Source organism: Fringilla coelebs (genome assembly GCF_963513975.1).
Source record: "Fringilla coelebs genome assembly, chromosome: 6".
Classification (NCBI taxonomy): Eukaryota; Metazoa; Chordata; class Aves; order Passeriformes; family Fringillidae; genus Fringilla; species Fringilla coelebs.
The window spans coordinates 15,268,360-15,340,448 of NC_140034.1; the positions used below are offsets into that span (position 1 = coordinate 15,268,360).

Sequence of the window (72,089 nt, forward strand, 5' to 3'; positions counted from 1 at the left end):
TTCATTTCCCTCTGAGTTTATAAACATGTAAGTATAAAAAATTCAAATATAAGAATCTATATTTTTGTTTCAATGCATATTTAAAGTGCATATTAAAACTGAAATAACTTCTATTGCATGCTGTCAGAAGGTTATTTTCAAGGTAAAAGAGGAAGACTTTGAACTTTGGTGCAGCAAACTAATTGCGCCCAGTGAAGTGAAGGGAGGATGAGTCAGTTGTTTTTATGGCAGATTGTGCTGTTCATAGGATGTTCTGTGGCATTTTGTCCAGCTGGAGCTTCTAAATAAACCTATAATTTCATATAGAGACCTGGAAAGACAAGGAGCTCGCGGTGTTGGAAGTAATGGCTGTTCATTGATTTTTATCATTAAATGTCTTCAGACTGAAGGAGTCCACTCACTTTAGAGGGCTGCCTGAACTGCTAGTCTTTCTCAGGTGTCTGAGCAGTATTTTATTTGAATTATAGGAACTGAATATTGTGTGCCTTTACAAAAAGAAATAAAACCACCTTTCCACTAAAATGCCATTTACAGCTCCTGGCCTTACACTCAGGTTGTGAGAGATACGATCTCACATAAGAGATTCTGACTGAAGCTACCTTTCCTAAAAGCTTTCTCATGAATTAAAAGCTTGGAGGTTTGTATGATCACAACAAGGAACATTTTCTTCTGTTTGTCTTTGGCTCTTGTACTTTTGAAGGACAGAGGGAGGACTTTTGAAGGACACACTTTTGAAGTATTTTCTGTCAGGATTCTTTGGTGTTTCAAGACCTGACTACCACCAGATTTTTTTACTTTGGTATTTTAGGTGAGAAAAGAGATAAACTGGGTTCACAGTGCTGGCATCATGACTTCTGCACACTGCTACATTCAACTGCATAAACAATTGCAATCCATCTTCTTGTGAGTGCCATGGGCAGAGGGCCCAACAGCTTCATTGGAGTCTGGTGGGACATTTTACTTGGCTTGTGCTGCAAACAAAACTACAAATTCTGAGGAAATAATGGTATTTTATTGTGTCTGTTTCAGCCCTCCCCCATTAGCACTTGGACATAATCATTTGTCTTGACCTAGCAGGGGCCTTTGGGGGTGATGAGGAGGTGTAGCTAACACCCACTAATAGTAATGATAATTCACCAAATTAGCAGATCTTTGCTGTGTGGATTCTATACATGCTATGTGGATTCTATTTTTCTGTCCTTTAAACTAAGAATGTGTCCTGCACTCTTTGTTTTGTCTGTGGTGTGTTGCTTTCCTTGAAATGAGCTTTACAAAATGGTGGAGTCCATAAATCTTCATTCGAATTATGTTCTTGAATATTTCTTGCTTGACAAGTGTTGATTCCTTAGTGCCATCTATTAATGAAGTCTCTCTCTCAAGAGCAGCAAGAAAAATCAGAGTTTACGGGTTTGGATTTCACTATAATGAAACTGACACACAGTCAAGAAACTAGGAGAAAGCAATATTCTAATGACAAATGATTCTCATCATATAAAGAAACAATTCAAAAGGGATGTGCTGAAACTGAGTGAGAACAGTGTGAAGCCTTGCATTTAGGACAGTGAAAATCCAACAGAGATATAATGGGAAATATAAAAGGAAAGACCACAGGAGGGACCTTGAGAGGAACCTTGGGATTATTGGTTCACAGTTTACTTTTAAGTCACGTGTATAATGTCTTTTCAAAACCACCAAAAATATCTCTGGAATAAATCTAGCAGAAATGTAGGAATAGGAAATAGTTGTTTTCCTAATTTGCATTCATGAGATCTCATTTGGATTACCATCCAGTGTGGAAAATTCTTCTTTGAAAATGACTAGAAAAATTTTGAGTTGCCCAGAGGGGAAATTAAAAGAAATGAAAGATCTAATCTAAAATATTACCCTATGCTAGTCTAAGAAAGAGAACCATTATGAAAGATGCAGTAGTTTATAATTTTTTTTTACAAGAAGGCCAACAGTAAACTGTTACCACTGTTGGCAGAGATAAGGCCAGAGATAATCAGCTGACATGAATAAAAGATGTTCGTATTAAATTCTAGAAATTCTTTTTGTAGGATACTTTAGCAGTTGGACAGGTGAGGTTTTGTTGGTTGTAGAATCTCCATCATTAAAATTTTAAGGGACGCAAGAGTGCCAGGGACATTCTGAGTTTACTAACAGAATCAGAGAATGGGTCAGGTTGAAGGGCACCCCAGAGTGTTATCTGGTCCAACCTTCCTTGACAAGGAGGATAATCCCAGAGCTGAAGGCACTGGATTGTGTCCAGATGGGTCTGGAAAATCTCCAGTGTGGGAGACTCCACAAATTCTCTTGGCAATCCATTCCAGCGTGTGGTCACCTGCACAGAACAGAAGTTCTTCCCTATGTCAGGTGGGACTTTCTGTGTATAAGCTTGCCTCTTTTCTACTACTTGGCACCACTGAGCAGGATCCATCCTCTTGGTCACCTTCCCTTCAGATACTTATACACATTGGCACATATATGTATATATACAGTGGTACACTTCTTTTACATAGCTAGGAGGTAAAATAGATCTCTTGTGTTCCCTCATAATCCAACATTTCTTTGTCTGGTTTCTATGATCTTAATGTTTTAAAGGTGCATAAAAGCTGTGCTTGAAATGCAGCATTGAAAAAAGATGTGTTAGGTCTCATGAGCAGGAGTCACAGTGGCTTCTGAACATCAGGGGGAGACCAAGAACTTCCAGTTTAGACATCCATCTTTGATAATGTGTGTGTTGCACTGACCCAGAATGACAGATCTTTCCTGAGTATCCATACTGAAGTACCACTGGACTCACCTTTAAATTATTTATGTTATGTGGCTTTACACTCAATCTCTTTTTATTGCTCAGTAAATGAATCCAGTGGAATTAGTCTTACATAAGGGACCTATCTTTTGGGACATGGTTTGTTCTGCTTGTGTGGGGTGGAGAATCATTGGTTAGTACAAGGCTTGCAATGTCATCTAGCTGGATCTCAGTGATGCAAGCTGCAGTGGATGATTTGCTGCTAATGACTCAGATATTGTTTTCTGTTGGCAGGTCTTCCATTGAGCATATTTTTTTTTTCAACATATCTGGTTATTGTTGAAGTCTGAGAGCTCTCATGTAGCAGCAGGTTATCTTCTGGATTTACTTCCCTTTTTGTTCGGAGTCGTACATGAAGTTAATCTTAATTTTCTGGGCTTTTTATCCAGCTATTTACCAAAAACTTCCCTTTGAAAGAGTGCTAAAACTTCCCTTTAAAATAGTACTTATGCCTTTTTATGTTATTTCTTTACTGCTGACATACATGAAATCATGTTATCTTCTACTAGCGGTTCAAGTCTTACATTATTTGTAACTGATATGTATTAAATAACTTCTGTAACTTATGAAAATCCAATATCCTTAAAACCAGCTGTTCCAAATTTCATTAGCTTTGTCTGCAGTATGATAGCCATTTTCAGCAGAAGATGGCTGCTTATTATTGTGAATGTCTCATGAGGAACTAAGTCCTGTTTCACTGTAAATACGAAGTACTTTATTAGGGATTTTGCAAGGCTGTGTGAAGAAATGAAAATCAGGGCGGGTAGAGTGGGGAGGTGGCTCTGTAAGGACATCAGCAGGACTCCAAGGACCCTGCTCCTGTGTAAAGCAACCAAATGTTTGAATGCTTTACTCAGTTTCAAAACTACTGTAACATAGTAATAGGTAAACACTCATCAGTATTTCAGTGACATAAAATATGTTTGCTCAGAAGTTATTAAGAACAATTAAAACTGATTTTTAATTGATCTATTGATCTTCTTGACTTCACATCTGTCTGGCCTTCTATGGTAGCCACTTTGCTTTCACGCACTCACAGGGTTTCATAAAGAGCTTGGGCTGATGCAAGGCCATGCTGCCAACAACATCCATGCCCAGCTTTGCCCTTGCCATGTGCTCCTGCCTCTGGCTTCACGCCAGTTCCAGCCTTCAGGAGGCCGTGGGAAAAGCTGAAATCTCATCCAGAAGAAATTTAACTGAAAATTAAGAAGTTATTTAAATTAGATTAGCGATACAATCTGATGTGCATTGAAATCAAATAATTGCTAGGGCTGAGACAAAGTATGGGCCAGGGCTGCAATAGGACCTGCAGAAAAGGGTGGCACTGACCCATTTGCAGTAGCCTGCAGGCAGATCAATTTCAGAGTTGTCATTCTATCATGCCTATGTTGTGCTTTGCAATTTGCGTAATACACTGGGTAAATGACAAAAATTCTGTTTGAATTTCCTTTGCATGTGGGTGATTTAATTGCTGAGTTCCTTTGAAGGGTTTACATACTTTTATAATATTAATCTTGCAATTTGTAAATAGTGTTGTTAGTGGGTTTTCATCAGGTAGGTACATCTCTTACCATACTTAAGTCTATCTTGTTTTGAATCTCACTTCCCTCCCTTTTATTCCTATTACTTCTGCTTAATAACTTAATGGATTGATGTTGTTTTACCAGGTCTTGATGAAACTTAAGAGGTTGTATGAGGAATTGCTCCTAACCATCACCTCATAAGTTGGTGCTTAACCCACTTTTGTTTCTTCTCTTTTTGGTTGTGACAAGTAGGATTCATTGCTTGCTCTAGAAATAAAATGTATCACAGCTTATGTCTATTATGATTTCCTCCTGTTCTAATTAGCTGTGCTGCAGGTAAGCACCAAAACAGAGGAGAACAAAACAACAAGTACTACGTAAGGTCTTGGAAACTTCTGAATTCTAGGTGTGGTGTAGTATTTAAGTAACCTAGTGACATAAATTTATTTCAGCTCCCTCTTATTTGTTGTGAGTTAAACATCAATGATATTATTTATTTGTCTGCTATACCTGCTTTTCCAGCAGCTGAAAACTTTGGCACTATGAGATGCTTTAAAGCTGAAAAATGCAGTTATTGCCAGTCTTATTTTTTGCTTTTTAAGGTTAAAAAATCTGTAATCATTGATTTAAATATTTTCTTTTCCCTGTAATTTCTTACACACAAATCTTTTTTCTTATCTTAGACCAAAGGTGCAGCATAAACCAAAAGTTAAGTCCTACCAGTATTGGTAACACCAGGGCAGATAAGTGCTTGGCTTAGAAGGGTCTCAGCTCAATTTCTGCAATTCGGCCGTAGAAGTGCTTATGGGGGAGAAAGTCCCTTAGCAAGGGTCTGGGAAACATCACACTGAATTCCTCAGCCAGACAATGAAGCCAGCCTAGAAAGCTCCAGACGAGAACAGCGTGCTTAACAGAATGCAAATTGCATTTCACAGATCTGGTTGTTTTAATTCAGAGCAAGGCCATCAGTGTGAGTGTTTCCTTCAGCACACTGATAACTAGATGTTATTGCCTGTTGAACTGTGACTGGCCTTTTTTTTTTTCCCTAATATCTGTCCTACTTTTTGTCAAATATTACAGCAGAAATACTTCAGTGGTAATATCTGCTCACTTAGAAGAAGAAAGGCCCTGGAAACTTTGAAAGGAAAAATATGGCCTCATTTTCACATCTACTTTCCAACTTTCAGCAAGCTTAGTAAAACATGTGGATTATTAGGTATGTAATTGTACTAAAGCATCCTCTGGTATCCATGTGGCAGCTCGTTTCATGGCAATAATTTAAAATAACTAGTAATAGAAATCAGATGAAATTAAGGTAGGTTTTAAAGACATCCAATCTTAAGGTGAGGAACCCCTTGAATCCTGATTGTTATGCTGGTCTTTAAGCGAGAATATGACTGAAGCTGAATGACAATAATTCTGTTATTTGGAAGTATTATAAAGTACTTGGATCTGTATGATCCCTGGAATGGTTTCTTATAGCCTTCTTTGAGTGTGTTCTTTAGCAATTTCTGAGTGAGGACTTGGCAGTCCTTGTGAGTACCGTCAAAGGAACCAGTAAAGTACATTCAAGGCTCTTTTGAGATGATTTCCAGAGCCTACTATGCTGAAGCAATTTCTTTTCAAAAGGTAAAAGAGACTTCAACTTTTTCAAACAGGAAGAACTGGGACCTGAAAGTCATGTCTGGAACATTCTGCAAGAAAAAATGGATACTGCTGATTGAGTGTCATGCATAAATAATTGTTTTGGAGATTAATGTTCTTGAGATGGTAACCTGAAATGACTGTTTCCTGTTAGAAACAGTGGAAGTTGTTCTGTCTATGCAGAGAAATTACCATATTCTACTCTGTCAGAGTGTAAATTATCATGACAAGTGTAAGAAATGTAATATCCTGTTACATTTTCAATTTTCTTTGCTTGTGAGACAGAGACAGATTTTTCCTATTAAGTTCATTTGGAAATATGGTATATACACCTCATATATGTGGTCTTTGTTTTGTTTTTTCCCCCTAATGATCTAATCTACAATCTTCTGTTCTGTATAAATGACCTATGATTCACTGTGTGTGTTTCAAAGATTTTAAGTCTGGAGCAATATCTGTATCATGTGGTTCTCAATAAATCTGTGTATTCAGGGAATATGCTACAAGTCTTCATTATAATTGAAGCTATTGTGTTGCTTGAAAAGTATTTTGGATATGTTTATTCCACCAATGTTATAGAATTTAAATACAGCAGCTGAGACAGGAATATCACCTGTGTCAATTGTGGAGAGAGTTCTTCCATGTAGTACCAAAAGAATAAACCTGAGCGATGTAAAACATTCTCGGTATTTCAGACATTTAAAAATGTGTAATTTCAAACTACTGCATAGTTCACACATACAACAGCTGGAAGTGTTGACATCTGCACCCTGGCTGCTCCTTCCCTAAGGATGAGGCTGGCTGGTGGCTGACCTTCTCTGAAACCCGTGATGACCAAAGGCTCCAAGGCTGAGTCATCAGCCAGCATCCTCTTTTGATCCTGGCAGCAAAGATGTTCTGCTCTCACCCAGCAACAATTGCATCTTCTTATTGCTGTGTGCCAGTTGCCAGCTGAAACACAGACCTAATGTTTCTCAAAAGAGGGAGCATGGGGATCTGGGACTGTTGTGTCACTGAGCCTGTTGGCCTGAGCTCTCCTTTGCTGTCCATCTATCCTGGGTGTTACCTGGACAGCACTTAAACTGCAGAGGTGCACACTGATGGAGTGCAGGGCTGCTGGCAGCTTGCACTTACATTCCTGATTCTAAGTGTATTCCTACTAATTGTGGACAGTGGAAAGTGTGCAGTTTAGCTGGTCTCTCCTGCTCCCTGGCAGTCCCAGGCATATATGCCAAGCTCAGTTGTGAAAGATTTTTCCCAGCAACAACATGTGGCTCTCTTTGGCAAGCTCCCACCAACCATTTTGTTGGCAGCTGCTAAGTGGCCTCTGGATCTCTAATGCAGGAAGGCTGTTGATGGGTTTCTGATCTACATACTTTTCTGAAAGCAATTTCTTTTGACATACTTTTCAGTTCTGCAAATGCTCACTTGCTTCATATTTATCTATTTGGTTCCAAACCCCACACAAGCCTCTCAAAGAATATAGATCCACTTACAGTTGAAAGAAAAATTTTACATGCCAGAGATCCATGTTGTCCTTTGCCCATACATTTTTCACTTGTACACTGTATTTTCATTGTATGTCTGTAAAAGCCCTGTGTTCTCCAGAACCCATGTTCTTGCCCCTTACTTGTTTGGTTAGGCTATATGAAATTGATGGGATGGATGCTGTCTGCCTTTGGGTACCACCCTGAGACCTCAGTATGGTCCTTAACTTCTCTTGCACTTCTCCAGTGCCAAGGCAGATGTTCCCCATGACTCTGAGCCCAGCTAACCATGACTTCAGGAGGTGCCAAGAGAGTCTTTCTGTATGGCTTGAGCCTGATGGCACTACACCTGTCTAACAAGAGGAAAGAAGCTGCATTTCATACCCTTTCTCAGGAAACACTTTGCTTCCCCCTTCCTGGCACAGGGAATGCAAATGCAAACCTGACTGCCCATCTCTTTTAAGTGCTGCCATTTGTACAAGCCTGTCAACTTGCATTTCCTGCTGGCAACCACTGCTCTGCTCTGTGCTGTTACTTGTCATTACACAAAACAGTCACTCCTTAGAAACACATGTGAAGTAGACCTCAAAACATGTGACTTAATGGAAATAACTGATATATAAGGGAAGGTGGAAATATTGCAGAGGCACAAAATCTATATTAGACAGGAGTTCCAGAATAAATTTTTCTCTGGACAGAGCAGAGTTCCCTGTGTTTTCTGGCACTGGATTTTTAAGAATGAAGAAAATGAGGATGAGAAGTTCCAAATCTTGCATAGATCCTGTTAATCATAGCATATTGACAAAACACCCTCATAAAAACCCTGCTGTACCTCCCACCATTGCAGATAGTTTCTGTGTCATTTGTATAAGTACTGTATCATACAAGCTCTTCCTGAGACCATAAAGGAGGTCCTGAAAGCTGAGAAAAGGATTCCTCTTGATATAATTTCACTGTTAACTTGTGCCCAAAGTTTGAGTTACACTGCCATAACCTCTCCAAAGATAAAAATAACTTATTGGTTGAAATTGTGAGTGAAATTTTACCCCAAACTTTATCAAGTATTGTCTGTTTATCATATCAATAACAACAGATGCAAGTATTTCTACCTGCTTTTCATTTTTTCCGTGGGCTGGAAAAAGGAACTATGCCTGGTCTCAAAATGCATGTACACATGGAAGAAAATGAGAAATAAATAGAGAAAAAACTTCAGCTTTCTTTAAAATCAGGGACTTGGATGAAAAATGCTGTATCTTTCAAACACAGATTTCAAGGTGAGTGAAGTCAAATAATACCATGCCAGCATTTTTACAGTTCATATATTCCTGCTGTTGGCTTTTCTCATGCAGAAACAAAGACAGTTCCCCACTGACTTTTCATGAGCTTTAGATATGTTGAGGGCAGAAAGCAGATCTGTCATATTTTCCTTTCATCAGTGCATAAGTTCAATCAAGTAATTGTGTAATGTGATGTTGTTTTAAGTGATGCTGTCAATAAAATTCCTCTGTTTGGAGCAGTTAGCCTCCATGGTAAACCTTGAATTCTCATTAACTGAATTCTCTTCCTCATCACTGGCCCGAGTGAATGTGCCAGTATTATCACTGAAGTATTTTGGCTTAAATTTGCCTTGAGTATGCTTTTGTGATGTGCAAGTTTTCATTCCCTAAGATGCAAGAGAAATGTGAAGCATCAAGATTTCTCCTGTGACAAAACAACCTGAAAAGAGCCCAACCACCAGGCTCCCCTCTGCCCTGGTTTTGCAGCCTGTCTAGCTGGGAATGCTTTGCACTGGTGGTTGCAAATGCTGTGCTTACAGTGGCTGCAGGGGAGCTGCAGCTCAGCACACGCCTCTAAATAGGGCACTGCAGTACCAGTACTTTCTGCTTTGGTGCTGCCTGGACATCATGTAAATCTGCAATCACAGCATAAAAGAACTTTCTCCAGATAATTAGGGATCCTAACACACTCCCCTTCTCTGCCCCCATTGCCAAAGAATTGCTGCTATTCATGTACTTGGCTGGAAATCAGCAGCGCCTGCCAAGGCAAATTACTGGAAATTAATTATCTGGAGCCTGATCTGGAAGTTTTGACTCAGCTTTTCAGTAGGTCCATTCAATCCAATGCATTTTTTTTTGAATAAACTCAGATTTGGAAGCTGGGCTTTTGCTTTGTCAAGCTCTGCCACTCTGTGTGGTGAGCAGCTGCATCACACCCTCACACTCCAACTTGGGTTTCTGTCCATGGCTTAAATCATGGGTTGAGAACATGTAAAGCTAATGAATTTCATTAACTTTCATGTGCATATTGAAGGGAGAGAAGCTGCCATCAAGCAAACCTCTCACTGACAGGAATCCACTGACTGCCTCTCACTCACATGACTGTCACTTTGTGTAGACATAAACCAGCTGCTTCATATAGTTCAAAGTACAGACAGTCCCTGTTAGGTGGAATATGTGCAAGGAAATTTTTAAGTGGTATCTGCAGAGATTTTATTTAGAGTGTTTTTCCTCTCTACCTGCAGAAATGTTCTGATGGCTTCTCAATTAAATAAGTGCTAGAAGAGAGATTTACCCATGGAGCTATCTCCCAAACACCCTGGTGGCATCAGGAGTACTGACTGTGTTTTATGCTGTGAATATTTCATAATGCTTGCATGTATATTAGTATCTACATTGTGCTCAGAGCTGGGACATCAAAATATGGGTGTTTTTTTTCTGAAACAAGACTGTGAATGCACTCAAAAACTATGATGGCAAAGAGGCAGAATATGTATCATGTGGAAGGGTGCTTCCTTTGCATTAGGAACTTTGTGTCTCCTGGAAAGAGGTGGCATATAGGCATATCCACTATATCTATGCTGCTTAAGAGTTTGACCTGTTTTTTTCATTGCAGCATTCTCTTTATAGTCTATCTTCTTATTTGTGTTTTGCAAGAATCTATGTTTTTGCTTTTAAGAAACAGAGCTGCAAAAGCAAGCCTCCAGAATTGCTGTTGATGAGATTTAAGCCATATTCTTCCCTCTCCTAGGAAAAGGGTTAGAAGCAAAGATAAGGTAAGGCAGTGAGTGGTGAATTGTTCAACTGGAATAATCCAATTGCTTTTGATCTTTTGCCTGCGCTCCAAGATTACAGGGTCTTAATATCTGAAGGGCAAAGCAACATCATTGAATTAGTGGTAAAACCTAATTTAGTAGTGGGATAAAGAAATTAAAAGTTAACATTTGAGACCTCAGAAAAATAAAATGCAAATCTGGAGTTTCCATCAGAAAAAGAAGTTCCAAACATATTTGCCAGTTCTTGCAATTGCACAGAAGTAAAAAAAGCAAGCAAGCCATAAAGTGGGAAGCTACTATTACTGTGGTCATAGCACAGAAGTTAAACTAATGGTTTAAATCTGTATTAAGTAGCAATTACCCTGGCTTAAGTTAAAATTATTACATTCAAAATAAAGGGTAATCACAGCTGTATGTTTCTTCTATTGATTTTTCAAATCGTAGGACCTGCACACTTGTAAGCATCTTTGGCACAACCCATTTTGTAAGTGGCAGGAGCAGTCTTCTAGGTTACTGTTGTACTAAAGAACAAGAAAAGTGCACTATCAGCCACATCTAAGCTGTGCAAGAAACATCAAATGAAGCTGAGAATGGCATCATCAAGTTTTTGGGTGCTAATGCCACAAAATCCAATATGAAAAGTACAATTAAATAGAAATGGTATTTTCCAGAATCTCATTGGTAAAGGTATTTTCAATTAATCATGCTACAGCATGTTTGGTAGAGAAGTAAAAAAATTCCTGAAAAAAAGAGGAGAATAAGTGATCATTCACGTGAGAAAAGGTTCCGGGTAAACTGATGGGAATCAGGCACCTTATGCTTGAAATGATGAAATCTTTTGCTTAAAATAAAGGAAGTGATGTAACTCCTGCTGCCATCAGGAAGACAAGAATATTAATGATGTGGCTTACTAGTCTCAGTCTTGAAATAGTTTTATATATGTTCACCTTTATATTTTAACATGCTGCAGTGTGGTCTCATTTCCCCCCTTCTTTATTTTTTGTTTATTTTTTAAGGATGAGAAGTAGAAGCATGATAGAGTGAAGATTTTATTAATTCCTACATAAAGGTGTTTAGGGTTTTTGTAAGATTCTATCGACCCTTTATAGAAGCTGATCTATATCATCTAAACACCAACCAAGCAGAATTTAGATTCATGTAAATCTAAAATATCAGTGAGCAATTCAAACTAAAAGTAATATACTCTGATTTTTCTGGATAGGCCATCTGAAGAAACAGAACCCCAGCAGAAATGTTAACCTGTAATTTAGAAAATGAAAATCCCAATGTAAAAAGTTTAGAACTTGCTTCAGGACATCCTGTATATAATTGATGGCTATATGGCAATAGCATACTGTACATCTTCAGTGATGGAGGGAAACAGAGTTACAGAACCATTTTGAAAACCCACTTGGGAGCACTCCTATAGCCTGCTTGTTGCCTGAATTATATTTCCCAGCAGCTTTTCTTTTGTTGAGTCTGAAGGGATGGAAGTAGAAAACGAGCAAAGAGAAATGCTGCAAGTTTGAGGATTTTTGCAGAGAAAGACATCTGCATTGCTCCCCAGAGGTTAATACAAAGCTGGCATTAATGTCTTTATTCCTTTTGTTGCCCTGGGGCAGCTGTGGTAAGGGTGTTGACCTTTGGGCAAAAAGATAATGCTACAGATTCAAGTTCTGCTTGCACTTATTTTCCCACTAAGCTCAGAGGGACTTTCTTGATGCCACTCACCTTACTCAGGGAAGCAGTAGGTTTACACACCCACGTGATAGAGAGTTAGTGCCAGAGGACCTCATCTACAGCCAGTTTTCTTCTATCCCAAATCATTCCTCTCTGCTTGGAAGGTACAGCTGGACATATCAGGGGAATACTTACTTAATTCACTTTTGATTCACAAGTTGCCTGCAGCCTACTATAAAAATGAATACAAACTATGTTTAAAAGCTTCAGAAGGCAGATCTGACAAATGCACCATAAGATTTAGAGACAAAAGGCAATTGGCCACTCCTACCAAATCATATCCCAACTAATGAGAGGGTTTGGGATCAACAGAACTATTCCGTAATTTGGAGCCTTCTGACAGGCAACTAAATCTACTTCTGTCAGAAGCTGGACACCATGCTGGAGTCAAAGCAGAGGAACATTCTGGGAAATGTGGGAACAGACGGCTAGCAGGGTTTGTCTGGGTCATCAAGTCCAGTTTTCTAGTGTTGTAGACATCCATGTTTCATAATCCCTTTCATTAAGTTACCAAGATCTATCTTAAAACTAGTTAGATTGTGTGCCCCCACCGCTCCCCTTGGCTGGCTGTCACAGAACCTCTTTCTTCTGATGGTTAGGAGCCTTCTAATTTCCAACCTAAATATATTCATGGCCAGCTGACGCCCATTTCTCCTTTCGCCACCACTGTCCTGAAGCTGAAAAAACCTCTCCTCTCTTTCACTCCCATCCCTTGGTGCAAAGATAGCATGTCTCATTTACTCATTCTGCTGCATTATTCAAGTTAGGTTATTTTTATTTTTCTCCTATAAGGGCATCTCCATGCTCCAGGGATGCACTTCTCTGAGGAAGGTGGTCACAGCTTGAGTTCAGCCTTTTTGACAATGAATAGTGAGTTTTAAGCACACTGTGCCAGTGTGAGATCTTGTCAGTGCCTTGGACAAGAGGCACAGCCCAGCCTCAACTCTGCTGTGAACACCTCAGTTGAGAACAGCAGTTCACACTCAGATGTGACTCAGATGTGTGAGAGCATACTTGCATTCGTCACAACGTGAATGCTGCAATTCATAGGCAGAAAGACAGACCAAGCTAAGAAATGGGTCTTACCCAGTATTCAGGCTTACTGGGAGAAAATTTTCATTTTCAATGCTATCATAATCATGTTGCTCTAATTAAAGCTGCCCACAAATTAATTTGTCCAACATGGTTTTATCAATCACCTTTACATAATGTGAGCAGTCTTCTTTATCAAATAGGGCATATATGAGATTGTTTGCTAAGAAGTAACACATTTGGCATATTGTTAATAACAACTGAAACAAATTTAAAATAAGTTTAGTAGTAAATCTGAAGTATTTAGTAGCTGGAAATCCTTTCTTTACCAGTAGATGGCACAAATCAGCTTGGTTTGGTTTCAGATCATGTAGAAAGAGTACATTGAATAAAGGATAAATTGAAATAATAATAAAGTTCTATTTATGGTATCTAGAGGAGTGCAGAAATTATGAACAGAGAGTAGCATTTATATATTGTGTTATATTTTTCTGGTGGGATTTTCAGTTAAAATAATTTTTCTGCCTATGTATCTTAAGGGACTTTGACCATATTTTGTCCTATTCAGACCTAAGCAGAAATGCCAAGGCAATCAGTGGGTTTGGATCCAGTCCTGGTTTCATGAGTGCAAATCTTCTTGTTGTCTCTAGATACTTTGTCTTTCACAGAGAGCAGATTTGTGTTTGTTTATTTCGTTGGTAGGGTGGTTTGTTTTGTCTTGTGAGAGAGAACACACTCTCACACTAAATCTTTCATTTCAGCTGTTAAATACAAGTTGGTGGAGCTTCATCCGTTAAATTGCCAGTTCCTTTTAATTGGGCTGATTTTAGCTCAGGGCATTTGGTATTTTGGAGAACGGCTCTGTATCTTGGAAGGCTCATCCCACACTGAGATGTGGAGGAGTGATTCTGACAGAACTCTTGCCTCATCCTCCACCCCTCCCTTGCCAACCATGTGGCCAAGTTTTTCATGGGGAATCCCAGCCCTGGTGACTGGACAGATTGGCTCCTTACTTTGCAAAACAGGGCCACATTACAGAGCCAGGAGACAGTCCCAGGTCAGCCAGCTACCTCCCTGTCCTGCCAGGTGCTGTCTCCACCCTGCTGACACCCCACCATGGCCCATCTTCTCTCTGTCTCTGGCCCCCTCTTTGCCTCCTCCACGTCTTGTCACTGTAGGTTTCTTCCAGACAACATCACAGCACATTTGCTTTAGAATACAAGACCGAAGCCTTTGTGTGACCTAATTGAAAATATGCCCTGAAACAGGAGCAGATTCTAAGAAGGTAAAAATTGGATATGATGATTGGCCTTGCTTGATATTTGATTTTTTTCAGTGTGACAAGATTAATTTGATTCTGTTATTCAACACAAGGGAATTACAATTCAACCTAGTTATTCTGTAAAAGGCAATCAGAAATTGGATGAAAAAAATTGTTTCGATAAGAGGGCTCGGAACAATAACACAAGATCTTGAAACAATTTTACTTTATTCACTTAAGAGCTGATCAACAGCTGCTTGTTTTTGTGGTAAAAAAACAACCCTCAGCCAATTTCTTCTCTCATAAACAAAATTTTAGAAAGTCTCCTTTGAACTGTAGTGAGTCAATAATACTTGGACAGACATTTATCCAGTTACGAGCTGCTGAATGAGGACATTTTCTTACCAGGGAAAACAGTACATCATGTCATATAATAAAAAAGAAAAGGCAAAATAATGACCTTTCTTCCATTCCTTTAATTTCTTTGCATGTAATGAATATATTACACTTTGGCCAAGGAAGTCAGTGGAGAAAGCAGGATTTAGCCAACAGAATGTGCAAGCTGGGTTTGAGTCATATTCTAGCTTGAATGCTCTTTTATTCTTCAGTACTGGAGGGGGCTGTGCTGGGACCTCTCCCAGTGTGTGTCACTGGAACACTGTCCTGGAGGAGCTTAGGTGTTAGCAGGGAGGTGCTCAGGAGTGATGTTCATTCCAGAGAAACTCAAAAATCCCAAAAGAAACCAACACAGAGGTGAGGATGCTACTAAAGCCAACATCCTTCAAATGACATTGCTTTCCAATTCATGGAAGGTGACTCTGACTTGGTTCAGGTGTGGAAGATCAGAACTTGAATTAAAAAATAGATTTGTTTCAGGAGCTGCAAAGGCAAGAAGGCAAAAGTCACTCCTCTCTGGTAATGTGGGTGTCTTAGGTGGCTGGTAGATGGCAGTAGCACACATTGATGTTGCAGAGGTGATGTGTATCTGGGCAGGCAGGTTTCCTCTGGGATTCCTGCCCGAGTTCTGACAGCACGATGTGGTGGACAGTGTCTGCACATCTCCTGAGACTGACCTCCGACCTCATCCCTTCTAGGGTCATGGAGGTTTAGGAATGGGAAAACAACTTTCCATTCCTGTAGACAGAATTTCAGTGTTTTTAAAGTCTAAAGGTGTTTTGTGATTCTTTGAGGATGAAGAATTTTGTGCAAATTTAATTACTACTGTGACACTGCAGAGAGTCTGCACAGCACAAAATACTGAATGGGTGAAACTGTTCTTAAACATGAGAACATCCTCTCAGTGCAAGGCATTGGATATTTCTACGGATGAGACTACTTTTTAAATGTTCACAGCAAGCAGGGAAAATTAAATTCAGTCTCATGAAACTCACTGTGCAAATGGAGAGAGAAAACACATAAAACCCATCCTGGATGATCATCAAAGCTTGATAATTACTTTTGTTAGTTGTGCAGCACCATTTCTGATTGCATTGGCAAGCTCAGTAAAAGGCAGTGTGCTTTATGAGGGATTAAGATGAAAAAGAGGGTGTCTGCCTTTCCCTGTCCTTGAGGTGGAAGGAGTTTTGTATGCAAGGAGCTGGAGGTAGAGGGAGTTCCCAAGGAAGCAGTGGTGCCAGAGGCACTGGCATTATAATGGAAATGAAGAATAAGAGTAATTCAGATTGGGGGTGTAGAGCAGGGATGGATTTGTTCAGGGTCTGGAAGATTCCCTCCCCCTTGCTCCTCCCCCTTGCTTCTTCTGATTTCCAGGCAAAGGCATACTCATTCAATCTTTGCTAAAGTGTGTAAATATTGCTCCTAAAATTTCTGACTGCATCTAAAAGTACCACCTACCTTCTTTTTCCACATGGCTGAAAATGCATACTGGGCTATCCAGACTAGACACTAACTTCATTTTAAATCTGCTGCAGAGCACTTGCATTGTTTTTATACATTAGTCATACATATGTACAGCTTACACATGAAAGCAGAACTGTTGGCACTCGAGTCCTATGCTCACAGTATATTTGTGCAGGATATTCATGGGGTTTATCCAGATACAGGCAGCTGCATTGTCACTAGGGTATATATTTAAAGGAATGTGTGCAGTTACAGGGGCCGTGAACTGAGCTCTGGTCTTTCCCAGAAACTGATGGGGCAACAAGTTTCAGAGGGTGGTGTGAGACTGATACAAAGATACCCTTTGGGAAGGTTTCACCTTTGGCACTTCACTCAAAAGAAAGGAAAAACAAGGAACCTCACGAGAGTCCAAATACCATCTAGAAAACTCTTAGGAGTAGCCAAGGAGTTTGCCTCTTCAGGTAGTGCTGTCTCAGCTGTTCCTTAATGCCTCTGTGTACTTGCTGTCCAGGCTTCTGCCACAGGGCAAATCTGAGGAAAGAGGATATCTCATAGCACTGCCAGAATTGTAGCTTGAGGCTGTCAGCATGGTTTTGGGTCAGGTTTATGGCAGTTGTAAAAACTTAGTAAAGACACTTCAGGCAACCTTAGTAAAGACACTTCAGGCATCAAGGAGCCAGTTATCTGATCATGATAGAGTGGATTTCTGTGCTGGATTTCTGTGTGCTTTTAACAAATAACAGGCCTGGGATTTTTCAGTGAAACTATGTTCTTGCTGCTATTGTCTGAATATATATTGAAGAGTAAATATCCAAGATGAAATATCAGGTCTGAAATCCTCTATATCTGAGTAGCCAGCCCACTAATACCAACCAAACTCTCTTCCTAGGTACAGAGGGATGAAGCCTGCTAAATGACTTTCCAGAACCTCCTGGTAGCAGTCACTCTATACCTGCTTGTTTGTGAACATCCTGTCTCAAGAGAAAGGACAAGAGGAAATGGCATTAAGTTCCACCAGTGGAGATTCAGATTAGATATTCGAAAAATATCTTCCCCTGAAAGGGTGGCTAGGCATTGGGAACAGTTGCACAGGAGGTGGTGGAGTTGCTGTCTGGAAATGTTTGGGAGGTCTGGATGTGGCACGTGGGGACATTGTTTGGGGTGGTCCTGGTAGTGCCGGGCTGGCAGCTGCACTGGGTCACCGTGGGCGTCTCCTCCAACCTTGGTGAATCTGTGACTTATTTCAAGCTCTACCAAGGCTGTTAAATGCAAGTCCTGTTTTCAAAGCTTTCTCTCCTTCATCTGCCAACAAAATGAGAGGTTTTTATGAGACTGGCAGTTAGCAAAAAGGCATCTCCATTTATCTCGTAAGGAGAGAGAGGGAACACTGGAAACAAAGATTTGAGATGCTGGCAGGAGTTATTTTTTATACATTTGCTGAAGAAGTTAAGGAAATCTATATTTGGAAGAGGTTTCTCATTTAAAATGGTTGATAATCGAGAGTTTTCAAGTTTGTTTTACAAAATGTATTTCCAAATATTTTGAATTTTCTGCATTTTGGATCTTGTTTTCTTCTTATTCCCCTTTTTGTCACTTAGTGTAATAGGGCAAGTATTTTCAAAATATGTGAGCTTATTTTCTATTTTTTCCATCCCATCCAATCCCTTCCATTTTTTTCTTTTCTCTTAGTTCCTCTCTTTATTTTAGCTTTCTTCTTCTGGAATTTTCTTGGAACTTTCTAAAATATTTAATAATTGTTTTATAGCTTTTCTGGTTTAGGAAAGGGTGTAGGGTAGAAAGGGAGAGTAGTAATTCTATAACACTCAGTTCTTATACCTTTTTAAATTAGTTTCTATTTTCTTTATTTTCCCAATTATCTTATATTTGGTGGGTACTTTAATGCTTCCAAACTATTTAATTAGCCTAAGAAGAGAAAAAGGAAGGATGAATCCCCAAAACTCATTTGTTGCATCCAAATAGCAAAAATAAGTAAGGATGATAGAGAAAAAATTAAAAGTCAACACCTTACTGAAAGAAATTTGATAACTTCAGTAAAAGTGAAATGGTTTCATGTATGCAGCATTTTCTTGAATTTTGTGTTTTAAACATTTAGGGGTTTTTATTTATATCTCTATGGCTCTAAGATTAAATCTTTATATAGTAATTTTTTGGCTATGCTAGTTACAGGTATAATTGAAAATTAATATGAAATGTTAAAATTTGTAATGGAAGATTCCAAGTCAGAAGTTGCTTACAGCAGCACAAAAATGTACTTCATCTGACAGCCTCTTACACAACTGATCTAAGGCTCTACTGGTATGTTTAAAACTACACAAGTTTATGTTGTGAAACAAATCTTGTGTTAGACATGCTCTGAATGTTCCCATGGTGTGAGTACACAAAATGCTTCTGCATAGCTTAGCTCTTAGGTACACACCTGGTGTGTTATTGGTATCTAATCTCCATAAACAATGTCGTCTAATTAGAAACTAATCTTAACCTATCTAATATTAAATTGCATATGATTTCCTTTAAACTTCTTATTTCTATATATTATTTTAAACTTATATTTAAATATACATATATTTATAGTTTCTATATACTAGATTTATAATTTATGCATTATTATCTGTTTCTCATATCACAGTCTTTCTTGTGGATTAATTAGGCTAGAAAACTCCATGAATATTGCAGTGACTGGCTATAAATACTATGTGCTTATGCTTAAATGTCACTATACTTAACAAACTGAGATTAATAACATAACAGCTTTCAACGTGCAATACATTCCAATTAATACAGGCACTTAAACATTAATACTGATACTTTACACAGGAAAAAGTAATGCATGATGCTTTTTAAGGTAGTCTGCTAGTCCAGAAATATGTGCTAAGTCTAATTAATATACTCTGCCTGGCACTAACAACTGCGCTGCTGACATGTTATCTTACTACTTGTTTATTTGTCTTCCTGCCCTCTTATCTCCCATAGTCTCGTTTGTAAGCTTTTTCACATAATCACAGAGTAGGTAGGATTGGAAAGGAACTCTGGAGGTCATGCCAAGGTACCCATGCCAAGGTACCCTCATATCATTTTTGACACAGATTATGCTTTTTCATTGCCTCTATTTGGCACAAGGAGCCTCCCAGGACTCCTTGCAGTGCTAGTACTGTAATAACTGGATTGTACAAGTATTTGGAGCTAATATCTGTATTACCTCCCAACACTGCTAAGAAATCAGACAGATGCTGTTAATTCTAGCTAGCTTTTGTGGAAGTAAATGCCTACAATGAATCCATGTAAGTCAATGCCCTGGACATACCTGCTCTCATGCTGAACTCTGTATCTTTGAGAAAAAAATTCAGTTGTGTTGGCTAAAGGGGGTAGACGGCATCATTACTGTCAGCTATACGTTTGATTGGTAAAGCCAATGAAGAATTTCTAACATAGAAAAGGAGAAAAAGTTGTTATTGAGAAAAAAAATCTGTTGGGAGTACAATTTTTTCTGGTTAATTTTATTAAGGATTGTGATGGAGGTTCATAGTAAACATTTTGCTGCCTTTTTACTGCCTAGCATCAAAAAAGTTTGGTTATTTGAGATTCAGTCACTGTTTGCCTATGAAATTCTCATGGTTTGTGAAGGATTCACAGTTTTTCAAAAAGCAAGGTGATAACTTGTCAGCACACTAGTTCTAAAAATGTCTTTAAGAAGGATTTAGATAGATACAAAAATAATGAGAAAAAGCTGGATCATATGTGAGGGAACAAGGACAGACAGAGAGAGGAGGAGCAGGTCAAGGGAGGTCATCCTGCCCTTCTACTCATCACTGGTGAGGTCACACCTGAGAACAGTTGTGGGTTGCCTTGTACCTGGGAGAGAGATCCAGGGCTATTGAACAGTGAGTGTCCAGCCAGGAAGATGATGGAGGGAGTAGACCATCTCTCCTGTAAGGACAGGCTAAGAGAGATGGGATTGTTCAGCCTGCAGAAGAAATGGCTCAGAGACAGATGTCATCAAGTGTATAAATAGCTGAAGGGTACTTGTAAGGAGGATACTGGAGATAATTTGGGGATACCCAAAAGCCATTTGGCCGTAGTCCCAGTTAAGCTTCTCTAGGTGACCCTACTTGAGCAGGAGGCTGGATGTGGTGACTTCCAGAAGTCCTTTCCAACCTCAACCATTCTGTGATTCAGAGTAGAGGAAAAGTGCATGAGGGTGGAAGAGGGGCTTGTTGAGCAAGCCTGGGACAGGGAGGACATCATACATGGAGCAAGCTAACAGGCAGTCCTGGAGGGGAAGAATATGCCGAGTTGGAAGTGCAGAAAGTTGTATGAGATTTTTTTGACCGTCTCAGCCCCTCAGTACCACCAGCCTCCATGCCTGTGGTGGTGCCTCTCAGGTGGACAGTTTCTCTGTCTCAGGAGCAGGGCCCCCCCCAGCAACATCCTTCCCCCAGTGAATATATCCAGGGAGCAAGAGAGTACTGCATTGGTTCCAAGTGCTCCTAAAGTGGTGAAGTAAGGTCAAAGAGTGCTTGACTTTCTGGTTAGAACAGCTGTGCAGCGGGACACCAAGGAGCCAGCAGTTGCAGGTATGTAAGTCACCTGCAGATGAGCAATGCCAGAGTTTAAGAATCACAGTGATAAAGTCTTGTAGATAATCAGAGATGGGACTACGCCTAAAGGAGGAGAGAAAACAGGACGTACTGCTGGCGACAGTGGTGCTCCACCCGAAGGTTCCTGTTGAACAGGAAATCCCCAAGTCCCATCTGTACTGTATGCAACCAAAGAGTTTGAAAAAGGGAGTAAGAAGGGGACTGCCACAAAAATTATCAGCAGAACTCATAGGAAGTGCAGTAGGAAGTATATACATTTATGTGTGTGTGTGTATACAGGTATGTACACATACCTGCATCCTGCACAGCAAATACCAAAAGATCTTAAGCAAAACTGAGCAACAGTGGGCAATATGGGTGTGCCTACGTGTAAGTATTTGTTGCAAGGTGCAGGAAAACAAAGTATCAAAAACATAACTTTAACTGTGAGCACCATAAGGCAAGATATTACATTGATGAGAGCTGCATGGATGTTCTGTGTATTCCCTCTCTCCTGGACTTCAAAAACAGCAGAAGTGCAGCAATCTGACAATGGTACCACATATTACTGATTACCAGTAATCAGTAATTACTCATTACTGGTAATCAGTAACATGTGGTACCATTGTCAGATTGTTAGGAGCAAACTGAGGGATGTATTGATGACAACAGGATTCCTCATGTGCAGTCCAGCTTCTCCTAGTTCATTCATACTGAGACTGTGTGGTTATCCAAATGGCAGCCAAACAACAGGTGTGTGATCAGCATCTTCACTATTGTCTCTGCACCTGTATTGTGATCCAATCTGTCTTGCCAGATCAGATACTGGTTTCACAAAAGGCTGTGTATCACACATAGAATGGAGTGGTGAGAGACAAGTGAACTTCTTATCCTCCAGCATATCTTTAAAAGCCTACTTTCTCCTGGGAATGCTTGTTGATTTTCTGTTTGTTCAGGACAGCTCATTCACTAAGCCACTGTTGTACTTCTTTACCACTTGTAGTTTCATCTTCTTGCATCAAATGGTTGTAGAAAATATCTTTTTCACTAATGAAGACTGTGCTGGAGCCAAGTATCATCCTTTTACATGATAATGGCAAAATGCAGTTGCATCTCCTTTCATCCTCTGGGAAGCAAAAGGGACCTTCAGAACATGTTAAGATGTTGGAAAAGTGGCCAAATACCTTCTCCTACTGAAGGAAAGAACTTAATACAGGAAAAAAGGAAAATTATTCCATCTTTCTTCCTGATGTTTCCCAGTGCAGCTCTCCACACAGGCAGCAATATAAGTTTCTGTATGCTTACAGCCAGAGAAGATGTGAAACATTATGAAAAATAGGATAAAGTAGCAAAAAAATCTTACTTTACAAACTGCAAATTAATCTTTAATTGTTCTTATGGAAAAATGAACCTCTGCTGAATAGAGTTTATATTCAGTCAATTCGTCTTTGGTAGACAGGAGATATTCAGTAGATTATTTATTTTTCAGTAGGTATATGCAAAATATATAGCTTAATTTTGTGCATGGTCATTAGCTCAGAAGGTCTATTTGCTTAAATAATTTTGGTGTGTCCAAAATAAACACCAATTGGTGATTACAGTGATTTGGTGCTTTGATAACTGCATGGTGCTTCACTAGTGACAGGCAGAGCTCTTATCATCAGACTTGATTTGTTTCAAGTTTGTGGCTTTTGATGATAATATCAGCAATGGAGATGCTGAGAATTGCAAGTTTTTCAAGTGGTGTTGCTGGATGCATTTCATTTGAGATTTCAACCTAAGTGAAAATAAGACTGTTTAACAACATTTATTGGCTTTTTTTTCCTCCCATATGACAACATGTCCTGCAGTCAATAGTCACAGCACTAAGCAGAAAAGTTTAAATTTTTGGAAGCTAGTGACAGAAAGACTTTGATTTATTTTCTTAAATCTCAGAATGTTTTCGTTATTTGAAAGACCAGAAAGAAAGATCAAATTACAGATCTACAGGTAATATGTAAGGATCATGAAAAAGGGCACCCCTGGGGATAATTATTATTAGGAGCAGCCTGGACAAGGCACACATTGCTTGCTTGCAGCTTCCAGTTTGTCGTTCTCTGGTAGAGCAGAGGCAGGTGAGATGTGGTTGACAGCTTTTCTGAGGTTGTGACAGATGAGAACCCTCCTAATCATCCTAGGGGATCACTCTGGCTGCAAGAGATAATCAGAAGGTTTTTTTGATGGCTTTAGGTAATTTTTTTCCTTAAACTTCAACAAGCTCTTGTGCTTGTCATACCAAGGCTTTTGAGCAAAGTCATTCGAAATGGGAGGCTTGCACATAGCTGACAGTGAATGGGCAGTCCCAAGCCAGTATTTTTGTGACACTGAGAAGAGGTCCTTGCAGACAAAACCTTTTTTTGTTTTTGCAGTAGCACAATAGCATGACCTTCCTCGTCACCGGTGTAATCACACATAGCCCAAACACGAGGAAGTGATGACAGCACAACAGTTTTACTCCCTAATGCAGGCCATATCATTTGTATTGGTGAGAAATTCAAAACTGAATCACTCCTGTCCTCTACAAACTTTTGCAGTATTCCTTATTTGTAGTTGTTACATCCTACGTAAGATTGGCATAGACCCACTTCAGGAAGCAGCACAGTGACAATACTACTGCTGCTGTGGAGTGTAGTGCTTACAGAGTCTGTGATGCTCCAAGTGGATGATTAATTCTATTTGTATTTGCTATAGAGCAATTAGCTATATATAGCTGATTTGATGCAATCAGCTTCATAAGTAAAGAGCCTGGTTTCTTAAAAGTGATAAGACTCATTAGCTTGTTGGTTGGTCGGTGTCTTAACTGCCTAAGAGAAAATGTACATAAAAAAATAAAGAACTTCCCTGGCATAGATGGTCAGTGGTAGGTTGTGGTTAACAAAACAGGAATGATGAATCTGTTCTCTGCAAGTTTCCAAGCAGGATAGGATTAGTGTGTATCCTGAATGATGCATGGTTCCTTAACAAGTGTAACTCAGCACCTATATGGTGTGTACAACACACAATAGTCAGTCTGTAGACCCCTGTGTGCTGTCCCTCCATTTAAGAAAGGATAAAAAAATGAACCTTATCCTGTTTTTCAGACACTTTTTCTATATCTCACATGTGGTGGTTGCCAGCTGCTGAGTGAAATGTAAGCTCTTTCTGTTAATTTCCAGAGCTTCTTCCAGCTCTGGATGGAGTTAGTGCTGTCATAAGACCAATCATTTTGTATAAACAATATTTTCATTCTGTCCAGTGAAACAGAAATAGGTCCTTTTCTTGGAATCATAAATGCCTTCATTTTCTTGGTAGCCCCATCACCATCAAGAGCAGCCTGGGCTTGGTTAATTATGGCATTGTCATTCACCCTCAAGTAATTAACAAATGTATTTGCAGTCTGGAGGTGGGGGGAAGTACTACACAAATTTTAGCTGTTATTATTCTGAGGGAAGAGCTCCTGAAGCACCATTTAATTTGCATTTATTAGTATTATAGTGGTAATTGGTGCTTATCATTTGCCTAGAATTTGCACAAAACACTTGTCAAAAGAGGAGCAAAATATCTGACCCAGTGAATTTGTAACCTAATTTTAGGCAGTCCAGCTTCTCAAATGAATTAGAAATAATTCTAATTCCAAATAGAATTAATTCTAATTCTAATTAGAAAAACAAGAAATGAAAGGAATGAAAACATGAAGCTCATTATAATATGACCGTGTATTAAACAAGCTTTGTCTTAGGTAGACGGAAATGTAGGAATGTTCTGAGAAAATAGTGTAGGACAAGGATGTTATGACATCCCATCTACATGCACATGGAAAACAGTAGAAGTGCAATATATGAAAGAAAGAAGTATTTAGCAAACCACAGAGGAGGAGAAAGTGCACAGAAGTCAGGGTCCTTTTGGAGGTCCATTGCAGCAACGCAAGAACTTCTCACATTCATGTTTTCTTTGACTATCCTTTGCTCACTCTCAATCCTCAGTGAGGATGGAATTCCTGCTGATGTTTAGCAGAGAAGGTGATAGTCACAATAGTGGCCTGCAATATTCTTTATCAACAAGCAGGTAGGAATGAATCACAAAGACACTTGCTCATCGGGATGTTGTTACTGCTTTCGAGTGCTTAAGGATGCCATCTTGCAATATTGGTATCAGCAATTTCCCTTTCTATCTTCAGTGAAATCAGGCATGGTTCTTGTGCCATAAGTATTTAACATAATAGCTCAAAATAGTTGCTCCTTGGGCCTTGCAACTTCTATGGTGTATCTCATCACTGTTTGGTTTTGACATCACTAATCACCAATACAAAAAAAACCCCGTGCCTCCAAACTCTTAGTTTATTAGAGGAAAGAAGAAAGGTGAATGTAGGCAGGTTGATGAGCAGCAGTGGCAGCAATGAGACTGCTGGCCAGCATGAGTGGCATTGTTCTTATGGAGTGAACATTGCAGCCATATGAACATTGGAATCTCTCTTCTGCACCATGGGAGCATTGTAACAAAGGAAAAAATAAGGAAGATTAAAAAAAAAATAATGTAATTATTTAGGTTGAAAAAGATCCTTAGGATCATGTCCAACCACTAAACTAACGTTGTCATGTCTACCACTAAACCATGTCCCCAAGTGCCACATCCACATCATTGAAATTCCTCCAGGGATGGTGACTCATTCACTTTCGTGGGCAGCTTTTTCCATTGCTTGACAACCGTTTCCAGTGAAGAATTTTTTCTAATACCCAATATAAACCTCCTCTGGTGCAGCTTGGGGCCAATTCCTTTTGGCCTATCTCTTGTTATTTGGGAGAAGAGGATGAGCCCTACCTCGCTACAGCCTCCTTTTAGGTGACTGGAGAGAGTTATAAAATCCTCTCTGAGCCTCTTTTTTCCCCAGGATAGACATTCCCAGCTCCCTCAGCACTTATAGGACTTGTGCTCCAGACCTTTCACCTGCTTCACTGCCCTTCTCTGGAGTTGCTCCAGCATCTCAATGTCTGTCTAGTCATGAGGGGCCCGAAACTGAACACAGGATTTGACGTGTGGCCACACCTGTGCCAAGTATTTCTATCACTGCTGTTGGATTTGTTTTGCAAAAGACCAAGTGTTTGTGACCTCAGCTATCAGTTTGGTGAGTAGCCCAAAAGGAGTTGTTCAACTAGATTTAGTTACAGGATGTTGTCCTTGAGGAATGTATTGGAGAAAAAATTAAGGAGGTCAGAAAAGAAACAAATCAAGTCCTAAAAAATCCAAGGAGAACAAAACTGTCTTTTCCCCTCAAGCCTTGAGATGCCCCAACCCTTATGTTTTGCTTAGTTTGTAATTATTTAAGGCTAAGTTCTTGCAGTTATGCAGAACACATCACTCCTGTCCAAGCTTCCTGTTCATCACTAATGTCACTCTATCCAGCCTCTGAATATGATTTCCTTCTTTAAAGGCCTGGTTACCTTTGTTCTGTTCTGCATTTCTTGCAGAGAAGTTATTCAGCTGGTTTCTTTAGACTTCATCCAAGTAATTGTGCCAGAGGTCTTTGAAAAGGTTCAAGATCATTAAAGCTATAACAGCTCATTACTGTGCTTTGTCTGGGAGAGACTTGATGCAGCCCTTGTAAACAAATGGTGAATTCCTCATATAATAAGGTCTTCCACAGTTGAAGAGTTTTTTAACAACTGTATAACATCAACCTGAATGTATATCTTGTACATAGACTTCCTCCCTCCTTTCCCATAGATCAATGGTCATGATGCACCTCTTGGTGCAAGAAGAATTATTAGATATTCTGGTAAAAGCATCTTCATCTGCAAAGAGAAGGAACTGTACAAGCAGAGAAGGCCCAGGTAGAAACTCTAAAAGTTGTGTTTAAAAAGCTGCAGGATGGAGAGAAGATGGAGTGATACTGATGGAACAAGTTGGCTTAAGTGGGATGTTTTTACAATGGGAGTGGTCAAAGCAAGCTCAAGTGAGGAGATAATCTGAGGGAGAGTGAGAAGTTATGCATGGTAAAAAGCAAGTGATGAGGAAGTATATGATGGAGATCAGGACAGACTGGGCTATAAAAGCAGGTGGAGATTAGGGCACACGAGAGGAGGAAGCACTGCTTTCCAGGCTGTTCAGGTATACACTGGTCTCCACCTGGGTCCGACAGGTCTGGAGTTATCCCTGGAGCTGTCAGGGACAACCGAGCAGTCCTGTGTTCCCTTGTGTCAGTAGGCACATGACATACTTCTGCTGTTACCATAATGCCAACAGGCAAGTTGGGGCATTTGCTACATCAGACAGTATCTTTGGTAGCCTGAAGATGGTGTTGTTTGTGCCTTACATTGCTTTAACTCCTTTGAAGTCGGCATTGGCACATATTTTAGCCATTTGTTTCTGTTGTGGGCTTTATCTTGCGGCTTGACCTCTTTTCATGCTCTTTGGGCTGTGCCTTCCCCCATGACAAGGGTGTGGGCAGGCCTGTTAACTTGTGCCATAAACACATTCCTTCAGGGTGGTACTGAGGATGAAGCAAGAGGTTAATAGGAACTTCTTCAAATAGTTACAGAGTTTTGTATGGCGGGATGAACACTGTGCTCCTGTATCCCATCCTGCCGTACTGGCCCTGCATGCCTCACTTAAGTAAATCTCTCTCCAGTCATTGATGTGGGTGTGTCTGTCACTCTGGCACTGGGAGGGAGTTAGGGCCAAGCCTTATACACGGGGATTGTCTAACTGTAGACCTTGAACTGGCTCTGTGCTTGCTGCTTTATGCCCTTGTATTGACACAGAGCACACGATTGCAGCTTTGTTGAGGTCACGGAAGGTGTTGTTCCCTTTGGCCTTCCATACTACGGATCTCTGTGTAGTTCAAAGTGATTATTTTGCACTGCACTGTTGCATCATGATGTTTCCTGAATGACTAGACATTTGTTTGCTTTTAAAGCCACAAAATTCCAACAAAAAATGAGAGAGCTCTTGGAGCAGAACAAACTAATCTACATGGAAAAAATTTCAAGTTAACAAGTGAAGGTAGTGATGTAGTTAGTCAGCTAGTTTAAGACTGTGTGGGCTGGAAGATTCAGGCATTCAAATAAATACTCTTTTACTTTTCTGCTAATCCCTCTCTCCTCCCTCTTACTTTTTTTCCCTTGACTTCCTCCTCCTGCAAGCTACTAATCGGTTTAATACTCTACAGGGTATGTCTTTGATCTGAGCTATATATCTTAGGAAGAGTAGCTAAAACATGGTAACACATCACTCCAAAACCATTTGGAGTACTTTCTTTCTGTGATTCTACTCTATTTTCTATGTAAAAATATCCTTTAAAATTTAAGATGATTCCTGCAGCACTTACTGAGATGAGGTAATTGCTGTTAAAAGGGTAAAAGCTGCTTAAAGAATCATACTCCCAAAAGGCTGGCCACTAGCTTTTGATCTTTAAATCTGATCTGTTTTTATAACTAAATATCAACTAAATATAATTTGAGCTGTGTGTGAAAATAAACCATGGCTGTGGGTAAGTGCAACTGCAAAGTGAGTTAATCCACACATGCATGAACATCAGGGCTCATAAACATACTAATTTTGTGCATGACAATGTTAATTTGGTAATCTTTGACTTACAAATACAAGTATGTTTGGAAAACAGAGCCTTTTTCAGACCATGAAATTTGGTATAAAAACGTAACACATCAAATCCCAAGCAGATAAAAAGTACTCTCCCATTTATATGTACTGACTCATTTATATGCTAAATATATGTATAAATTATAAGAAAAATAAAATATAATTTGCCTAGTTAACAGAGTTCCAATATCATAAACTTGGTTTACTATAGAGGGTAGTGCTTGGTCATTCAGGGTATAACCGTGTGATTTTAAGGGAGGGAGCATCATTGGCCCCATACATGTCAGTTCTCTTTCATGGTGGGGACTTCTGAGTCCACAACTGTCTCAAAATCTAACATTTACTTTTGAAAATCAGAATGTAGAAGATATTAATTGGTTTTCAATTTCACAAGAGGGGAAGAGAATATATTGTTATACGTTATAAGTAGCTGTGTGCCTGGAGCCAAATTTTCACTTATGGCTTCTAACTTTTCACTTTTTAGCAAGTGAAGTGCCTTGCACTTTCTATAAACATTTCATTTTGTCATTAATCAGGTACAGTTTCCTTGTTTTCTTTGAAGAGTGAAAGAACATCCATCTCCAGGCAACCCAAAGGACACTTTCATGGACAAATTACCATGAGGCAAGTGAGGGTGTGGATTTACAGAGTGTTACCTACTCCACCCAATGGCTTCTCTTCATGGTACGTGTAAGGTCTTTTCCTCCCATCCATTCAGGTGCAAACTGCTCTATCCTCAGTGGGGCTGGGATTACATGGGCACCCAAGAGAAGTTGCTGCTGTGTACTGTAATTTCACAATCTGTGTTATCTCTTAGCAACTTGTTTGTGTGGTACACACTTGGCGCAGCAAAAGGTTGCACACAAAGAGAAAGGGAGCTTAGAAGGATATTACTTGCAACCCAGCACTCAGTATCGCCTTAGTAAGAGGCAAAGTATGTTTGCATTTGCTTGCAGTGTGGCATATTTGTTATTGTGAAACTCCCTTGTGGGGTGAAATGTGCATGAGGAGAATTTTAGGAAGAGATTTTAGCCAAATAGTATTTTATATTGACTTTTTACTGAAATATTTTTCTACACGGATTAAAGACATTGAGTTATTCAGTTATTGCAAGAAGACATGGAATGTATTTAATATTATACTTAATGAATTAATGAGAGATTTGAAGAAACTTGTGCATCTTAAACTGAGGTTGATCTTTTTATCTTCTACAAAGTTCATTAGATTTTAAGAAAGCAAATAACGTATTGTGAACAGTTTTAAGTTATTTTGTGTAGAAAGAAAGCTGACTATGTGAAGTGGCTAACATATTTAACTTAATTTTCAAAAGACTCTTGTTTTCTCTGTTTCTCCCTTCTTTTATCTGATTTTTCTGTTATTCATGCTAACTTGTTATCACTCAGCTTTTCAATGGTTTCATTTTGTTTCGCCTTTACATATGTTTATAGTACTTCCCTAATACTGCCTGGTTTGTCGAAGAGGACAGCAGAAATTATATAATATAATAAAAGCAATCAAATAAAATCTATATCTATAGTAGTTTGCACTGAAATATATGTATCAGTGGGTATCTAATTACATAACTGTATTTGTAACCTCAGATTTCCTTTTTTTTTTTCCTTTATTTCTGAGAAATAAAAATCTTAAAATACTGTCATATTTGTGAATCTGTTTTTTTAAAGCATTGGAACTGCAGTTTTCAATGAATGGGGTTTTGAAAATGTTTATGCATATAGAAATAACTGTCCTTTGCTTCTAATGGGCTCAAATTGGTTACAAGCCTGCATATATGCTGATGAAAAGTTAAATTTCTTCTTATACTAAATACCTTTGAAAATCTGGCATTTAAAACTTCATTCACATTTGAAAATGGGACATAGGCTCTGAAAACATTATTATATATTTCTGCAGGATGCCTTCCCATGAATATTTATCATGTTGAGCCAAACTGCAGAGACTGCTGACAATGGTTGCTCTATCTGGAGAATGTGTACTTTGGCCAGCCCAGGTTTTCTTTTAGAAAAGTTCAATAATTGAAAGAGTATTTTTAGAGGAAGTATGAAAGGAATCCATTTAAGCTTCCAAACCCATTGGATTAAAACTGGCAGAGGACAAGAACAAAATGTGCCTTTTAGTATTTGGAGTTATTTAGACATATATATTAATCATGACATGATGTATAGAATAGCACTGCCATACCTTTTTGTATGTAATATGCAGCCCATTTTCTCAAGGAGCCTGTAAAAACTGCTCCAGTAATCTTGGAACTGATCTCACCACAAAAACAGGAGCTGCTGTCTGCTTTTTTAATGTGTTGCACTGGAGTATGAGAACCACTCCATTGGACCCTGCCATATTTATGTGTGCATGAGTGACCATTGTTACCCTGCAATGAATGAAAAGTAGCCTGCACCAAAATGAAAGAAAAGGAGATTTAGTGCATCTTTACTGCTGGATGTGAGCACGTATAGAGGAGCTTAGCAGAGAGTGTAAGGTGCCTAGAAACTCCCTGCCTTGCTTATCTTGCAATAACCTGTTCTAATTTCCATAGGCTCAGGAAACTATTGCAATGGGCAAAACTGTAAGTAAAGCTTGTGTTATGGGATGGAAACTCCTAGAGATTCCAACTTGATTCCCTTAAAAATTCTGGAAAGGCTGTAACAATTGGTGGTTTTACTGCTGACTTCAACTTGAGTTTGATTTTGTCTTTCAGCAGCAAAAATAGGATGATGCAGCCTTGCAAGTTTTCAGGCTGTGAACAGCTGAGGCAAGTTGTAAAATCTCAACATCATTTTGGCATCCCACAAGCTGCTTTTCATCCTGAAGTTTGCCCTGCAGACAGCTGGGCAGCCAGGGGCTGTGCAGAACCTCAGCAGGACCCAGTCCAGATCCTCCTGAAATCAGGGACACGGGAGGACACTTATTCTCATTAGGTTGCTTGGATGAGAACTTCTCCAGGAAGAAGCAGCCACTACCAGATGAGTCCAAAAATGCAAATTTTTAAAATTTATTTTCCTGTTCTGCGGTTGCCAAAGCTCCTCCTGCTTTAGTAGTTGTTGAAGTGTCTCTTCACTTAACAGCTCTTGAGCAAGTGTTGCATTTTTCCTTTCCTTTCCTTTCAATGGGCCACAGCCCATTATTAAGCAACTTTTAAAATACATAGATACATAGATCTATAATATATACATTCTTCATTGAGTGGCTTACACACTGATTGAAGGGGAAGAAGGGGCACGTGTCTGTGGGAGGTTTCGGTCTTATTATGACTTGAGGAAAACAAATTTACTGGATTTTCTTGCTGTTTCCTTTCTCTAGAAGTTATGTCCCTCTGCTTCTGATACTTCAGAACTCTTCCTGGGCAATTCACCTTTCTGGTATTCCCAGGTGTTCTCCTGTGCTCAGGAACACATTTGGCACGTAGGGGAGGTGACAAAGGAAGGTGCCCAGCAAGACAAGGTGGTGCCTAAGATCTGAAATACTATTTGTGGAGCAATGGAAATGTCCAGAGTAAGGATACTGAATCCTCCTCCCAGCAGTGCAGTGGGAAGCATGGCAGCTGTGCTGTGCTGCTGATCATGTTTCTTCCAAGAATCCCAAGTTACCCAGATTTCCCATGGCCAGTGGCAATGCAGGTATAATCTCTTTGCTTCCAAACAGGTTTAAAGGCATATTAGCTTCTGAAGATTTTCATAGCTTATTGTAAAAAAAAAAAAACAACATTTGTGAAATAATTGAACTGAATCATTTGTGACATACATCACCTAGTGTGTGTTACATGGCAATTATTGTGAATGCAATTCCCTTTTCATTTAGTACCACAGTTATAACTCACATTACTTGTTTGGTGCTATACCCCACACTTTCTGTGTCCACCAAGTTAAACTATTATAAGTACAATTTTCATCACTAGTACCAATATATTCAGATGGGACCTGTCTGGGCTTGCCTAGCCTCTGCTGCTTGACCAAAAGGCAGCAGCTGCACTGGTTTCACCTCAGAGACACCTCTGGCTTGGTGGATGCTGCAGCTGGGTGCTGGAGACAAGTCCAGACATGCATGAGCTCCGTTTTACCTCTGGTGGAAAAGCTTTAAGGTGAGGTGAAGGAAAAGGAGTCGGTTCTGCTGGAGGGTTTAGATCCAGAGCTTTATTCCGGCCCACACGCCTCTGAATCCCATAACAGCTGTAACAGAACCTCCCGAACCGCCTGGCTGCTGTTCCTTTATACCCTGGGGAGAGAGGGAGGAAAGGGGTGGGGGTCTCACCAACCAGGTGCAGGGCGGGCAGGTCTCAGGTGCAAGGGACACCTGGGTGGGCCAATGGCCCCCAGGGATGCAGGGCATCTTTTGAACTCTGCCAGTCACTTGATGCCATTCTGGAATGCCAGGATGGACAGACAGCACTCAGCAGGGGTCAGGGTGGGGGAAGGAGAGGGGATTGGCACCTGGGAAGGATCGGGATACCTGCGACAAACTATGACATCACACCCCAACAGTGCCACAGTTATAACTCACATTACTTGTTTGGTGTTATAGCCCACACTTTCTGTGTCCACCAAGTTAAACTATTATAAGTACAATTTTCATCACTAGACCTATTCTTCCCCCCTCAGACGTATTAGCCATGCTACAAAACAGATCTAGTCAGCCAGAAAGAATTTACTAGCTACCTGACTAACCAAGTGCAGTGCACCTCTGAGGTCCTCTGTCTTCAGGACATGTAGCTCTTTCATTATCATTACTATTTATTCCCATTGTTTATTTTCCTAGACTTCATTTTCTTTGCTACTGTCCAAATTGCCTAACAGAAACTTTTTCAGACAGAGTAACAAATCCTATCCCTTTTTCTTTCAGAATTTGGAGATATGTTTTAAACCTCAGGACATCTGTCCTTGGATGATGATCTCCATGTACCATTGAACATGTGCTCATGATAATTAATTTCTAAGTGTGATTTTCATCATGATCATTAAGAGAGGGATGCACTCAACATCCCAAATAAACAATTTAATTTCTTTTGAGATGTGCAGGACTAATGTTTCCTTAGCTATGTCTTAAAGATATTAAAGGTATTCAGATTGATTGTTTTCTGCTAAATTAAATATCTGCACCTGAAAAACCCCATTTTGCTCATTTGCTTGCTGATTGCTTAGTGCAAAGTCCAGATCAGAATTAAACTTTTCAGTCTGTCAGAGCTGATAAAATAGAGCTCAGTCTTCTACTAAAACGGCAAAAAGTTGCAACAGCATAGCTGGAAACAGCATAACTCCTCATGCAGTTGGTGTAATGGACCAGTAGCACAACTACATGTGTAGCTGTAATATTTCACCCCAAGGCTATTTCACAGGAGTGAAAATAATACTTTGGGAAAAAAACCCACACTGTTTTTTTAACCAGTGTGAATAAATCTTCAACTGCAACTTTCCAAAGGAGAAGAAGTAGCTACTTGTGAAGTAAAAAGTGTGCCTTGCTAAGAAGTATGTTCTTTTAAGTCCAAAGTATGTCCTATTGAGAGGTCAACTCTCAGATATAATCTGCATTCCATGGAGTGTTTTGCTCAAGGACACATGCTCAAGATTTTTGCTCAGTTGTTTTATTTCCTTTCCAATGTGTTCATTGCCCTGAGACTGGAGATCAAGGGTATTACATATTGTTAAAGACCCTGCTTTCAGGAAGGGGTACACTTTTCCCCCTCAATTTATTTATCCATATATGTAATTCACATATTTCATCCCTGCACATCAGTTTGTTTGGTTTTATTTGTATGATTTCCACTCCCCATAATTTTTTAGTTGCCGTTTCAGAGTTTTAATTATCAAATGGGTCTATGCACCAGGATCCAATTTACAAAGAACAATGTTGTACTCTCTGTTTTCTAGTTATCAGTAATTAGTCTCCTGCTGCAACATTGCCCAGTGCTTCTATGGAAAAATCCTTTGCATTAGAAGTCAGCAAAGACAAGGACTTTACTATGCTAATACAACTGCTGTGGCTTGTAAATTCTTCCAAAGTTATATAATCAATTACATTTTTGCTTCTTTCTGCATTGCCCTGGGCTGGTAGTCAGAGGAGGCATCATGAGCTAGGTTTGCTTACTTCCCAGAGTATGTTTACTCTGTGCAAAACAGCTGTTTGCAGGGATTTCTAAGGGAGCAAGCATGCTGTGTAGAGCTCAATTGTCACATTTGAGCACTAGTGCAGCCACATCAGCATAATTAGCCTGGAGTCTAGAGACCTGCACCTTTCACTGCCTCAGTTGCCTCACTTTCAGTTCTGGCATTACACAGTGATGCATTGCACAATATAGGAATCTTGAAGGTAAATTCCCCAGGTGGGAAAATTTGCATTTCAGCCCTAATTTCTCACAGCTGTTTTCTTAGTTCCCTTTTCCCTTTGATCCCACAGTAAAAAGTCTCCTTTTCATGTTTCAGTCCTACATGGAGAGCACTGTTTGCTTTGTGAGACACAGCTTCTTAATTGCTCTCATCATCTGGTAATCTCTGAGGTGTCACTGCATGTCTAGTAGAAGTAGTTCCAGAAAGTATGATGCTGAAGTCCAGGTTAATTTCTGATGTTTCCCTCCTGCCCCTATGTCAAGTGCTAATGGATCAAACTACTTCAAGCGCACTGCTTAGGAAATAGTTCATAACTAAATTCTTACACCTGTTTCCAAAGTAATTAGATAATTGACACTCAATGGTATTCAGATAACTCAACATTTAACCAAACTTCAGAACTTGATCTTATCCCTCACAAAAGAAAGGAGCTCGGATGATGACTGTCATCCTCTTCCTTGGTTTCTGTTGCTTGTGCTAAAAGAATAATGCTGTAAGGAACATGTGGTCTGCATGTTCTTCAAAAAACACCTATTGATGTTTCTTTGACATGAAGTGCCTTGAGATATATTGCTGGTATCTGGTGCCTGTGTAAACACTTTTTTTCCAGGGGCATGTTTCTAATGTAATTGAAAACGTTGGAATGGCCTCCACTCTGATTATCTGTGCAGGACTCTTCAGCTTTGTTCATTTTGAGAAAGCCATTCAAAAGGGAGGTCAAAGCTGGAGAAAGGAAGTAAGGAAGAGTAATCAAGATATTCTTGGTATGATAGTCTATGTATGGCTTATTAATTTATTAATTTAATATTGGGACTTTTCTCTTGGTGGTCAGCTCACTTTGAATACAGGGCATTTTCTCTGTAGTGTTTTTGCCTCCACATTTACTTGAAATGTCAAGAGCTGGTAAGGACTGACACTAGAAAGCCAACAGCCTTAGTGTCTGCTATCAAGGCATTGTGGGATAATGAGATTGTTGAGACAAACAGGAAAAAATATGTGCATTTTCTCAGCAGATGAAACCTTAAAAGCTGTCAAATTTCACCAAAGGCAAATCAAAGAGAATTTGCAAGATCAAGCCATTTAAATAGTGAAGGATATGAATTGTGGATCAGTGTTTCCCAAACCTCTTGGGAAGAGAAACATTTTGGGATTTTGGGGGGTTTTTTGTTGGTTTTTTTTTGTTTGTTTTGGGCACTTTTTAAAAATTTTGTTGTTGTTGTTGTTTTTTTAACAGGACAGTCTTATTTAACTAAAGGACTTGCTGGGGAGAAAGGCAGCTAATTTCATGGCAGACATAAATCCTGGGGCTTTGAGGAGAAGCAATAAGTAAACCAATACCAGTTCTTCAATGTATTGGTTCTTTAGTTTTCTTGAGGCAAACTGCTACCTACATCTTGTCCTGACCTTTTGCTCTTCCCTTTGTGTAACATTGATTCTAGAGGAGATGCTGAAGCTGAGGGTAAAAGGTGTCAGTGGAGCTGAAGGGAACTTGGTAATGAGTGTTTGAAGGAGGTAGTAACTGGAGTGGGGTTGGTGCTTGGAGAGCTTCTGGTAGTGGGTGGGGAATTTAAAAGGGTGTGAGAAGAGAGGACTGGAAAGATTCAATGTCAGGAGATGACTGCGTGTAAGGGAGTGCGAGATTTTCTCTCTTACTCAGTAGAAGAGGTATTATAGAAAGGAGGCCTAGAAATCTAGAATGCACCTAGAATTTCTTCCTTATTCTTCCTACCTCCTTCCATGTCCCCCTTACTTTTGGCTAGGAAAGCAAGAACAGCCAAAAGAGGATAGAGGACTCAGGCATTCCTAGGAGAATTGGCTGATGTAGTTGTCAAGCCACTCTCCATGACATTAGAAAAGTCATGGTGACCGGCAAAACAGAACCATTGTACCCATCTTTTAAAAGGGTAGAATAGCAGACCCTGGGTACTACCCAGCTGTTAGCATCACCTCTGTGTCTGGGGAGGATCACAGAACAGACCCCCCTAGACACTCTGCTAGGGCACATCAGGGACAGGGAGGTGATTTGGGTCAGCCAGCAGAGCTTTAACAAGGCAAGTCCTGCCTCATCAGCCTATGGCCTTCTATGATGGAGTGACTGCATCAGTGGCTAAGGGAAGGGTCACAGATGTCATTTCTCTGGACTTCTGCAGAGCCTTTGACATGGTTCCCCACAACATCCTTCTCTCTAAATTGGAGAGAGATGGATTTGATGAATGGGCTGTTAGATGGATAAGAAATTGGCTGGACAGTCTGATCCAGAGGGTCATGGTCAATGGCTCAGAGTCCCAGTGGACCTCAGTGACAGTGGTGTCCCTCAGGGGTCTGTACTGGGACCAGTGGTATTTAATATCTTCATTAACAACATGGATGGAGGGATCGAGGGCACCCTTAGCAAATTGGCAGATGGCACCAAGCAGAGTGGTGTGAATGGCACACCTGAAGAGCAGGGATCACCCATGGGGACCAGGACAAGCTCGAGCAGTGAGCCCATGGGGATCTCATGTGGCTGAACAAGATCTAGCTCAAGGTGCTGCACCTGGGTCAGGTAACCCCAGCATCAACACAGGCTGGGGATGAAGAGATCAGAGCAGCCCTGCTGAGAAGGACTTGGGGGTGCTGGTGGCTGAGAGGTTGGATGTGACCCAGCAATGTGTACTCACAGCCCAGAGGGCCAATTGTGCCTTGGGCTGCATCCAAAGCAGTGTGGGCAGGAAGGCAAGGGAGGGGATTCTGCCCCTCTACTCTGCTCTGGTGAGATCCCATCTGGAGTGCTGCATCCAGCTCTGGGCTCCTCAGCAGAAGAAAGACATGGACCTGTTGGAGTGGGTCCAGAGGAGGGGCACCAAGATGATTGGAGGGATGGAGCTCCTCTCCTAAGAGATGCTCTCACTCAGAGAATTGCAGGTGTTCAGCCTAGAAAAGAGACGGTTCTGGAGTAACCTAATTGCGGGCTTGCAGTACCTGAAGAGATCCTTCAGGAAAGACAGAGGGGGACATTTTGCAAGAGCATGTAGTGACAGGATAAGGAAGAATGGATTCAAACTGAGAGAGTAGGTTGAGATTAGGAAGAAATACTTTACTGTGAGGATGGTGAGGCACTGAAACACGTTGCTCAGAGAAGTTGTGGATGCCCCATTTCTGAAAGTAATCATGGCCAGGTTGGATGGGGTCTGAGCAATCTGGTGTAGTGAAAGGTGTCCTTGTCCATGGCAGGAGGGTTGGAGCTAGATATCTTTGAGGTTTTGTCCAACCCAAACCATTCTATGACTCCATGATGCTATGATTCTATACTGTATCCCTCTGTTGAATCCTCTGCAGAAAAAGAGATGACAGGAGAAGTTGGGTGGGATCCTTCCCTACATCCTCTCCAAGGAAAGAAAGCTGGGGAGCTGGGCAGGAGGGAGGACAGCTGCCATGCCACTTCTGCTCTGTTCCTGAAATACAGTGTTTTGTTTTCTGACAAATGACTGCTGGGTTTGCAAATAGGACCTAATTCAAGAAAAGCATGTAGTGGTGTTACAAGAGTGCTGCATGTATTTACATACAGCCATGCACTTCCAGAAACAGGTAAGGTATCACTAAGTGTATTCAGGAAATATTGAAGAGTAAAATCTGTGTTGAGCACAGGTTCTTGAAGAGAGAATATAGGCAAAATGTGACTTTTATTTTGCTGCCTAAGGAGAAGAAAAAGCCTGGAAATTAAGGGAAGCATTGACCAGGATTCTGGGGACAATATACTCTCTCTTTCATTGAGTGATAAAAGAGAGGATTGAGAGATTGGGAAAGGTCTTGGGAAAAAAAAATAGACTTTGAAGGAAGAGAACAATTCAGCCTTTGGGGGGTTGGGGGTAGTGTTTGTCAATTATTTGGATTTACGTTTCCCTATAATTTCTTTTTAAGGAACTTAAAATCAGAAAATCCATTCTATTGAACTCAAACAGTGTGGGCCTGTGAGAATCTTACCCAAGCAAATGCTCTCGGGGAGAGGCTCTCAGGTGGAGGAACACTTCAGATAGTTGTGGGAGCAGAAATTGTGGACATGCCAGCCAATTCCAAGCTATCCCAAACTTTGAAAGTTTGGTGAATTCTTCAACCTGTTTGTTGTGTAGTGTAATAGATTTACTGGTAGGAAATCCTAGGACTAAAAGAATTGTAAAAATCCCCATAACTAAATGGAGATGCCTTGCAGTACTTACTATCTCTGTAGGTCATCTCTAACAGTGCTCTACTTAATAAGTAATAATTTTTGAGAGATTCCTCAAGACCTGAACTGTTTATAGGAGATTATGTTTACATTATTGTAAGGAAACAGATGCCCTAAATCAGACTGATCACACCTCACAGTTTACAAAGGCTGCACACTCTTCCCCTTTTCAGGAGAAAGTATTACTAGGTTCAGAAAAGAGCAACTTAATGCAAATTTATTTTCTAGTCCATGTTGCCTCCCTTTTTTAATTATGGTTATGAGGAAGTGCTTTAGTTTCAATGAGACAACAAATTAAGAAATTCCTCCATCTCTTTGAAGGTCTACACACACCTGGTATCTGTGGTTAAGCACAGGCTAAGGAGAGCCTCTGAGGCCTTGTTTATGCTGTAGAACACCCTGCCCGTGCCATCAATGGTTACTATATATAGCAGAGAGAGAAACCTTGCATAAACAAACCTCTATCAACTTCTTGGCTGAAAGCACATGTATTTACATTAAATTTTGCCAGCTGAACTCTATGGAGAGTTCAGTGCTAGCAGTGTAAGAGCTGCGGAATCTTTAGAAAAGTCCCCAGTGTAAGTGAGGAAATTCCCTGTTCACTATCTGTATCATATCTCAAAGATATGCAACATTACTCTGAAATAACCCAATCTTCAAAACTCAGCAAAATGGCTAAAGTATTCGTAAATCAACATTCTACTTATAATTATGATAAAAATCCTTGTTTATGGCTGTTGAAGATTTTTCATCAAATACAGATATTATACAGCTGGGTCTAGACCTGTTACCCTTTCCTTTTCCTTCTTTTCTGTCATGGCTTGACACTGGAAACATATCAAAGGAAAATTTGGACTTTCTTTAATATTAATGTCCAGAGATTTACAGTATTCATAGAAATTGAAACTGTACTGATTTTTTCTGCTTTCTTTCCAATCATAGGGCGGTTTTCCCATGTTCAGCAGCAGGCTTTCTCCTGCAGGTGTCCTGAGGTGTGGCCTAGGTGTGTTCAAATCTATCTTAGTCATTTGTCCGTCACCTTGTCATTAGCATGGCGTCTGTATTTAATTGGGCTTCCTTCCTTCATCAGAAATCAGTTTTTATATACCATGAAAACTGCAGCCCATTATTAAAAGCCGGCTCTAAGCAAGATTCTTGGCTCTTATTTATACAAGAAGCAGTGAAAATAGTATCTCAAGTCCTCCTTCAGGTGAGTTGTGTATGTGAAGAACACCCTGTGTGAGACCAGTATCATGCCTCAAAGCCACCTATTTCTCAAGTTTTAGCCCCTAAGCAACTTGGTTAAGGGGTTTTCTGCAATCTGTTGAGCCTCTTGATAGGTTGTAATCATCAACAACTTTCACTGGTTGTATCTTTGCTTCACAGAAAATGTTGCTGAATTATTCTTGTGGTTATTATTTTAATGTCCTTAGAAACAGCATTGAGATCAGCTGTATGTAGTAAGATCATTAAGATCATTGAGGTAATTGTGTGTAGTAAGGGTTGGTCTCTCCCTGGAAATGGTAGCATTTTGAAGGGAAAATGAGAGAAAATATTACCCTAGTTTTAGAAAGTGAGATGCTGTGTGCGGGGATCAGGGGCTCCTGGTCTGCCGGTAAGTTCTTGCAGGAAATTCAGACAACATCACCAAGCTGAGTGGTGCAGTTGCCATGCCTGGAGGATGGATGTCATCCAAAGGGACCAGGACAAGATTGAGCAGTGGGCCCATGGGGTTCTCATGAGGTTGAACAAGGCCAAATGCAAGGAGCTGCACCGTGGTCAGGTAACCCCGTTATCAACACAGGCTGGGGATGAACAGATCAGAGCAGCCTTGCTGAGAAGGACTTGGGGGTGCTGGTGGCTGAGAGGTTGGATGTGACCCAGCAATGTGTACTCACAGCCCAGAGGGCCAGTTGTGCCCTTGGCTGCATCCAAAGCAGTGTGGGCAGGAAGGCAAGGGAGGGGATTCTGCCCCTCTACTCTGCTCTGGTGAGATCCCATCTGGAGTACTGCATCTAGCTCTGGGGTCCCCAACATTTCTTATGCTGTGGATCTGTCCAGAAGAGAACCTGTCCACAAAGAACCTGCCCACACCTGTCCATATCTCTGGATGTGGATCTATCCAGAAGAAAACATGTCCACAAAGATAATCAGAGGACTTGGACATCTCTCCTGCCAAGACAGGTTGGAAGAGTTGGGGTTGCTCAGCCTGGAGAAGGCTCCATGACGACCTTATTGTCGCCTTCTAATATCTAAAAGGGTCCTAAAGGAGAGCTGCAGAGGGGCTTTTTACAAAGAATTGTAATGATAGGACAAGGTTTTAAACAGAAAGACAGTAGATTTAGATTAGATATGAGCAAAAAATTCTTCCCTGTGAGACTGGTCAGACATTGGAACAGCTTACCCACAAAAGCTGCGGGTGCCCCATCCCTGGAAGTGTTCAAGGGGAGGTTGGATGGGGCTTTGACTTGCCTGTGGCCTAGAGGAAGGTGTCCTTGCCCATGGCAGGGGGCTTGGAACTAGATGATGTTTGAGGCCCCTTCCAACTCAAACCATTCCATTATTCTATGAGTCTGTAATTCTATGTATTTGAGCTGCATTAAGAAGAACATTGCCAGCAGGTCACTGCAAGAAATCCTTTCTCTCTACTAATCCCTGCTATGCACATCTGGAGAGCTGCAAGCATTGATTGGCTCCACAGTGCAAAGAGGACATGGACATATCAGAATGACTCCATTAAAGTCATTGAAGAATTGCAGTATGAGGAGAAGCTAAAAGAGTAAAGGTTAGTAATGTTTATCCCAGAGAAAAAAGACCTTTGGATGTCTCAACAATACATGATACCACAATTTTTTATGAGACAAGTAAAGACAGAGATAGTATCTGCTCAGTGGCATCTAGCGACAAGACAAGAGGCAATGAGCACAAGTGAAAATACAAAAAGTTCCACTTAAATGTGGAGAAAACCTGTTAAATCTGTTTTAGTGTCAGAGTTGTCAAACACTGCAATCGAGAGATTTCCCAGAGAGCATGTGGAGCTTCATGGTTGACGGTGTCAAAACCCATCAGGACACCATCCTGAGCAACTCACTGTATATCACCTTGGTTTGAGCAAGGGCTTGAACTGTGTGGTCCCCAGAGTTCCCTTCCACGATGCTTCGGTCATCCTGCTCCCAGGAGTAAAGCTGAGCACAGGATATCAGGCTGTCTGCTGTGACCCAGCTGAATTTGGCACACGATCAGAGGGGATTGCTCCCCACATCCCAGATTATAAGATAGTAAGCTGATCTAAAGACTTGCTCTATTTAACACCCATGTTCCTCGGCTTCCACCCCCTGTCCCCAGGCCATGCTTATAACTGCAATCACCTACATTCAATGGCATCCCAGCTGCATTCTTCTTCTCTGGGCACAGGGCCATACAAGTGACCCAGGAGTCACTATCACAGCTCTTGCTGCCAGTGGATTCCCCTTCTGGGAGGGGATAGCCAGGTACACATCTGACAGCATTTGCTACTGTGGCACAACAGGGTTTTAGGCCCTGCACCTATTAGAATCATCACTGGCTTCACCTGGAGACAATCAACCCCAGCCATGGATAGGCAGAGACAAAGCAAGGTAGATCACAAAAATTCAGGTTGTCCTGATCCATCAAGTCTTTCCCTCCTGCTTTGGTGGCAGCAATGCTACTGGAAATCCCGGAAATCATGCAAATGATGTTAAAAATATTTCTCTGTAGTTGCTGCTTCTGGTAACTTGTTCATAAAATAGTAGATTCAGGCAACTGAGATGCATATGAATGTTTGATATGAAGAAAAAGTAAGTTCAGTTTGAGGAAAATGGGTTTGAATCTAACCAGAGTGATCAGATGGTCATGAATAATAAGAAGTCACGTGTAAAACATATTCAGTAAAGTGTCCAGTAAAACTAGTTTCGACATCATACTAATCTCTAAAATTATAATGTGTGAGTCATGGCCCTTAGATGATCTTAACCTTTACTAGAGGATACCCTGCTTTGTGTTCAGCAGCATAAACAACTGAGCAAGGACCTGTGCAGACCTGGTGAATACAACAAGACCCTTTTGAATTCACTGTAAGTAATTTTTTTGGTGGTTTTTTTTTTTTAAATGTAGAAAAATTGTCAAAAATTATATTCAGGAGAAAAATTTTTGAATGTTCAACTGAGAAATTATTATGTTCATAGTCAAGTTTTGGCTTAAAGTTTCTTGGATTGCTTCATTATGATTTTGGGGTTTTTTGAAACAGAAAAGATAAGTCCTCAGTGAGATTGGCACATTCGTATGGCATGACTCTCCTTAGGCAAACTGCATTTCTAAGTGTTTTAAATTAAGTACATTGATGATAATAACAAATGTAGGGTGTGAAATGAAATGAAAGTGGGGTCTTAAGGATTGCTCCCTAAAATATCTAGAGAGCATTAAAAAAAAAAGAAACTGGCTAAAAGAATTAGTGTAAGAGTGATGGTGTGAGAAGTCACAAACTAATCAGAGCTTAAATTTAAACATGTTCCAGATATGAAAGTGCGCTGTCTGAAAGTGGTTTGTCATGGGGTTCAGGCCCTTCCTAGCAATAGTAGTATTTTCATGACCATGATATTCAGAGTGTGAATTAAGGAGTGTTTAGAGCATCTATTTCTGAAGCCGAGATCAGCATTTTGAGTTCCCTGGGTTTTGGAGAAAGAAAATGATGGAAAGTGGAGGACACAAATGTGGGGTCATGGTAGGAGCTGATAAGGATTCAGAGCTCTTACAAGGCAGAGGCTGCATTTCTCAGTGCAAGTCAAAAACCTTAGCTATTTTTCCCTGAGAGAGAGCTTTGTTTTATAAAAGGTTTGGTAGGTCAAATGATCACATACCACAGGAGGATATTTTGGATTGCCACATATTCCACATCTTTACTTCTCTCTATTGACAGAAGTTATTGAAGCAATTGTGATACAGTATTAATTTCTAGAGATGAAAGTATTGCCATAGATGTGGAATGAATGATTTTTTCATTCTTTGGAAAAGGTTTTCCTGTTCTATCTGTATTTTTTAAGTATCTTTGTTCCTCCGGAATTTACTCGCTCATCTTCACTTTCAACCATTGTAAGCTTCTCCGCCAAATCGCCCTTTTCTGTCTTTATGATGATAAAGACAGTATTGCTCTAAAGTTTCTCTACTTTTTTTTCTTTTTATTTTCTTTTTTTTTTTTTTAATTTTTTTAAAATTTTGTTTTTAGGTGATTTGATTCAGTCACTGGGTTGGGCATGCCTTTACATGCAGCAGGCACACTTATTTCCTTTTGGTGCTCTATGTACGTACTCATTTTCCCTGTCTTTATAAGCAGCAGGATTTTCAGGGTTTTGATAACATCCTAATTGCTATTTCTTTCATTATTTTTGTGGAAGTTGTTTTTTCTTTTAGTTGTGGTCAGCTGTTCAATCTTTATGAAATCACCATAAATGTTCATCACTTCCCCATTATCAAGTGCATTTGCATTATTTTAGGTGCCTGCATAGGGTTTATATGCAGCCCATTCAAAGATGTATGTTTTAATCTTCACAGAAGAGGTATATTGTGCCTTTCTTCTGCTTTGACTTTTCATCAGTTAAATTTCCAAATTTAACTGATTAGCCTCGACTGTCTCCCTTGCTTTCTTCTCTATAAACCTGTGCTTTTGACTCTTTCATCACTTAAAGCCACATTGAAAACAGACTATTGGGAAAAAAACCAGTTTAAAATGAATTGTAGCTTAACTTTATTGAGGGCGTATTTGGAATTACCTCATCCCTCTTTGACTTTAATTTTTATTATTTCATAACCTCTTCAGTAGGTTGAGCAATTTTCCAGAGTCTGCTTCCTTGAAATAGAAAGCTCATTTGCCCCAATTCAAACATCTCAGAGTCACTGGTGCTAAGCTAACTCTGTATAGTGAAGGGATTGATGTATTGCTAAATGCAAGGTGAATAGATTTGTAAGCCAAATGCAACTTTTCTTCTATTACAGAATCAGAGAAATATGAAGATGTTGCTTTCCCTGTGTCTTTTACTTGTTGGAATCCTATCCAACAGTTACTGCTATGAGCCTTATCAACAAGGGATAAGAAACCAGAACCAAAGAGCACAAGAAAACCAAAACATGCCATGGCAGAGTGTAAGGAACAGTGTTTGTCGATTTGCATGTTGCTTCTACAAAGATATTTCTTCCCGTGAAAACAACGGAAACGTTTTCTTCTCTCCTTTGAGCATCTCTACTGCCTTTGCAATGCTGACTCTGGGTGCCAGATCAGACACCCTCACGCAGATTCTTAGGGTCCTTTGCTTTAACCCTCGTCAGATTTCTGAAAATGGCATCCATGAAGGTTATCGTCAACTCATGCAAATGGTAAACAGAAGGAATGTGGGGTTACAGCTGAATATGGGAAATGTTCTGTTTGTGCTTGATCGACTGAAGCCACAAGAAAAATTTTTAAGTGATCTCAGAAACTTCTATGAAGGAGAAGCTTATCCTATGAACTTCAAGCAATCTGATCAAGCCCAGCTAAAGATCAATGAATATGTAGCAAGAAGAACGAATGGAAAAATCAAGGACCTCGTAAATAACCTAGATCCACTTACTGAAATTCTCCTTATTAGCTATATCTATTTTAACGGTAAGATATACATATCATGTTCTTCTACTCCATAAGGTATTTCCTCGGGTTAGTCTTGGACTTCATCATTTTTTGCCATATGGTTTTGCAGGTGGACTCATATCTTGTTTCCCTTTTGGTCCTCACTTATATTTAATTACAAGCAAAGCTATTGGAAATTGTGTTCTATTTTACACTGATAACTCCTAGCAAAATGAATGGCAAATTTTCCCATATCTTTTAACATATAAACTTCTTTCCTTCAGAAAATTCAGTGAAATATATGTTGAGGAAGGCATCTCTAGGCAATAAAACAACTAATCCTATACAGTCTAGTAGGATTCAAGCACTTTCTTAAATGCTTGGCTGAGATCCATTTCTGTGAATTTCAATCCAGCTGGTTTCTTTTTCAGCTAGTTCAGAGTTAAATGCAAAGAATGCTATTAAAGGAAAACAGCATCTTTTCAAACAGAATATCTTTAGACAACAGCTTTGCTGTTACTGTGTATGTTTACGTATTGAAAACTAAACATGCATTTATTGAAAACTAAACAATAGCTTTAGTTTCTCACTCATGTTCTCCTTATTTTTTCACTAACTATGCCTTTGCCAATAGCATGTCTATAGTCCCGGTGTGTCCAGAGGCATAGGTTTCAACCTTTTTTTTTTTGATTTGCAGATTCTAATATTTTCCAGTGGAGAGATGGACCCACCAGTACCAAATACAAGCCTATTGACAATAAGCTTGTTTTTCTTAATTAACTTGTGCAGTCTGCTTAGATACAGTCTTCAGATGTTCCCAGAGCTTTTCAGACTTCTGATGTAATGAGAAGAAGAGGATCAAGGCTGTAAGGCTCAATCAGAGGTCTAATAACAGATATTGCATCTTAATTCAAAATTTCTCTCTCTTACAGATTATATGCTGAAAGCAAAGTATTTGTAGTCAGAAAAATAATATTCTGTAATTTATCTGATACATTTTAATTGAAATGGAGATGGCATATTAGATAAATTTTTAAAAGAGAAAGTATCTTTTTAGAACCTGGATGCTTGTACTTTCCAATATGAGGCTTCTCCTGAAAATAATTACGAACTATATTTCTGGGTTTTTTGCTTTCCATCTGCATCTCTGCTCCTTTTATTAATGTCTGAAGATTTGACCACAACTAAAGGGAGCTAATTGAAATAGAGATGACTGATGTTTCTTAGTTCTCTTGAAAACCTACTTGTTTATTTAGACTTTTATTAAGCATTGGGTACATCTTTCAAAACAGGCAAAAAAAACTTGTCAATTTTTTTTACTGAAAGGTGTTTGAAAAATGAGCAATGAATTTAGTAGCACAATGGGGACAAAAGCCCAAGAAATCTTGTATTAAAGATGACTTTTTAGTACAGTTAATTTTTACATTTTCTAGCAATAAGGGTTGTTATTTTTTTAAGAGATGTTCAGTTTACTACTGCAAAGATTTCCTAGCTCCTCTAAAGGTAGTGGAATTTCAGTTTTAGCTCACCAATTTTAAAGCAAATGAATTAAAGAATAGCATTAATCGCAATACTATAATAACATTTTTTTAGTCTTGAGACCAAGAGTAGGTTATCTAGAGCTGGGATTAATCTGGAGAGGATTTCTAAACCTTACTTAGCTGTACAACTAGTCCATACTTTCAGGTGCTAGTCCTCTTTTTGTGCATTACAAACTTCCTTGCACATAACTGGTGACATTTTTTTCGTGGTGTAGCATAGTACAAAATTCCTTCTTCAAGGACAAAAGTCTGGCAATATTTTCCTGACTCTGACCTACAAGACATGCTATTCCACTGTATTAGACCAATCCCATTTCATGCCTTAGTCAAGCTCATAATGACAAAGAATACTTTGAATTTCATTTTGCTGCTTGAGCACTGTGAAGTACTTGAGGAAGGTGCCAAGAAGGTATCCCCCTAAGACAGAAGTGAGAATAGGAATAAGAGTGCCTTTGAAATAGGAGGAAAGTATTAGTGAATGTCATCTCTGTCTAATCTGTACATTAACTGATAGTCATGGTTTGGGACCTTAATGATCATATAGTTCCAATCTCCCTGAAATGGGCAGGGACACCTTCCACTATACCAGAGGGCTCAAAGAACTGTCCAGCCTGGCCTTGATCACTGCCAGGGATGGGGCATCTACAATTTCTCTATTCCAGCCTCACAACACACATAGTGAAGGATTTCTTCCTTATATCAAATCTAAATTTAAATTTGCCCTCTTTCCATTTAAAGTCATTCCCCTTTGTCCTATCACTATCTGCCTGTATAAAAAGCCGTCCCCCCTCTATAGGTACTTCCTCCCCTTTAGTTAATGGAAGGGACTCTAAGGTTTCCCTGGATCCTTCTCTTCCCAGGCTGAACAACTGCAACTCTCTCAGCCTGTCTTCACAGAAGAGGTGCTCCAGCCCTCTTGATCATTTTCATGGCCCTCATCTGGAGTAACTCCAACAGGTCCACATCCTTCTTTTACTGGAGACTCCAGAGATGAATGCAGTACTCCAGGTGGGATCTTGCCTGAGTAAAGCAGAAGTGGAGATGGCCACACCTTTTTGATGCAGTTCAGTATGTGTTTGGCTCTCTGGGCTGCAAGCACACATTCCTGGGCCATGCTGAGATTCTCATCAACGTACAGGGCCAAGTCCTTCTCCTCAGGTCTGCTTTCAACTCAATCCATTATTTTCCCAGCTTGTATTTATGCTTGGGATCACCCCAACTCACATGCAGGACCTTGCGCGCGGGCATTGTTGAAATTCATGATATTCTAATGGGGCCACCTCTCACGTCCGTCTCACTCTCCCTGCATGGCACCCTTTCTGTCTGGGTGGCCTCCCTTCACTCTGGAGGCCATCCTTTCCTTACAGCATGTCAACAGAACAACACCGTCTTGCTGTCTCTGGCAAACTTGTGGAGGGTGCACTCAATTCCACCGTTCACTTTAGCAACAAAGATGTTGAGCAGCACTGGTCATCCCTGATCTCCTCTTGGACAACAAGCCATTTACTGCAAGCCTTCAAATGCAAACATCCAGACAATTCCTGATCCACTCAGTGGGCCACCTCTCACACCCATCTCTCCAGTTTAGAGTCAAGGATGTCATGCAGGACAGTGTGAAATTCTTTGCACATGGTAGATTACATCAGTTGATTTTCCTTTACCACAGTTTACCCTTAGTGAAGTCATGTTGTCAGTTACCAATCACTTCCTAATTTTCCATGTGTCTTAGCATAGTTTCCAGGAGGATCTGCTCCATATCTTGCCACTCAAAGAGGCGAGAAACTCTGGTAGTTTCCTGGGTTGTTCTTTTCTTCATTTTTAAAAATGAGAGCTCTCATTTATCTTTTTCAGTCAGTGGAAATTTCACTGGACTGCCACAACTTCTCAAATATGATGGATAGTGAAATTGCTGTTCCATCTATTTCCCTCATGATCTGCAGGTCTCATGGACATGTTCATCTTCAGGTTCTTCACACGTTCTTGAACCTGATCTTTTACAGTGGTCTACTTTCATTCTTCCAGTCCCTGCACTTGCCAGTATAGACTGAGGGAAAAAATGTCATTGAGTACCTCAGCCATGTTCTGAGTAACCAGGCTTCCCATTTCTTTCTGGAGGGAGTTCACATTTTCCCTAATCTTCCTTTTATCATTGTCATACCTATAGAAGCTTTTATTGTTGCCCTCAATGTCCCTGGCCAGATTTAATCATATCAGACCTTTAACTTTCCTAATCTATTCCTTGGAGGCTTATAAAATCTCTTTTTATACCCCCCAGGTTACCTGTCCTTTCTTCCACCTTCTGTAGGCTACCTGTTGTTGTTTGAGTTCACCAAAGAGCTCCTTGTTCCATACAGGCCTCCTGGCATTTTTACCTGACTTCTTCTTTGTAAGGATGGATCACTCCTGTGCTTGGTGGAGGTCATCCTTGAATATTAAGGGAATCACAGAACCATTTAGTTGGGAAAAGACCTCCAATATCTTTGAGTTCAGCCTTTGACTGAACACCACCATATCAAATAAATTTTTTACACTAAGTGCCAAGTCCAGTCATTTCTTGAACATTTCCAGTGATCATGAATCTACCATATCCCTGAGCAGATTTTAGAAATGTTTGACATCCCCTTCAGTGAAAAAATTCTTCCTGATGTCCAACCTGAACCAACCCTGGAAGAGCTTGAGGCCGTTTCCTCCTGTCCTATCACTTGTTGCCTGGGAGAAGAGACTGACCCTGACCTGGCTACAGCCTCCTTTCTGGCAGTTGTAGAGAGCAGTGAGGTTCCCCCCCACAGCCTCCTTTTCTCCAGCCTAAAAAACCCCAGTTCCCTCAGGTGCTCCTCACATGACTGGCTCTCTTGACCCTTCCCCAGCCCTCAATGCTCCAGCACTTCAATCTCTTTCTCATTGTGAGGCTCCCAAAACCGGGCCTCAAACAGAACTGGAGGTGTGGTGTCACCAGTGCTGAGTACAGGGGGACAATCCCTGCCCTGCTCCTGCTGGCCACACCATTGCTGACACAGGCCAGGATGCCATTGGCCTTCTTGGCCACCTGGGCACTGCTGGCTCATGTTCAGCTGCTGTCACCAGCACCCCCAGGTCCTTCTCCACCAGGCAGCTTTCCAGCCACTCTGTCCCCAGGCTGCAGTGCTGCATGAGATCATTGTGACAATCCAGCTTTCTTGGGGCCCTCCTCCTTCCATGGCTTTATCCCAAGCAGATCACTGAAGAGGCCAAAGTTTGCACTCCTGAAGCCCAGAGTAGTGCTCCTAACATCCTACACAGTTTTCAAGCAAAGTTCTTCTTGAAATCAGTTGGTTTTCCCTGAGTTGAGCACTAGATAAATGTTGTTTAAGTTTTTCAGGAGTGGTGTCATTCATGTTTTTGTCATTCATTCTGCTTTTTTTTTCCCTTAAGCATAATAATGTAAAAATTCTGTGTGCTGTATATCTGATGATAGAAGTAACTATTAAAGAAGTATATAAACGTATATGAAATGTATAAAAGTAGCAACTTTTCCCTGTTCAGAGCATTGCAGTTTTCAATGTATGCTTTCAGAGACCATGAACTGAAGAAGTCTCATTTCCCTTTTTCGAAAGTTATTTAGTAGTGCAGGCTCTGTCAGGTGGTGGAAACAGCAGATGATAACTATTTCATTTGTAACAAGTAGCCTAGTAATCAGCATTCAAATAGAAATCAGAAGTCAACAGGGGTTGCATCTTGTTTCATGGTTTTCTTGATGCCACTCAATTGACTTAGTGTCACGGCTCTACTTTTGCCCATTACATTTGATAAAATGTTAGTTTTACTCTAGAAGGCAAAATTTACTACAGAGCAACAAGATTTCTTAAAAATTAAAATAAAAAACAACAAAAAGCCTTTCCAAAACTCCACAATTTCCCCCTTTTTAAAAAATTTGCTCAGCCTCTAAAACGTATGATGTGGATACCTGAAATTTGGGTTGAAACTCCTTTCTGCTGAGGATAAGAACCTTTCAGAGTTTCAATGTGAATGGTTTGTTTCACCATGATTAAGTGAGAAACCTTTGAAAATTTAATATGGTGAAGATGACAGTGGAAAAGTTTTCTGCAGTTGCTGTTTTGTTTCCTAACTCAGCAGTCTGGTAAAATTAAGCTCCTTATGACTCCATACATCATCAGCTAATGTGAGGTATCAACACCTCTCTGCAAGTAACCCAAATCCTTTAACTTCTCTGGAGAATTCATCCCACGTGTCACCCTTTACAAGCCTATTTTGTTTTGGGAATAAGGAAATGAGAGAATCTTCTCTTGAGCTTAGATAAAGTCTGTATTATATGAGGACTTTACAGGCTCCTCAAAACTGTTATTAAGGAGGAAAAGTGCAAGTTATAATCCTTGATAACTCATCTAAATGAAGGATTTTGCAGCCTGCTCTAAGATCTGAGGGAGCGTTTTACATCACATTTTACCAACAGTGTGTTGCTATTGAATTGCTCTGAGTATTCAGTAATATCAAGTGATCATTGCAAATTGGTTTGTCTTTGAAGCTGATCCATCTGTGCCAGTTTCTGTCATCTAAGAATGTGTCCTATGATAATATGTCCTATGGTTGCATGTTCTCAAAAATATCCTGTAATTCTGTCTCTTATATTTCAAGCTGAATGGGAAAAACCTTTCGATCCAAAATACACTAAAATGAGCAAATTTTTTGTGGATGGGAACAAGGCTGTGGAGGTCCCGATGATGTTTGGAATAGGCCTGTTCAAGCATGGCTATGATCAGCAGCTGTCTTCCAATGTGGTGCAAATGGATTACAAAGGAGGTGCTTCAGCATTTTTTATTCTGCCTGATAGAGGAAGAATGAGGAAGCTGGAGAAAAGATTGTCTTGTGAACATTTGTCAAGGTGGACGACATTAGTCACAAAAAGGTAAAACTCTGCAGTTCTTGGTTCAGATGGTAGCCAAGGAAGCAAATGTGCTGGGGTATGACACAGAATGAGTATGCAATTTTTAGTTCTGCTTTAAGCAGTAGAAGAAATTTCCTGACCTAAGTTGGATCTGGCTGATTTAGTGTTCATGTGTTCTCACATGCAGGATTGCACACACTGAAATTTTGCTATTTTTGCATTTTGTTCCCCATCTTCAGCCCTTAATAGGCCCAAGTTTTTTGATTTAGACCCCTTCTCACTTTCCTGGGGGGAAGTTTTCTGCCTTCTATTTACAAATAGATTCCTACCACTTCAACCTCTTTTCTTGTCTCTTTCCTAATTTCTGCCTATTAAAATTACAGCAATTGTACAGTTAATGCTGAAATAACAACTTCCATTCACCAATTGTGAGGGCAAAGCTCAAATGTGACAAAATGTGAAAAAAACAAAAGAAAACAAAAGAAACAAACAAAAAACCCAAACACAAAACCCCCCAAAAAAACAACAACAAAGCAAAAACGCAAAACCAACAACAATACAAGAACCCCACAAACAAACAAACAAAAAAAAAACCCAGCAAAACCAATGTAATTCTCTGTGCACCTTTACAGTTTTGAAACTTCTGGGAGTAGCCATGTGGTTTGTGACTATAGGAGAAAAAGATGGTGAATCAAGATACTTAGGTATAATTTTTGCCAAAGAAACAATTGCCTTTACAATTATCAAGATGAATGTTAAATACAATTGGAGGAATTTGTATTTCTTCTCTCCATCCTACAATATGAAAAAGAATCACAAAGACAAGTTTGTTCCATGCTGTTCCCCATTTTTCACCATGACCATGCTCTCCTACAAAATAATGACACAAATTCCTCCCTTTACCTTTAATCTTTAAAACAACTGATTGTATCAGCTATTATTTGGAGTCTCTGGGAGGTCTAAATAAATGAAAGCATTATATGAAGTCATGTAAAGGCTGTGAGCTACCTGTTTGTCCCTTCTCTGTCTGCAAATTTATGTTGTTATTAGTGGCAGAAGTGTTGGGAAGGACATCTTTTGTTTGTGGTGGCTGACAAAGAGAATAGTGCTGAATTGTCACCAGTACAGACAGCTGAGATCTTTTAAATGGCTTAATCATAGAGAAAATGTCACTTTCACTTCTGGAAAGTGTATCCCACTGCTCCTTTCCTGATTGCTTTGCTACTGTGTGTCTGTGGCTTTCCCATTCCTCTGTACTGGAAGCAAGTGGGGGCTTGTGAAGGAGTGCCTTTAGGTAACAGTGATTCAGTGATAGCTGCACCCTCATTCGGGGCAGCAATCAGCACAGACTGAGATCAGGGAGAAGTAAGAAGTCAGCAGCCTGTATCAATCCACCAGAACTCTTGGTTTTGGATACAGCCAGAGCTGCATTGGAGGCTGTGCAAGGCTGGAGGTATGGGCTTTTCCTTCCCACCTCCCCACTGTGATTTTCTCTTTGGCTAGCTCCATTAAGTGCTCCAGATCTCCCTGACCTAACACCCTGGAGAGCTATCCTGATTTCTCACCAGAAAGTAGTACCTAATGTCAGTGCTATCCCCAACCTCTGTCTCACTATGCTGCTTCTGGCTGTAAATATTGGGCTTAACCTTTGAAAAGTAATTGTTACATACTTAGGGGAAAAACAAGGAAGAAATGAGTCAGAAACATAGAGCTTTGGTTAATTTATGGAAAACAGCAATCTAGCCACTTAAAACTGAGTAAGTCAGACACTGGGCTTGACACAGAAAAAAAATTATCTATTGGCTAACTATATTCTGTAAATTTGCTTTTGTCTTTTATTTTGTCATGCCTTCTATTGCTACTTACTATTGTCCTGCTTCTTCAGTGGATATAGCTCCATTTTATCTGTCCTGTTTTGTATGACAAATACTAGTAAGGCTAGTTTTTTCTCCAAAAGTAACATTCCATGAACTTGAATGTGTTGGATTTTTTCTTTGTGCTCAGCTTGAGACACCTAAAGGAATCTCTTTTTCACAGGGTGAATCTTCTGCATCCTCAGTAGTGGCTCATGATTAACGTGCTTCCAGCTGATTGCAGAAGAGATCACTAACTTCAGAAAATTTACATCTCCTATGTAGACTAGAGGGAGACTGCTGGCAAAATGTCTTTAGGGAGAAAAAAAAATCAGTTTTTCTCTTATGAGTTTATGTGGTTCTGTGATAACTGATCAAATGTTTCACCGTATTCTTGCGCTTCTTTTCTGGCAGGTCAGTAAATTTGTATCTTCCGAAATTCACGCTTTATGGGACATATAACCTAAAAGATATCTTATATAAAATGGGCATCATGGATCTATTCACTGATAAGGCTGACCTCTCTGGGATCACTGGGCAGCCCCAGCACCGAATTTCCCAGGTAAGTCATACTGCTTTTTGTTTTATGGGCCCACGGTTACTGATACTTGTATCACTTTCTGCACAGCTATTCATGGTGCAAAACCCATGTAAAGAGGCTTTGCTTCACATGAAAAGGCAGTTGATGGCATACAGAGTATTTTATCCATGTTAGTTTCACTGTGTGAGCAATTGGGTAAGAGCAAGTCACTAGTCTGTAATTTTTTTAATTTAGAGGGCTATTTTGAACTGCATGGGACAACTTTATAAAACACACATGACCAAATCATTATCTATCTGCACCTTGGTACCCTCTTGCAGCATGTTGTTACAGTCACCACTGGCTGCTTCTGTTTGTGTCTGCCTTCTTTAGCCTGCTTCTGGGCAAGTAGGGAGCTGTAGGATGTATCGCTGCTTGTATTTTATGGAGGTGAGGGAAGAGGAAAAACACTGCTTGCTTTTAAACTGTTTGGGGGAAATGAAAATGCAGTTATTACAAACATTTGGCTTCAAGCATATGAACAATTACTGCTAGACTCAGGCAAAAGCTACAGATAGATCATGCTTCAATAAACCTAGAGTTTAAAGCTGACAATCAGGGCAAACTTAATTGTCTAATGAAGAAAACAACTGCCCTCATGACCTCAAGTGGACATTAGTGAATCAGGACCTGTCAGTGTCTTGATTTCACAAGGTCAAACTTTCGTGTTGCTGTGCTTTAACCATACATTTCTGGCCCTTCATCTTTGCTCCCATTTCTCCTAAAACATGAAGGAACATAGGAAACATAATTTAAGATTTCTATTCATGTTGTTTCTTCTGCTGTATGAACTTCTAATGCACAGTTAAATATGGTCTTACTCTCTTAACATTTGGTCTAGCTGTACAGATCTCCATGAGTGGATGCAAAGAATAAGAAAAGGAACAAAGCAAATGTTTTCACTAGCAGGGACACGTTCCTCCCAGTGGAGAGTAACTTTTCCTCTCTGGGGTAGAAAGCTGTGGTGCATATAGCTTGCTGATATTTTTTCCCCCCTAACTTTGCTATCTTTAAGTAGTGGACTCACACCTGTCCATCTGATGTTTGTTGCTTACCAGTAACTTTTTCAGGCACTTCTAGCTCTCATTCTTATTTAGGTGACTAGTTTTGTACCCCCTTGACTTGTAAAATGTCTGTTTCTTCACAGGCCATTCATAAGGCTGTGGTAAAGGTGGATGAGACTGGCACCGAAGCAGCAGCTGCCACAAGCATGGAAATAGTGCCCATGTCTGTTCCAGCTACCGTTAGATTTGACAGGCCCTTCCTAATGGTCATAACCATGGACAACACTATACTCTTCATGGGAAAAATTGTGAACCCTCTGAAAAAAAATTAAGTTAATGTACAAATTAGGTATGTGGTGATGACCACTCTTCAATCAAGTATTAGACCTGATGAGTATGGCATGGCTACAGAGGGGCTCTCCACCTCTTAACTGATGTTATTCACTGTTTTTTGTAGATGAGACTCTTCATCAATTTAAGTTATCATAGTTGCATGTTTGTTTGGGCCTTGCTTCTTTTTTTTTTTTTTTTTTTTAAAGAAGGTTGCATTCATGCAGAACTGTCATTAGCTCTGGGACAAAATAGGCCTGTGTGATACTGACAGCATAGATACATCTTCTAGCAGGGAAGATGAGGAGCATGTGGGTGGAGAGGGTTGTGTATGTCTGCTTCTTCCCTCATGGCTGCCTTCTCTCCTAATTTTTTTATGTTGACTGACAAATAGGTACAAGTTATGTCACTTTACTATTTGGGTCAATTTTCCTACCAACATGAAGTTCATAGCGAGCATAAACCTTAATATGCATAATGCTTATTACCTTGCCTAGTACCATTGTTGTCCAGTGAGTCTATTACACCCTTGCCTGTCAGCTGTTGTCCCAGCTTGCCTGCTGCAAAGGGATCTCAAAGAAGGGTTGTTTTTCCCCTGCAGATACATACTCCTCTGCCTACTCTTTCTGTGTAATAGACCATCCAGACTCATTACAGGGCAAACTTTAGAGGTTCTAATTTGATCTAAGAAAAAAAGAGATAGATCTGATCTCTGCACTTTGGCACCCTGAAGCCAACCATTGTGAATCAAATACACAGCTCAGAGCAGCCAGAAGACTACTTCTAGCTTATGCCTGCACCTAAAGTAGCTCCTAGAAGTCCCCAGGCAGCAGGAAGCACAAGCCATGTCCTCCTGGTGCCAGTGTCTGTACCATTACTGTCTGTACCTGGGAGATTACCCATGGTAGTAAACACCACTCCAGTATTGTTTGTAGGATCAGGCACCCATAACCCATCAGTGGTACTTGCCATGTCTCTTGACATGACCCCTTCTGTTCCCAGACTGTCTGGTAATACAACATTGGTACTCCTCATCTGCTTCATGATTAGTATAGCCACAATATTATAAAGAGCTGTTTTCACTATTAAGAGACACAATAACCAGTCACATTCATAATGAACATGCTTATTTTATTTCCTTGTTTTCTTTCCTATCTATTTTTTCTTCTGGTTTTTACATCAATCATTATTTTATTTCTTTGCTCATGTTCCTGGTATATATCTGATCTCTGGTTGCAGGAGGGGTCAATTATTGACTAAAGTGGGTTAGTCTGTTAATAGGTATTAAGCACTTACATCAGTCTTTGTACAGCCTTGAAATACGCAGACAAATGTACTATGGGAGAACAACAACAATTAATAAACATAACATTAAAAAGTTTCAAATTTTGCTATTTTACTTCTATAATTCAGAATTAAGAATTAAGTATGGTTCAAGCAGGTTTTTTTGACTAGTGTCAACAAATAATTATTAATTTACTGCTCCTATATATTAGATCAGCACAGTAATGCCAATAATGAGTTTCAGAAAGCCCTCTGCCTTTAGCCTGAGCAATTAATACTAGGTTATCTCTGCTAGGCAGAGACCCTTTTGGGAAGGCTGGACATTCATTTCATGCAAAGATGTTTATTTCAAAACTTTTAGCAAGTGTGTTCTACTCTATCAAGTGCTTAGCTTCTGTGTGTTACTCATCACTCTTCTAAAAAGGTCTCTCTTGACTCACTCTAATAGCTCTGTTACCAGTCTTGGCACATCTTTGAGCTGAAGTTCCTGTTATTCCATAAACAAAATACAAGCCATCTATATCATACCTTTTTGAGTTGTAATAGATAGGGACAGGGAAACAAAAAAATTACTTAGAAGCTTTTTGTAGAGCTTCCAAATTAAAATCACAGTGAAGAAAAACTCCTATCTATGGCATTCAAATAAGGCAATAAGAAAAAATAAATTTAGTGTTTCTCAAAATGAAAATTAGGTATACTAAACTTGCCTACATCCATAGCAAACCTTGACAGGGTACTTTCTTCAGGTACAGGTACAGATATTTGTAATCTACATCAATCTAAAGGCACTGCAGATTTTCCTAGGTCACAGATCTGGTTTTTCTGACAAAACCAGATCTTGCAGATTGCATTCCTGTACAAATGTACAGCAATGTATTTGGAAGTAAATCCAAGAAACCCGAATTTGAAAAGGGAAAAAAAAGTATATTCACACAGAAAACTGAACTAGAATTAAGAAGAAAAATTTCAGAAATTGAAGCCGTTATCAGCTCAGGGAATGCCCCTTGCCAAAAACAACAATTCCAGAACATTAAAACTGTAAAAGAAAGGACAAGTAGAACTTCGAGGGAAATGCCACAGAATAATATATTCTTTTTAAAAGAGATCATTTCCAAGAGCCTGAGGGACCAGTAGATGTTCAAAATGTAAAAGAAGTGTTCAAGGGGGGCACTGGCAAAACAGAAAAGCTCAATCCATTGCTCATGGGTTTCCTTTGCAGTGGCTGAGTTTAAACCACTATTCCAAGTTGAACTAACAATAGAATAGTATTCAGAGGGGGAAAAAAGTAGTCAAAGAGCAAGTAACAACAAATTACCCTGATTGTTTAGTATGCATGCAAGAGCTCTTAGCTGTCTCAAGAAGAAAAATGTTAAGCTTCCCACACTGATGCAACAGTTAAACTGTCTCCCTACCACACTAACAGGAAGTGACAAATGTGATGTTCAATTTTTTCAAAAAGATGCAAGCAAGCATCTGGAGTGCAGACTAGTTAGATCAACTTCAGGTTTTTTGAAACTGCAGAATTTGTAGTTTTAGGAATAAGTATGACTAAATATTGCATAATAAACATGACTTTCATAGAAACGTAGAATCTTCTAGGTTGGAAGATCAACCCTGAAGATCAACTCTAGCCCTTAATCCAGAACAGTCAAGTCCAACCCTGTCCCTAAGTGCCACATCCACACATATTCAAAGTACTACCAGGGGTGGTTGCTCAACCACTTCCCTGGGTGGCCTGTTCCCATGTTTGACAGCCCTTTCCATGAAGAATTATTTTCTAATACTCAATTTAACCACCCCCTGCCCCACCCGCCCACAGCCTTCCCCCCGCCCCCAGCGCAACTTGAGGCCATATTTCTTCTTCTATCACTTGGGATAAGAAACTGACACCCCCCAACTACACCTTTCTTCCTCCCTTTAGAGAGTTGTAGAGAGTGATAAGGTCCCCTTTCAGCCTTCTTTTCTCCAGGCTAAAAACCCTCAGCTTCCTGAGCCACTCTTCATATGACTGACTCTCTGGACCCTTCCCTAGCTCTCTTCCCTTCTCTGGACATGCTCCAGCACTTCAAAGACTCAAGCAAGTCTTTCTTGTCATGAGGGGCCCAGAAATGTGAGGTGTGGCTTCACCAGTGCAGACAATCAGGGGGACAATCCCTGCCCTGGTCCTGCTGGCCACACCATTGCTGACACAGGCCAGGTGTCATTGGCCTTCTTGGCCACCTGGGCACTGCTGGCTCATGTTCAGCTGCTGTCAGATGGCACCCCCAGTCCTTCTCCACCAGGCAGCTTTCCAGCCACTCTGCCACTAGTCTGTAGTATTGCAGGTGGTTTTTTTGGCTGGGTGCTTTGGGAGACAGTATCAAAGGCTTTACTAAAGTCCAGGTACACAACATCCACAGCCATTCCTCATTCACTCACTCAGCTGGTCACTTGTCAGAGAAGGAGGTCAGGTCGGTACAAGTAACACCTGCCTTTCACAAACCTGTGCTGGCTGGGCCTGATCACCCAGTTGTCCTCTGCATGCTGTGTCATGGCACTCCTGAGGATCTGCTCCATAACCTTCCCTGGCACTGAGGACAGGCTGAGTGTCCTGTAATGCCCCAGATCCTCCTTCGGGCCCTTCCTATAGATGGGCAGCCCATTTGCCAACCTCCATCTGTCTGGGACCTGTCTGGGACCTCCCTGGTGAGCCACAACTGCTGATAAATGATTGAAAGTGGTTTGGTGAGCTCTTCCAGCAGCTCCCTCAGTACCCTTGTGTGTGTCTAAGTGGTGCAAGAGGTTGCTGACCACTATCCCTTGGTTTATGAGGTTTTCATTCTTCCCCCTGTGCCTGTCTTGCAGCTTAGGTACCCTGTGAACAACTGGCCTTTTTATTAACAACTCAGGCAAAGAAGGCACTGAGAATTTCAGGGTCTTCCTCATCCATTGTCACAATCTTCCTTCTTGCATCTGACAAAGGATGGAGTTTCTCTTTAGCTTCTTATTGCTAATCTATTTATAGAAACATTTTATTGTCTTTTACAGCAGCAGCCAGAACCCGTTGCCAAAGAATTCTTTGAAGAGCTGGTATGTCCACATTTTGTAATTGTTTGGTTGGTATATGCCACATACTTCTAAAAACTTATAAAATTCCTCAGGACCTAAACCAATCATAAACTAGTAGGGAGGGAATACCCTTTATAAGCATAGAGTTCAGGTGGGCATTATTCAGAGAAGTTAGAGGTGACATGGGACTTTAATAAATTGTGACATTACACATTTTTCTGGTGGTTTCTCCTTGTTCATTGGGAAGGATCTCACAGCACTCAGTGGCCAGCTGATCAGAGGGGAATCACTAAATACAAGGCAAAGAACACAAGAGGAAAAGCCCTTGGTTTATACTTGGCATGATGGTCTCAGGTGAGTCATTGCCACTCAGAACAGAGATTTTGCAGTGATGCTGGATAGGCCACTGAATATGTCATTTCTATGTTCAGTGACAAGGAAAAAGGAAACCAAGCACTGTGAGATGTGAAGAAAGGGAAAGAGATAAAGCTTGTGCATATGTGTACCCTATATATGTATTCTACTGTGTATGAGTAGCCTCTATTTACTGCTCGTTTCCTCTTGCTTTGCCCAAGGCTGTCCAAGACCTCTCAGGGCATTTTTATTTCCTCAATTAACAGCAACACTTCTATCAGCTCAATGATTCAGTAGGAAATTACTAAAAATCTAAGCCAAATTATATGACTCAGTACTTTAGAAGCATTCATTACAAAAAAAAAAAAATAAAAAAAAGTGTGGGTTTTTGTGAGAGTTTAAAAGGGTCTTTTAATCACTTTGAATGGCTGAAGGAGGTCAAATTATATTTGCCTTCATATTTGCAGTTTTTTTCTTTTTGCAACCAATATTTATACTTCTTACAACCAAATTAATGCTACTTACCAGTGACCCTTCACAAAGATTCAAAGATTCTAACCAGATCTGATATCTCTTTTTTAATGCTTCTGGGGTTTGTTCTTTTATTTCTCTATCAAATGTATTTATATATTTTTTAAAATGGGAATATCTCATTAGTAATAATTTTTCCCATCAGATTCAAAACAAACTTGAATAAAATTTATTTTTTAATGTGAATTAGCTCTCAGTATACCAGTTCTAAACTGTTTTTCCTCAACATCTATTTCCTTAGAGTATATGACAAATCTGGTTTTAGTTCACAAAATGTCAATGAGAGTTAAACTATGAGTGGCAAAATAATGTCATGCTCAGGTGCTCTACAACTGATGCAAAGGATTTTCCATCCTGACTTGAAGAATTGAGTGTGTGATCAAACCTTTCCTGTAAACAATTGTTTTCTTTCCAGTCAGACTTTTCTATGATTGCCTTTAAATAATGTTCATGGTCCCTTATTTTTATCTTCATATAAAATAAATTACCTTTCTCTCCCAAGAGAAATTTCAATACATTGAATTTTTCACAAATTGTGACAAAAAATTTTAATTCTCAGAAAATTTCCTAAAATAATTTTGAATTTTGTTTTCCATTTTATTGTTAAATAGTAGAAAAATCATTCACTACATATTATCTTATAAAAAAAATTAACATGTAACATTTTCATCATTTCTCTTTCAAAATGTTGAAAATGTTAAGGTTTCTCTGACTCTGCTTTCTTACATGGAAACTTCTCTTTCAGACCACTCCCAATAAGTTTTTCTGAGAAAGGATTTTTGACTGGAACATTAAGGGCTACAGGAAGAATCTGGATACTTGTGCAATCTAGGAAATTTTCTCAAGTGTGGGAAAAATGTTGAGCATTTGTGAAGTAGGTTGCAAGAAATAGAACACTGAAGTTATAGCTTGGGTACAATCCTACTACCATCAGATATAAGTGGGGACCTCCAGCTTAAAGGATTTAGGGACTTCTTACTTTTGGCTGGCCCCTGAATTCTATAGAGAATAAGTAAAAATAATGACTTTTACACTAAACTGTGAAAAGAAATATGTTTAGAACATGCTGGTAAAAAATATCTTCCTTTGTAGACAGTAAATCCTCTTAGACATAGTCTTGGCTTCCAGGATTTTGTTTCTGGAGAGAAAACCCTATTCACTGTGCTTCAGAAATCCCTTCAGGAAGGATCCCAAGAGCTGAGAGATTTCCGGAGATCAGGGAAGCCTAAGTGCCATCTCTGCTGTAATATTTGGGTGTTGGGTTTGGAGCTATAGTAATTAAGTGTGTGGAGGCGAATTAGAAAAACAAACGTGTTTGTTAAGAGATTAATTCAATCATCATTAGTATGAGAGTCGGAGCATTCACAAAGGCCAAAGACCGGTTCAGACTGGTTTTCATAATCCCCACCCACCTAAGTTCTACCAAAGGCATTAATTTAAAAAATTGCATCATCAAGAAAAATAAAATACTCTCACTGGCTGATCAGTGAACCTAAGAGCAGGACATCGTCACCTAGAAGTTTTTGTGACCTGATTAACCTTTTTGCTCTCTACGGCTGAGCCCCATTCTTGCTGACCCCAGCCCTAGAAGTGCCATAAGGCTGTGCTGCTCTATCCAAAAAGACACCTGGGTATTCTGTGAAAATCAGTCTGGCCACTTCCTCATCCCCAGAGGTTAAGTTTCAAGGAAGGGTCTTACTGGGACTCCTTTGGAAATGCCTTCCCCTATAATCGTCAACAGGCTCTATTTGCCATTGCTCTCCAAGAAAATGCAGGAAGCAGGGGTAGAGGAGTGGTGTGCTATGATCAGAGTGGTCTGCAAGTGACTGTTTTTGATGTGAGGAAAGGCAAGAAAAGAATGTCAGAGGAGATATCAGCATGTAGGAGATAACACTAGACAGGGTATTGTCGAGCTTGGATTGGGGAAGTTTTATCACAGTTCCAACAGTTTTGCTGTTAAAAGTAAGATTTGAGATGCTTGTGTAATAGTTGTTACATAGAAAAATGGCTTTGTTTAATTTGTCTGCATATTGATCTAGAGCAGGATTTTTCAAAGCTGTATGGTGTTGGTCTAAATCTTCTCCCAGCATGGTTAAAAGCAGTGGCCACAGCAAAATTTAATCTAATCTATATCCTTTCAAAATAAAATTGAAACCTGACTCCCCTCTGCACTTGTTCCCTGGTGCATTCCTATGTTTCTACCCTCATTTTCAGCAGAACAGTTCTGAAAAGGTGGAATAAAAAAGGTAAATTTACTCTGGCTTGCAAGACCACTTTCTGTGTCCTTTCTTTGAGCATTAGCCAAAATCCATATGGTATGCTTTGACAGCTGAACTTCTGAGTCACAGAATAATGTCATTACTGTTTACTTCAATCGACTTTGAACAACTTTACTTGATCAGCTGTGTGATTAAAGGTAGACATTTGATTCAGTATCACTCAGGAGTACACAGGAGGTAAAGAAAGCAGTTCAGATGAGATGGTCACAGATAGCAGGGTCAGTGGACCAAATGGGAAGGTGAAGAAGAACTTTTTAATTAAGGCTTTCCGAATAATGTTAGTTGCTTAAGTCTTGAATTACTCACTGGGATGGTTCTTGTTAAGTATATTTTCATGTTGTATAGACACACATTTATTAAAATTTTAAGTACTATATTGCTGTTGGAAACCCATAATTAATTGATTAATTCCTTTCTTTCTTTAACGCAAGAACATTATTAGGAAAGAAGGACAGACCAGTAGTTACAAAGCATTGGGTTGGGACTTGGGAGTTTCTGCTTCCCTTCCCAGCTCAGTCACAGGTTCAGAAACAGCTTCTTGACTGCTTATAGCTACCCACTAAGCTATAGTGACCATCCTTCCTCTCAGTATATACACTGACCATCCTTCCTCTCTTAGCTTACATAGTCCGAGCAGGAGTTAGCTGCCTTACAGGTAAATAATATGATTTTAAAAGCACAATACTGGGTGGGCAATAGATGAAGAGGTTTAGGTGAAATAATCAAGGCTGACATGATGCTTGGGTCAAACTGAAAGACAGAAAAAAAAAATTAAGGGAGCACAATTGTCCTATCCTTCTCTATTTTCCTGTATATGACTCTTATGCTGTAGGTGCTGGCAACAGATATTTGCATTTTCTAGACAAGAAAGAAAAACACTTGGTAAAAGGATTGGCTTGTGCAGTGTCATGTGGTACATACAGGTGCACTACTTGCAATACTCGTGCGTGCTTGATCACCATCCCCATGCTGTAATGTTCGTCATAACTACCACCCCTTGAATATAAAGGTAAATTTACCAGGAAAGAAGACACTTTCTGTAAAGCCCAGAGGACTTTTCATGGAAGCTTGCAATTGAGGAAATTTTCAAGTTTCACTTTGAAGCTGTATAAAGCTGCATCCTGCACGCCACAGATTTTCAAATTGTGTATCAGTGTTGCCAAGGAAGGTGTCATGGAATAAAACTGATAAAAATTATTCTGTCTTCATTAAACTCAATAAAGAACTAAAGTAATGCTCAAGACCTTTGAAAGTAATTTTTTATTTTCATGTCGTCTAATCTCAGTGAGGAAATAGATGTGTCATTTTTATCTTAAAAGTGAGAAAACTGAAGTGATGTTCCCAAGGCCGAAACTCAGCTGCTCAACAGAGATAGCCATCTATCCTGAATTTTCAGTCTAGTGGTTCTCTCATCAGGTGGTCCATCCCTATCTGAAATCATTCCTGTATCCTGAACAGTACCTTCCCAATGAAAGACATTATTGGAGATCTTTATGGCCAATAAGATTATTTTGTCATCTATTCTGGCAATTAGAAAGGACAGAAAACAGAATGCATATTATTCTTTCACAATATCCCAGATGGAAATAACCCAGATATTAAAATCTTGGTATCTCTTTCATTACTAATATTAGTGTTACAGAAATACTGAGGTCCAAAAAGAAAATCCATGGTAAAGCTGTTACATGTAGAAATAATGAAAAATCAGTCTTCTTTTGAAAGATTCTGGGGCCTAAATAAAGGTTTCTAATGGTAGAGCAATTTCCCTACTCTCCTGCCCCTTTTATATGAGATTATGGTTCCTGTGTCATACCCACAAACCTGCACACACTAAAGCAGCAAAAGGGGATTCAGGTGTTCAGTTGTTACTGGTACACCATACATGCAACACACCTGCTACATTTTAGTGTATAATTTGCAACTGAAATTGGTTGCAAATTACTGAAAAATTATGATAAGTGTTCTAACTGAAAAATTATGATAAGTGTTCCCTATTGGGCATTGCTATTGGTATTTTTTTTTTAAATTCTTGTCCCTCTTCTCTCCTTACTTCATATGAATGATGCTAATTCAAATGAAAAGAAGTTTTGTGAGCAGAACTTACCCCTCCTTGTGCAAATTTTCTTCACTATATATAGACTATATTTAATCCTAATTTCATAGTCCCTTTCTAAATTACTGAATTTTGTCTTTCTGACAGGACAGTAGAGGAGTATTCTCCAAGTATTGAAAGCATGGCATGACTACTATGAGCAGATTGTGCCTTTATTCTTCATTCTTCATATACCTCATTCAGACTAGGAAAAACATAGTTCACCAGACATGCATAAATCTCCAATCTTGGCAAATTTTCCTGCACTCTGAACGCTTGATCCTTCCCAAAGACTATAACATAACTCAAGGCTATCAGCAAGGAAATGGAGGGGAAGGCAGTATCCAGTTCCTTCATATTGCTGCTTTGTCAATATGCTTGTGGTCTGTATTCTTTGCACTAAAAGTCTTTGTTTAAGTTACAACATAATGGATTTATAGATATAACATTTTTTGATATTTTAAGTAACTTGTGTATTTGTGAGCCATAATCCCAGAAGAGTTTTATTGTTGCTAAATTGACACAAAAACTCTAATTTCCTTACCTAAGGTATAGAAGCACAACAAGAACACTGGACAAATAGAGTGGTTGTCTTGTCATTGAATATACCAGCTAATGGTTAATTAAGAACTCTTTAAACCTGCTTTGGAATGTTCTATTCAAAACAAAACAAACTGTCTGGAAGACGTTTCAAGGTATTACCAAAAGCATGAAATGGATATATGGCTCTATTTCTTCTAAAGACATCAAAATGTGAGCTGGGGTGTGGTGTAGAAACTGACCTATATGACCTAAAGAGCAGCGACATGGACTCAGGCAATGTAGATTTTGTCATGGTTTTAATTATCAGAAGGAATAAAACACATCTATTTTGTTATTTCCATGTTCTGTACTTTTATTCCTATAAAAAATAAATAGTAGAGACAAAGATCTAGTTCATTAGATAAATGAACAGTATGAAGATGTTTAACATGGTTTCATGACAGAGTTGAAACTGTGGTCAGCAGGGAGGTGGGACTGTAATGGCTTGTGGCAGTGCGTGGTACACCTGGCATGCGTGCGTCTGTCTGCTCATTGTTTTAGTTTCAAGCTGCTCTAGTACCTTATTTCTGCTGCTATAATGAAATGGTAAGGAAATGCCTTGTTAAAGTTTAGCTTAACAGTATTAAAAACAAAACAGTAATTACAAGGCATCACAAATGAAAGAGAAAACAAGAGGCTTATAACCATTTTGCAACACAGTTCGTCCTTGACCACCATGACCTGTTATTCACTTGGGCTTTGATGAGTAAAATAATCTCTGTGTTTGTGCTCTTTACAGCCAGAGTTAGAAGGAGCAAGTAAAAAGAGAAGGGGGGAGGGGGAGAGTGGAAGAAATGTAGAGGAAAACAAAGAAGAGGAGTGTCCAGACAATGTTTATCTATGTTTTGTCTCCATGTTTATCTATGTTTGTAACAACAAAATTACACATGTGAGTAAACAAGTACAAAGAAAAGAGTCATCACAAATGGGGAAATGTATTTTATGTCACCACTCAATCATGGTCTTTATTGTTAACTGGGAAAAATCAGTCATCCTGGTCTATCAGCATTTCAGTCCTATTGGGAAAAGGTAATAGAAACAAACAGCACTTGTTTTCATTTGAACAATTTAAAAGTGTGTGAGAGGGCAAGGAGAATGAGAAGTGGGTGGGCACACGCAGTACGCCAACATGTGGGAGTAAAGAGCCTGCTTCTTCTATTCCCACCACTTGTACTCCTGCCCAAGGCAGGACTGAGATGCACACAGAACTGAGAAAGTTGAAGGGACCACATCAGCCAGGGTGGAACATCTATCATGGAAATGTGTCTGTCACATACCCCCTCAGTGGTATTAAGCTACAGAGTGAGAAGGTACAGACAATTACTTTGTCATCCATATGCAGGCTGAGGATCAGGCAGAAGGTTTGTCTCTGGGTAGATTTTGGAAGAGCACCAACCTGATGTGATACATGGCTGTCAGCTCCATGTGTGCTTCATCCCAACACAGAAGGTCTGACTTCTGGCACCAAGAGTTAGCACCTATTTCGAGTGATTCCAGGCACAACCTCCTGGTTTCCAGTAGGGTCCCAACCACACATTTGCACTTAAGTTCCTCCACAAGGTCAGAGGCAACAGAGAGGATGTCACAGCTGCTATTGAAACAGCTGAAGATTGTCAGCTTCTTTGGCTGAATAACAGAGATGGTCCTTGCAAAGCCTGTTTCATCAATATTTGCTTTGTTTCCTCCTTTATTTTGGTTGGCTCTAATTTTTATCGGGTCTGTGTAATGTTTAACATCTCTAATTAAGCAGAAGATGATGAAGCAGTATAAGTAACAGTGTGGGGAACAGCATGGTCAGCTGAATGCAACGGGGCTTCTGATTTTGTAAGTACTAGACATACATTTTTGTTTTTACAGAGTTGGAGATGATGCTTTCTGCAGTCAGGGGAATTTTAATATTAGGTTAATTTTATTTCTCTGTTTGTGATTTGGTTCTGTGTGGATGTTGCAATGAAATATTAACCAAGCAGATGTGCAAAGGACCAGTGGGACCTGCTATTCTGGGGGAATATACTTAGACTGAAATCAAACTAAAAAACCCTTTGAAGTCATGGTGACTTATTAAGTACTTGTTAAAAGAGAATACTGATGTAATCATCTTTCAGGTTGGAAACAGCCTTCACAGTGACTCAAAATTAGTATAATCCCGCTAGTGACTGAACAACCAGGTCCAATTTAAAAACTCTTCTGGTGACTTAATTTATAAAGCAACAATTGAATTGCTAAAGCCAGGCTGTCTAATTAGGACTGGGGTGAGTATAGGGGGTAGGTGGAAGGCCACAATTTAAATTTAATTGCCCCTTTTCCTCCCATAGACAAACTAATATGTGGTCTGGAAGGGAATTATTTTCTGAATTTCTAATTTGCATAAAAATAACTTCCAGATTTAACAAAGCCTTTACAATTTCTTCAGCTTTGAAATGTTAACAAAAATACTGGTGTTAGGAATTTTCTAGTCTCAAAATGTTGAAATTAACATGGTTTTCATCTCTGAAAGGAAAAAGTACTTGAGGAAAACTTGATGAGAATATTCCGTGTTTTTCAGCTTTTGATAGAAGCATTTCTTTTAGATTTCTGTAGAGAGTTATGGTACCGGGAGAAGTTTTTTAACTGGTCTGTTACAGCAGAAGTTAAAAACATGCCTAATATAAGCTTGCTGCAGAAAAAAACCCCCGAACCATACTCTCTGCTTCAGAAATTCTTTAAAATTTAGGCTAAGCTCAATATGGGCACTCAATTTTTTTTTTCTTTCCCACTTTAGTGTCCAATATCTCAAATAACTAGAGAAAAACAGACTATGACATGTTTAACATCAAATACTTTTGAAACCCCTTTTGTACTATATTATTTCTTCTTTTTTTCCACAGTACATAAGGGCTGTTTGGGTTTTGCGGGTTTTTTTGTTTTGTTTTTTTTTTTTTACTATGAAAAAGAGGCAGAGTTTTGCTTAAAAGTTATCTGCAAATAGTTTTATCCTATTCCCATCTAGGACCATAGTCCATCTTTTGTTTTAAGGAAATTCAAATTTAGTGTTACCACTTGTTACTGTGGGTCACTGCAGTGGGTCCTGGCTGATCTCGGGCAGACTCAGTACACCCAGATCCTAGCAAATATAAGAACACACAGCTATCTATATGTTTGCTATGAAAAAAAGAAACACTATCAATACAAAAATAAAACAACTGGTTAATCACCAAGAATCCTTGAACTTGGGCTGCCATTAGAAACTCTAAATCTTTAGATAGTACATACAGTCATCTTTCACAGCTTGGAATCAATGTAGGACCAAGAAAACTTTACCACAGACATGGGAAAATACATTCTTGAAAGAAAAAGATATAAATAGGCTGTATTGGCTGGAAACCAGAAGAGGACCCATGGCAGTAGAAAAGTTCTAGAACTGTTTTCATGCTGAATATGTGAGGACAAAAAGCTTATTTTCATTGATAATTTGTTACAGTTCTGAAGAGGATTTATGGAGATGCCTCCCCAGAACTGCAGGGAACTGAATTCAGTAAACCAGACATTGTTCCAGCTCAGGTGGAGAGCAGGTGGCTCATGTGAAGTATATCACGTCAGTTTTAGGAGAACAAGCATAATGAAGAAACTTGTAACCTCCAAGGAAATTAATCTGTGTCCTTTGGTGTCCAAATGGGATGAGTGCTTCTCTCCCTCTTTGACACAGGTCCTTCCCACATCCCATGCAGGTTAACCCATGGTGAGGGGCACACCACCATTTAAGAAGTTAGAAACTCTCCTTGCAGCTCCCCCAAAGGGAAGATTCCTTCATTCCAAACATGCACCTCATTATCTGATGCAAACCTGCTGCTTGCCACATGTCATTGTGCCCACCTCTCTGTGCACTGCTGTCATGGCACAGGATGCTCCAAGCTTTTGCTTTGGAGTTCATGTAGTTGACCTTCTTCCATCACTTATCAGTTTTGGCCAGTAACTGGCTATGTGAGCAAGTAACCATGAAGCAAACAGGGGTGTGAATTTAACAAGCACAGGGTAGTCCATGATAGCTCTCTGTCCATGTGCTGCTGCCCTGAGGAAAGTGAGGGAATTTACCCAGTCCCAGTGAGTAGTGAGCTGCCTCACATTTCCTTACATATATCAAATTGCTTTTGGGCAGGCACTGTGGAATATTTGACGTCTTTGAAACCCACACCCTGCCTTACCTTGTAATAACTTGTATGTTCAGATGCACCCTATAGCAGACAGTGTTTTGGGAAGATAATGGCATTGTTAACAAAGATTATTACGGACTGTAGCTTTATATTTTCATTGCCAATGGAAAAAAAGTGCTGCTTTTTCAGAGCAGTTATCATGGAGTATTATGAATTTCCTATGCCTGACATTTTAGTCCATAATTTATTAGAATTTGTTAAATAAATTTGACATTGTGTCCATGGGAAGTTTAAGCTCGCTATGTACACAGATATTTACAGTTGAACTATGCAACATTTGTGCTAACAAACTATTCATTATTTCTTACTACCAAGCACATCATTACCATCTGCTCATTTAATGACTGTTTATTTTGTGACAGAATAATTTGAAAAGAAGATGAAGTGTCTCCTGTGCCTCTGTTTACTCCTTGCTGTTCTTTGTGCTGTAACCCATTGCTGCCCTGAAGACATTTGCCATGAAGTCAACAATACTAATCTTCAGGATGGAAGAGAAAATTTATTAACACATAGCTGTGACAAGAAAGGCTCTAACCATGCAGATTTTGCATTTAGATTTTACAAGCAGGCTTCATCAAAAGAAGCTGATAAAAATGTGTTCTTTTCTCCTATGAGCATCTCCACTGCTTTTGCCATGCTGGCTGTTGGTGCTAAATCAACAACTCTCTCTCAGATTTTTGAAGGACTGGGCTTTGATGACCTGACTGAGACTCGCATACATGATGTACATGAAAGTTTTCACAAAGTTTTGTCAGTACTGAACTGTGCTGACGTTAATATCACATTAAATATAGGGAATGCCCTTTTTACAGCTACTGGGTATGAACCACAGGAGTCATTTTTACAAAATACCAAAGAATTTTATGATGCAGATGTTTTCTCCAGTGATTTTCATAAACCAGAAGAAGCTACAAAGCAAATCAATAAATATGTAGAGGAGAAAACCAAGGGGAAAATTCCTGAATTAGTTGGTCATCTTGATCCAAGTACTGTACTGGTTCTTGTTAACTATATTTACTTTAAAGGTAAGATACTTAACATAAAATTTCAATAGATTTGATACAAAATAAAAATTTTAGGGAACTTCTGATGATTTATTACCAGAGTGACAATTTAGCAATTTATCAAAGAGCTAAATTGTGCAGGACCTTTCAAGTAAAGATTAGATTTGGCCAAAAGCAGAGTATCTGATTGTTGAGAAGTACTGATTTCTCGGTTTTGACTCAATTTGCTTTAAAGCTGTGGACAGAAAAATTCCACCCTAGTGGATGCCTCATAGCCAAGGATCCACATAGCCTCACTGTTTGAGGCCATAATAACTAAAGATGTGTTCAAGATCTCTATGCTGACTATGCGTGCCAGTCAGTCTTGGTGGACTGACGTCCTTGAACAGGGATCCCAGTTTTATGGTAGATCTTCTAGGTGCTCTGCATGAAAATCTGGGACATAACATCTTGAGGGCCTGTGCTTCTGGAGCCTTGCTCAAATGTTAGGACTTTAATTGCTGATGAATTCTACACTAGGCCAAGTGCAGTCAGCTTGCATAAGGCATGGCCTAACAGAAAAGGCATAGGAAGGTCCTGTGACTGAATGCTTAAGTGACTGCTTTTAAATGGCATGAAAGGCATTACACAGGCTTACAGACAAAGAAGGACTCTCAACTGGTCATCAGCCTTTGGTTGCTCTTCAGCAAGACATGACATGTGCACACAAAATATGAAGAGTTTACTGCAGAGCTAGAATGCTTTATTGTGTGTTATAGAGGAG

The 72,089-nt window shown here is 39.8% G+C and overlaps 2 protein-coding genes across 2 annotated transcripts in view; both read left to right on the forward strand.

The window, feature by feature from the left end:
* Positions 1 to 45,177: 45,177 nt before the first annotated feature.
* On the forward strand, positions 45,178 to 55,964 carry LOC311155154 (alpha-1-antiproteinase-like; the record flags this gene model as incomplete). The annotated part of the gene is made up of 4 exons (XM_084208085.1): positions 45,178 to 45,811; positions 51,946 to 52,216; positions 54,463 to 54,610; positions 55,776 to 55,964. 4 exons carry the CDS (start codon positions 45,178 to 45,180, stop codon positions 55,962 to 55,964), a joined length of 1,242 nt encoding a protein of 413 aa, XP_084064211.1.
* A 14,737-nt stretch (positions 55,965 to 70,701) lies between these two features.
* The window catches only part of LOC311155468 (uncharacterized protein), a gene marked incomplete at both ends in the record, with an annotated part of 18,555 nt that continues 17,167 nt past the window's right edge, over positions 70,702 to 72,089 (forward strand). Inside the window, one exon of the mRNA XM_084208691.1 lies at positions 70,702 to 71,347. Coding sequence (XP_084064817.1) covers positions 70,702 to 71,347 — 646 coding nt within the window. The remainder of the gene's footprint in view (positions 71,348 to 72,089) is intronic.